At 42.2% G+C, this 68006-nt stretch overlaps 2 protein-coding genes across 2 annotated transcripts; one reads left to right on the top strand and one right to left on the bottom strand.

The window, feature by feature from the left end:
• Positions 1-3055: 3055 nt before the first annotated feature.
• On the bottom strand, positions 3056-27910 carry Tti1 (Telo2 interacting protein 1). The gene is made up of 13 exons (XM_080270749.1): positions 27651-27910; positions 24011-24150; positions 22432-22609; positions 20663-20837; positions 19153-19362; positions 16524-16696; positions 13653-13942; positions 13325-13507; positions 11934-12146; positions 9557-11268; positions 8384-8455; positions 7832-7951; positions 3056-3492 (listed from the first exon to the last, which is right to left on the bottom strand). Exons 1-11 carry the CDS (start codon positions 27863-27865, stop codon positions 8390-8392), a joined length of 3555 nt encoding a protein of 1184 aa, XP_080126875.1. The 5' UTR covers positions 27866-27910; the 3' UTR covers positions 3056-3492; positions 7832-7951; positions 8384-8389.
• Positions 27911-35834: 7924 nt separating this feature from the next.
• LOC145397781 (uncharacterized) lies at positions 35835-43411 on the top strand. Its single transcript, XM_080270803.1, has 5 exons — positions 35835-35840; positions 37067-37543; positions 37628-37872; positions 41866-42053; positions 43005-43411. The coding sequence occupies exons 1-5, from the start codon at positions 35835-35837 to the stop codon at positions 43409-43411; spliced, it is 1323 nt and encodes a 440-aa protein (XP_080126929.1).
• The last annotated feature ends 24595 nt before the right edge of the window (positions 43412-68006 follow it).

The raw sequence follows: 68006 nt of genomic DNA on the forward strand, positions 1-68006 counted from the left end.
GGCAGGCAAGCAAGCAGTGTGGCAGGTAAGTACTGTATGTGGGATGCAGTCATGCAGGCAGACAGGCTGACTGCTTGTGAATATGATTATGTCAGATAAAAGTGTAATTTTGTCAGATAAAAGTTGCAATCTCTCCATCAATCAGAAGTGACTGCCGTAAGCTAACTTGCTTCACCTAAATCTTAAAAAAAAAAAAAAAAAGTCCCACATATAGCCTATACATTATTTGTGCTTCCTAGCTTGCCTTCCTCATACATGCCTGTCTGCATGCGGTGAGCCATAGAAATTGGATATATAAACTGTATCTGTAACCACAATATAAGTTGAAAAGTAATATGACAGCTCCAAATCGTGGGGCGCGCCCCTTTAGTTGGGTGGGTAACAACTCATGGTAAAAGTTTTAAGTAGCTAAAATAACCATCATATTCCTGCTAAGAACGATCTGAGGGCAGTACATACATTTACCTCTTGTTATATAACTAATGAACTGTATCAGCTTTAGGATAAATTTCATGTTTGTAAATGAATCGATCAAGACGATACGGAAATAGCCTACGAATTGTAAGTTAGGGCTCGGCTCATAACTGAAACGGGAACCTCCGTAATACCTCTTCCTTAGCGATATACTTTGCGTATTACACCTTAACATTCCTTGGCAAGCCTGTGTCGTTTATACGATTTGATATCGGTAAAGAATGCATTAATACCATATAAAAAGGTAGTGAGATGTAGTGCGTTGAATATAGGCTATCGCTAGGAAAGACGTGTTACCGTCTTCAAAAACCATTTAGAATATGGCCCACGGATTCAGCAGAGCATTCAAACATATATGGTCGTCATTGCAAAAACATGAAACTAAATCTAAACTAAATAAATAAAAGTTTTTGCGGAAACTGCAAACGAAAAAAAAAAAAAAAAGAACGGACTCAATCCTTTTCATCAGGGCATAAGTGATGAAATATACATAAAGTGAATATAAAATGCTTTTTGCCTTGTTACTAACCTCCATCTTGCTGTGTTCTACATGGAGGGAGGGACCCTGTCATAATATTTGGAAGCTACAGTCACGAATGTAAGTTTGGAAACTAACATGAGGGATATACCAATATCCACAGCCATGGAGAGAGAGAGAGAGAGAAATGAATTCCTCGAGCAAGGCCACTTGGGCCATACAGCCCCGCTATTTGACAGGAGAGCGCTACTTATACCAGCTATGCAGCTACTTGGGCAGGGCGCGAACTTTCGACCCTTCGCTCTCGAGTCAAGCGCTCTACCACTGAGCCACCCTGTCCCCGAGAGAGAGAGAGAGAGAGAGAGACAGAGACAGACAGACAGACAGACAGAATCTACAGCGTCAGTACAAAATCTTTAGACTCGCCTACACATCTGGCCAAGTACTTGAGTACTTGAGAACTCATCTCCTGGCTGCGGCTCCGTTAACACATGGTAATGTTCAATCCGCCGATCACAGAGTTTCGTTACCATTTTTGTTTTATATAACAGCCAACATATTAAACTGGTATCACGCACTTTCAACTTTTTTTTTTCTTTTTGGTTAAGGGAAATTTGTTTACGATAAATTTCTTCCTCTTGGTAACTGAGAGAGAACATAATTACTAGTTAATATGCAAAATATAAGGCCTTACCTTGGTTTCTGCCTTGTGCCATGGGAGCTGGTGAGGACGGTGGAGTGTGTTGGGGGACGGAGGATCGGAGGATTATTGCTGTGGGCTGGTAAAGGTCTGGCTGATGCTGATCTGATGACGATAACTGTGCGGCACTGTGGAGTTCTTGCACTTCTCCATTCCCTTGTCCTCCTCCGTCATTTGCACTCGTGTTGTAACTTTCATCACTATCGCGACTTCACCACACAAATTTTGGCCTTTTTCTTTGTAACTTGGCTCTCATCACTTAAGTCACGTACTGTAAACGCTCAAACATTAATTTCGTTCGCCTTTGGAAGCCCCCTAGGCGTCTCAGAAACAGAGCAAGCATGTGACGCAGAGACACACCCTCCCTGACGCCGAGGGACACCCTCCCCCCACCACGGCTATCCAAACACTGATCGCAGATCGGATCATTGCGCCTCGCGCGTCCGCGGCCGCGCGACATCATAGGGGATAGAGTGATCACTCCCACACCCGGGCGGGTCGAAGTCCAATAGCATCGGTGTTTCTTGTGATATCTTGCAAACTAAGGGTAAATGAAGTTTCAGAGAATTTCTGTGCATCCTTACATTATATGTATAAGTTATGTACATACAATTGTTTTGCGTAATCCAACACGACTGTGGGCCGAGGCAATATTGCTCTTTTTACGTCATTCTTTCCAACCTCTCTTCCCTTTTCCGTGCCCCTGGCTTTAGACTTTTAGTTGTGTGACTTTCAGAATTGGAATGGCTCTAGAGATTTCCAAACACCTTTCCCTTAGCATATCACACCTCAGTTATTTTATTATTAAGCAGCGTGGGCAACTATAACAACTGTTATGTGTATTCAAACTAATAAACTTATGCTTCATAGGTCTGCTGCCCCTCCTGGTCTGCCCTGCTTCCCAACTGAAGATGGTCTGCCCTACTGTACCCCCTGCTGAAGATGGTGGTCTGCCCTACTATACCCCCTGCTGAAGATGGTGGTTTGCCCCGCTATACCCCCTGCTGAAGATGGTGATCTACCCTACTCTAACCCTTTGCTGAAGATGGTGGTCTGCCCTACTCTACACCCTGCTGAAGATGGTGGTTTGCCCTGCTATACCCTCTGCTGAAGATGGTGATCTACCCTACTCTAACCCTCTGCTGAAGATGGCGGTCTGCCCTACTCTACACCCTGCTGAAGATGGTGGTCTGCCCTACTCTACACCCTGCTGAAGATGGTGGTCTGCCCTACTCTACACCCTGCTGAAGATGGTGGTCTGCCCTACTCTACTCCCCTGCTGAAGATGATGGTCTGCCCTACTCTACCTTCTGCCATGACGGCTTCATTTACCATATTTTTGTTGTTTGTCCTTCTGTTCTACTAAATATAAATAATAAAATGTGGAAGGATTCTGCCTTGTTTATTTATCTTTTATTTGTCATACACTTCTCCATAATCTTAAATATTACAAACAAACAAAAATATTATGCCTTGATCGTCAATCAATTGAACTTTATGTCTAGGACGTGGTTAACAACCATATATTGCACTTTTTCACTTTAGAAAAAATTTTAAAATTTAAAAATAAACTGGAAAAAGCTAAGCCTACCAAAAAAGTAATTGGGTAAAATTACAGCATTTTTGCATTATTTGCTTATTTTAATGCTAAAAAAACAGCAAAAAATGGGGATTTTGGTCCCCTAAAATATATACTAAGTCAACTACAAAGATTAAGGTGACCAGAACAGCAAAAAATGGGGATTTTGGTCCCCTAAAATATATACTAAGTCAACTACAAAGATTAAGGTGACCAGGTTCTGCGTCAAGCCTCTGGTAATCCGAAGTGTCCAAACACAAACTGAAATGAGGAAAAGGTGTTAGAAAAGAAAATCTACACAAAAAATTCCCCCATCCCTGTTACCCCCTCCCTCCTCACACACCACTGGTAGTAGAGGGGTAAGAAGGGAGAACAGGAGCGGGGAGCTATGGAATGCATAAAAATGGAAGTGTAGGGACAAACATCTGCCTACTATTTCACCGCAACTGCTTTACGTAAGAGGCAAGTCCTTTAATCTATGGGGCAAAGAAACTAAAGCCTCCATGAACAAGCTGCCAACTAGTATATTATGGGCAAATTTTTGGACTTTTGACTGGGTTGTCAGCTAGTTACTTTATAAGCAATTCTTTGCTCCTAGTATAAATCTGGGATACACAAGTAGACTGAATTGCCAGTTATTTAATTTTTCAACCATTTTTTGGACTTGGTAAAGGTATCAAGCCAGAAACAACTTGGAGTTACCAGTGACCCAATACTGTGGGTACATTTTTGGACTTAGTATAATTCTGAGATGCCAAATACATATTCTACAGATTATGTCTCCAGTCAGATAATTTATGAACAATTTTTGAAGTTTGTAAAATTTTGATATGGAAAATTAGCTTAGAATTAAGTTACTTATTTTTCAAAATACTTTTATCTTCATAAAAAATTTGATGCCGAAATACAGAACCTACATAACAACCTTGGTAGTTTTTTCGGATTATTTTTTACACATTTTAGGACTTGGTAACCTTTTTAATACAGATGTGTTAACCCTGTAACTGCCACTGGGATAAGGGACTGAAAAGGGAGGCTGTCAGAGATTGAGCAGCATGGACAGCCACCAATAGGTGACCAAGGCCAATGCATGCAAATACGTTGAAGCCTTCACAAACAATACGAAAGAATAAGCAAACAGCATTACCAAGTTACTCATGAGACCTTACTAAATATCATCTTAGGTTTGAATAGCTAGTTACAATTACATATGGTTGACATAAGAAGAAGATATAAGTGTATGGGGAAGGATGTCGGTAAGGTGTGTGAATATGTGGGTAGGGTGTGTGGAAATGTTACAGGGTGGGTTGTGTGGAGGTGCAGGTAGGGTATGTGGAGGTGTGGGTATGTATGTGACAGTATGGTTGGGGTGTGTGGTGTTGGTAGGGTATATGGAGGTGGACAGGGTGTGTGGTGTCAGAAAGGCAAGTAGGGGTGTGGGCTGGGCACAGAGGGAGGGGTAGAAACTGAAGTAAGGTATGGGTAAAGAAGAAAGGGATGGGCTGGGTGTGGAGAATAAGATGGGGTGGGTCAGCTTAGGGAAAGCTAGATTACTGTAGAGAAAGGTTGGGTTCGGCAAGGGTAAGGCTGGTTTGGGTTTGGTCACGTCAAGTAGGGTTGGGATGACAGGTTACATTAGGATGGGTTAGATTAGGTTAGTCTAGGTTACGTTTGGGTAGGCTGGGTTTACGTGGACTATGTTAGGTTAGGTTTGGGTGGGCAAGGATGGATTAGGGTAGGTTGGGTTTTGAAGGGTAAGGCAGGTGTGTCCACACGATATTCAGTCATAAATTATCAAGCTCCTTGTGGAATAAAACGGGAAGGCAGGCAATATTTTGACATCAACTGAATTTTCATATATCAATACAGTGAAGAATTACGTTGCCCCATGAGGAGCGTAGCAGCCTCGGGTTAGGCAAGTTGTTCTGACATTTAAGATGAGAGTAACCAGCCTCACTCATACCTGAGTGGCAGTACGTGAGCAGTAAACCCCAACCATTTGTTGGATATAAACCTTCACCAGCTCAATCCGACTGGAGCTCCGTACTTACCCATCAAACCACCAGGTGCCATTATTATTATTATTATTATTATTATTATTATTATTACTGTTGCTGTTATTATTATTATTATCATTATTATTATTATTATGATTTTTATTAATAATATTATTATTATTATGATTATTATTATTAATATTATTATTACATTATTATAACTGTTAATATTATTACTATTACATTATTATTACTATTATTATTATTATTCTATCCGTCCATCATCCAATCCTACATTGCCCCATGAGGATCATAGGAGCCCGGGGCTAGGCAGTTGGTCCCGACATTTAAGATGAGAGTGACCAGCCTCACTCATCCCTGAGTGGCATTGCATGAGCAATCAACTCCAACCACCCCTTGGATATAAACCTTCACCGGCTCAATCCGACTGGAGCGCAATAATTACCCACTACACCACCAGGTGCCAAAATTTGGTTATATGGTTACCACCCAGCATAGTAAATGGTTTCCTGGTGTACAGGAAACCATTTGGCTTGTCACTCAGTGTAGAGTCACCCACAGGCAGAAGGATGAGGAAAGAATGAAGGACAGAAAGACAGAAGAGGATAGAAGGAAAGAAGGATGGAGGAGAGGAAAGGGCAGACACCCGACAGGAGCACTACATTGAGTGAGTGGATGGTGAGTGCCCCCACCTACCACAAAGCATTATTATTATTATTCCTCACCCTGCCCTTGGGTGGCAAAGGAGGTCTGGATGATGATGATGATGATGATGATGATGATGATTATTATTATTACTGCTTTTAAATTAAACTAATGGATCTCATGTGTGTAGTTAATTCCACATTGCCTTATAATATTTACAACAATAAATAATGCATACATAAACACAAACAATAAACAACACATATATAAAAAGGCCCAAGTCAAAATCTGAACTGCCTGCATTAAAATAAATAAATTAAAAAAAATAAAAAATTCTTGCCCTTTGCTCAACTCACACACACAAAAAATCAGGTTAATTGTTGTATAGCCTTGAAAACAGAGTTCTTATACTCTGCATAAACATCCAGAACTGTACAAATCAGGATATATTAAATTTATTTTGAGTCAGCTGAGCTCAGAGCAATATGACGTGCTATTGAACTGTAAGCTGAGTCTGAATACCTTCTGCCTTCCCTTGCATCACCCTCACTTAGATTTTCCTCCCTCTTTCTATCCAACCTTAATTTTTCCTTCTTGTCTTTACTCTTTCTTTTCCTCTATCTCCTGTCTTCCCTTGTATTATCCTCACTCAGCTTTTTTCTTTCCTTTTCTATTCAACCTCAATGATTCCTCTTCCTTTACCTCTCCCTTTCCCTCCCTTGCCCCTCTCTCTACTTCCCATCTTCTTTCATATATTTCTCCTTCTCATCCAAGTCACTCGTCCTCTCACTGTCTCCTCCCTACCTCATTCATCATCATCTATCTCTGCTTCTTCTACTTTACCGTTTCCTCCTTGTTTCCCTCCATCCCTCATCTCTAACTCTCCCTCCCTTCCACCCTCTCCTCCCTCTCTCACATAGTCTGTTCTCTACTATGTCCTTCCCTCCCTTCTCCATCTTTTTCCCTGACTCTTCTCTCTTTCTCCCACACTTTTTCTTAGCTTCACTCTTCCCTCTTGTTTTGGTCTCCCTCATCTTTCCCTCCATTTCCTACCTTTCTCCATCCCAGTCCTCTCTCTCTCTCTCTCTCTCAACAATATTAAACTTTTCTGATTTTCTTATTATACCAGATTTTCTGCAGTACCTATCTGCCAATCTACATATCTATCTATTAATTTATCTACAGTAGCTAGCTAAGTATCTATCCATCTATCAATAAATGTATCTATCTAACTATCTCTTCCAGATTCTCCTTGCAGTTGAACAGCACACCATCTTATTCACTAAATGATATTACTCATGTCCGTTGAGCTTATCAGAAGCCTACACATGAGGGTGCTGTGCACGCTGGGTTGAGCAGCTGAAGTGTACACCTGGAGTAGAGATGTGCTGATACCAAGATGTTGGCCGATACCGATACCCACTTTTCAGCCGATACTGATACTAACAAATGGCCGATACTTTGCCAATACCGATATCGATAATTTTTTATTTTGATTTTATTTTGATTTATTTGATGCCAGTAACATGAGTGTTGTTAATGCAGGAACGATATAGTAATCAATATATAATATTAATACAGGTATATGATAATGTTACATCATACATGTAATTATAACGTAATATGATATAATATCATAACCATCTGTTTATCAGTGTCATGAAACATGAGTGTCTTGAATCACATAATAAACCAGAAAAGTATCGGAGTATCGGCCATATTCTTACCTTGCCAATACCGATACCGATCCGACAAAAAAAAAGGCCGATACTGCCGATACTGATACTATCGGCACACCCCTAACCAGGAGACAAACCTCCTCACATTTCCCTGCACCTCACTGTGGGAAGGACCGTGGTCAAACCCTGGTGAGGCGCTGTCTACCACAAAGGGGTACTGGATCCCTATACACTGTATGTGTCTATTTTTCTGCTCACCTGTATATATGTACAAATCATGAGGGGCTGTCAGGTCTCTGAAGCTCCCACACATTGTCTCTCCTTTGGTTCTCAGTATGAAGATGATTGTGAACTCTCTTGCCTGGCTTACACGAACACCTGGGGAGTAAAACAAAGCATCATCATCATCAGGCACTGAACATTAGCACCCAACTTTTAACTATCATCTACAGCCATGAAGAACAGTTTGCCAACAATTCTCTGGTGGCAATGTGTCTTACCCTTCATAGCTATTTCTCATTCCTCCCTAGACAACATAAAGTATTTTCTTTTTCTTACTCATTCTTGCATATTTCACACTACTATCACATAAAAAAAGTTCATGTAACACCTTGTACTGCCACAGAAGGTACAGAAGTGTTGGTCAAATCTGGTTTATGGCTGTACCTTAGAATGGCTTGTGCATGGATCAATTATGGTAAGTAATATTTACAGCTTAGTGTACATCACATTATTACTGCATCCACTTTGATTACAGGAATTAACAAGGAGAAACTGGAGGCTCAAAGCAAATACTTTAGCATTACTCACCTAATGCTAGCACAGATGACGGTATAAATCAATGACTTCCTTTGGCATTTTTCTGAGACCGGAGCAGGGCATCTGTAAGGGGAAAAAAAAAAAAAAAAAAAAAAAAATTACTTACTGGTTCTATCTTTTATGGGGTCAAGGACATAAAACTTCACACATTAATTTCTTCTGAGCAGGAACATCACTTTTATTTGAGTGTTGTTGCAACCACATGACCATTACATTTAGAACAACTTCGTACTGACAGGAGTCAATGAAGGTTATACCTAACCTCTTCAATTCAAACACTCTCCAAAACAATAAAATCATCAAGTGTCAGCATGAGTAAAATAAAAAAAAATACATCACAGTACTGAAGTACTTAAAGTATTCAATCTAACTATTCATACACATCTTTACTACCTCATCAGGACTGTAGGAGCCAAGGGCTAGACTACTGAATCAAGACATTTACAGTGAAAAAAAAAAAAAAGGAATGCATGAGTTCTTAGTAATAATACCCATTTTGTCAACTCACAAGTTAAGAAAGGGACATAACCTTGCCATCAGCACCTCCATAAATACAGTATCTATTCCATGTTTCAACTTACATCTTTATTCATTCTTTAGCTCCCTCTGCTTCTATACACTTTCCATATCCTCCTATCATCTTGGTTTTCCATGTATCCTTCCATCCTCAAACTTCCTCACATATGAACTGCTCCAAAGATGGGCTAGCCAGACTAAGTGTTTGTCCACAAAACAGCATCAACCCCTGCACTTTAATGAGGAACTTTTTAAATTCTTGCAACCTTCAACTGATTTTATTCAGCCTACGAGACTATTCCAACTGGAGTTGTTTAAGGCAATCTTCAATAACTCTTTCACTACTACAGATCATATATACCATAGCTAGGTTGAAAAAATGAAAAGAATGTCATTGAACTGAAAGAGTTAAATTCATAGCACCAAATTTCTTTGCGCAACATCAAATAAAAAATATACTGTACTCACACCACACTGCTCCCATCACATACTATTAATATTCAGCACACTCTTGACTTTCCATCCAATTAGGTACTTGGATATGGTACTTCTACTTTCATCCCTTAGTTTCCCATAATGTGCAGCTACTGTACATACTGTACAGTATACTGACAAGTCAAAAGGCTTGTAGCGCACAGTAATACTAACCCTGACAGAAGGCAGGTCGGGTGAAGGTGGTCCGATAGTTCCTGGTGCAAGGATAGGTGTGAGGGTCAGCCAAACAAGGTGAGGGTGCCTGTGTGTCAACATTTTCAGCAGGTTCTGAGCAGCAAGACATAACTGAGTTGGCTGACCAGTATGACAGTACTCTGCTGCAACATCCACAACCTCTCCCACCTGAATGGGTTTTAAGGCCAAGCATTCCACTATGAGTGGTAACTTAGTCAGGATCCGGAGCTGTGTACGGTAGACTGGAGTGTAGTAGTAACCACTTCTTCTGTCCTTGCCCTGGCTTACCACTCCCTGGGACCTCAGAAAAGCTATGAGTAGTGGTAAGAACTCTTGGAGGCAACGCCGGCGGAGAAACTCCCCACTAGTTACCAACATTGTTGCCACCACTTCAACAACCCTCATAACCACTGCAAAATCTTTCTCCTTCAGCCGTAGCATCATAGGTTTCCAGAGTTTGTGGAATACTGGAAGCCTCTGGTTCTCCCACCCTGCCAACACATTACAGCCTCCAAGTACCACCTCCAGCAGTAAAACTTGACTCTTACGTTCATTCACATACAAAAGGTGGCTACAACGTTCCATTACTTCCACCACAAGCTCTATGTGACGTGGTATTGGTTTCTTCTCTTCTTCAGAATTGTCTCCAGTATCATCTGATTCTTCATTCTTCCTCTCTGCAGATTCCTTGACAAGATTCTGAAAGGTTTCTGCACCACTACCATCACACTCATTTTCATCAACATTATTATTTTCTTCTAAATTGTGTTTAATTCTTTCATGATGTTCATGGTGACTCAACAAGAATTTGGCAACTGGTCCAAGGTCATTAGTGATTTGTTGGTGTTCCTGAGTAACCGTTACACTCCCGTGAACCTCATTTATTTTCTCCCTACTCCGACTACATTCAGTGTCAGGCATTTTTTTTGCACTGCTACAGTCCTGAGATGATGCTTTAAGACTGTTCTGATCACCATCACCATCAGCCTTTGTCAGAGCGGCTTCATGCCTGGCTGCTGCATTTACATAAACTAGAAGGACTCTGATAAGTGGGATGGCAGATGTTGTGCGGTGGGTGTCAAGAGTAGCCAGAACCTCAGCAACCAGTTCCTCTGTGAAGGCCAACACATCACGCTGGGCATGGTGGAGGCACACCTGCAGCACGAGGTGGGCAGAGGGGTACTGAGACAGATGCTTCAGACGGACGGAAAGTGGATACCAAAAATACGGTACACTTCCCTGGATCAGCTTTCCAATACTATCATAGCCACACGCTACTGCCACCTCCCTCAGTGTGTTGGTGGCAGCAGTAGCTACCATTAAGTTGGCCTCACCTGCCTTCTCCATCACAGGGTAAAGCACAGTGCTCAAGACATCCTGAAATTTCATACCCAAAAGATAAGCACAGGCTCCAACCACATCCAAGGCACACCACACCTGCATGACATTACTCCTACATGCTGAAACACTCTCCCCCTCAGGGCTGTTTATGGCCTTTAAGGATGACACAGTGTGGCTGGCAAGTAAAGGGTTACATGCAGTTTCGGATGATGTCGTATCAATTGCATGTGTGATGTACAGTGATGCATCAAACATTTTGGGATCCAACACAGACTCCAAAATGCTCCTCACAACAGACTCCCTCTCATTTCCCATCTGGTTACTTTCCTCCTCCTTTTTTACATCTATTCCTGCAAAAGAATGGCTTATTAGTAATCATAAAGTAGTACAGTACAACACAGTTCCAATGAAGCAGTGTACTATAGTTTGTTCACTTTAACCTGGCCCAGATTTCTTTTTTCAGCTTATTATACAGAGCTAAGAGGGAGAACAACATAATAAATGCTATGACTCTACAACTTTTCCATAGTAGCAACCAGTACCTCTTTGTGATAGGCACTATATTCTTATTTTAATCTACCAATACAACTCAGTTTTAAAAAATTGAGAAATGTCAATTTTAGGTAAACAAAGTATGGTAGAACACTTAAATATCTGTACAGATCTTGAATAAACTGTGAGTAGCTACCCATAAAATAACCGGCTCACTTGAGTTAGAGTAAATTTAAATGGTCAGTCAACTACCAGTACTAACTGTATATAACAATATAAGGAACCAGCAAAACATGGCATAATAATTACGGTATATTTCTACACACAAACAGGACATACTAAACAAAAATTAGCATAAGAAACAAAAACAAAAAAAATCCATCATCCAATCTTGTACTGCCCCATCAGAATCATAGGGACCTGGGGCTAGAAAGACATAGTTAGTAGCCATCCTCTTGATCTCTACACCCCAAAGAAAATAAGTTAGAATTACTACACCAATGAAAACAAATGTCAACTGTACCTCGCAGAATCAGTGAGAGGATGAAGAGTGTTTCCTTGCGTGTGTGAGAAGTTTGGATTAGTAACTGGAGGCAAAGATTCGCAACTGTTACCAGGTTACCATACTGAGCCACCAGCTGACATATCCTTCCTGCTTCGGTCACTATCACTGGGTTACCAAAGTATTTAAAGCTCCTCTTTGGAAGATGTGTCATACTTGCTTCTCCGGTGACATCTGAAATAGAAGAACACTGATTAAAATTTTGCATAGTCTGATCTATGTGATATCTGATTCTTAGAGAGTTGGTGACAAAAATGCTCCATATGAACAATGCCTTTTTCATTCCATCACTAATTTTTTCCTGGTGTCTAATACCAATTAACAAATCCTAGCCGCAGCATTAACTGCCGTTTCACAGATTTATGTAAGTGGCCATCCCTTCTCTACTCACAGCTCTTGCCTCTGAATACATCTACATACAGTAACCCCTAATGAACCTCAAATCTGTTACATGCAGGTAAGAGTATCAGTAAAATATCACAGATTTTCTAGTACAATCTATTCCTCTCTTGGCATGGCTACTGCTTGGATCAGCTCAGATTCTGATCACAGATACCATTATGTAACTCTGGGTAGATACGTACAAACACTTTTTTCTGTTTATTAAGTCCAGCTTGGTTTTCAGAGTCCCAGTACTTTCACCAATAAAAACACCCTGTCAAAAAAACAATAAGATATGTCTTATTCACATCATTACACTTCAATAAGTAGGTAAGGGCACCCATAACCTTTCACTTGATATAGTCGTCTATCTATCTATATATTACCAGATGCCTTAATCCCGTAAGGGGTGGCCACAAACAAATCACCTCCATATTGCCCTGTCCCCTGTCATTTTATTGCCCTGCTCCCAGCTCACATCCCCCTCTCTCATATAGTCGTAAGTACTGTGTATATTAGGCCACACAGTGACAATCCAAATTGTTTCCTGTATAAATTACTGTAAAAGAAAACTATTTAATATTCTTACATGGTTAACTTAAAACCAATCCCTACAAGTAGGAGAGAAAATATTGCAAATATTGTCCTTGTATTGCCTGCACACTTCACATGCAAAATGGAAGAGCAAGATGGGAATTACAGAAATCCTGCACCATCTATATCTGCCTGCCAAACACCCAGAAAGCCTAACATATCTTCTGTTTTCCAAGGAACCAGAAACAGAATGATTTTTCTACATTACCTAAGACAATGGTCCTCTCTTTCAGGTGGGGGTGAGAGGTGTCCTTCCTATAACACTACCTGGCATTAATGGACAAAATGTGAAAGGTGTCCTTCTTCCCACATTCCCTATATCAATGGTCCTCTCCTGCAGAATATGTGGGTGGAAGGTGCTTTTCCTACAAAATTACCAAAATCAATAGTCCTCTCCTCCAGAAGGTGTGGGTGACAGGTGTCGAGAGTGAGGAGGCAGGACATTGCATGCAGGAGGCGGTGTGAGTGGGAATGGGTGGTCAACACCTGCTGCAACCTGCATCCCAACAGATCCATGCAACCACTTAAGGAACGCAATTTTGCCAGTGTCGTTGCATCATCTGGAAGGAGGTTGTTGGTGTTAAAAGGACAAGCTAAGATCAGTTATCATCACTGTCTTATCATCGTCATCAACATTATTCATACTTGGTAATGCAATTCGCCTGCTCACATACACTGCAAAAGAGTTAAAATTTTTTTAATTACCTTGCTGCATGCAAATCCTGGGGAGCTGAGTGGCCAGACAGAAAATCCTTTCCTCCAGGATCTCCACAAATCCCCGTCCAGTCTGGGGGTGTTGAAAAGGCTCATTGTACTGCCCAGTATTTTGTGGAGTCCTCTGCTCTTGCTTAGAGTTTAAAGGTGTATATGAATTATCCAATGCAGAACCAATTGACTGTAGAGCCTCCCGGGCAGCTGATCTAACTTCTTCCATATCATCATCCCTCAGACCTGTTAGTACCTCTACTGCTACCACCATACTTTCACTCAGTGATCTGTGGACACCAATTTGACAAAATCAATGACGACAATTATTTAACCATCAAGTTCCATCCATATAATCAATATACTCCATACAAGCCAAACACTCTGCACAGCAGCACCCTCTGTCACCACCCAAGACTCAAGAAAGGTCAGTGTGAAACTTATGTAAAAATATGAGCATTCCATATGACAGAGGCCACTATTTTTTCAACAGGAGGAAAATTACTTTGACCAATTAGAGGCAATTCTTTGATGATGTGAATCTACAGACAAGTTGGCTGGCACAGAGAATAGCCCTTTAATGGAAACCTGGGAAACTACACACATTCCACCTTACATGTAGTAAGACTTAAACACACATATGAAGAATATAAATAGTTTCATATAAAAGTTCAAAATTATTCATAATGCAACTTTTCACATAAAGTACTGGAAGGAAAGTAGGAGAACTGACACTGTGCATGTCATTATCACTGCTGTGTGGTAAAAAGATCCCACTTTCCTGATAATGAGGTAGGTGTGGGGAAAAAAAAAAAAAAATCAGTTATCAGAAAATGCACCTGCCTCAACACATTGCATAATCTGTGCTAGTGCATTATGTCTTTTTTTTTTTTTTTTTTTTTTTTTTACCCAGATTCATAAATGCCATAATAACTTGCTGTCCTTCTCACATGCTCTGTGTACCATCTGTCTATGAGCAAATACATGATCCATCTTTCCAGAAAACACCTGATTCATCACTCACCAAACAGAAAACACATCATTCATCACTTACTAGATGGAAAACACCTTATTCATCACTCACCAAACAGAAAACACCTTATTCATCACTCACCAGATAGAAAATATTCATCACTCACCAGATATTCTGAAGCCTGTTTATAACAATAGCAACTATAATGACTGGTCTGTTGTTTCTCAAAAGTGCCATTCTGCAAGACAATTCACTAGTGCTCAAAACCTAAAAGAAAAAAAATAACAGAACTATCAATTATTAGTACTGCCTTTTTAATGTTCAATTTTTGCAATCAAGTCTACAGTAAATTAGAACTTTTGTAAGTACAGTACAGTACAATCCACTGCTACTTATAAAGCTGGTTTACAAATTTCCCCAAATTAACAGTGATGGTTATATGAAACAAAATGTGGTTTTTGGAACATACCTTGGCCCAACAACAAAAACTACAGTAGTAGTACCATACTCGTGGCGCACGACTCTGAGGTTGTCATTATCGTACCCTGGCAACCTACCATTAAAAAGCGCGTCCGATTTCGTATCATATTATACACGAATCATATTATTATGCACAAATAAATTATACACGAATATTATTATACATAAATCACTTGCATCTCATGTTATACACGAAATGGGATGCACTTTTGAATGGTAGGTTGCCAGGGTATGATAACGACAACCTCAGAGTCGTGCACCGCGACTATAGCAGTACAGTGGCCTTGCGTCCAACACGTGTTTCTTTAGTACTATCTATCTATCTATTGCCAGACGCCTCAATCCCGTTTGGGGTGGCCACAAACAAATCGCCTCCAAGTCGCCCTGTCCCCCGCCATTTCACTCCCCTGCTCCCAACTCACACCCCCCTCTCTCATATACCTCTCCACCCCATCCCTCCATCTCATCCTCGGCCTCCCCCTCCCTCTTCCCCCCTCCACCTCACTCACATACACTCTCTTCGTCAGTCTTTCACCCTCCATCCTCTCCACATGGCCAAACCACCTCAGTGTGTTCCTCATAACGCTTCCTATCACATCCACATCCACACCACCACGCTCCTTTATATCCTCATTCGTCAGCCTGTCTCTCCACATGACTCCACAGGCTCCTCTTAAATAACTCATTTCCACTGCTCTCACTCTTGACTTGTGTCCAAGACAAGTACTACTTGTCTTTAATGTGATAGACACTAAAAATTTTGAGAGAGAGAGAGAGAGAGATTTGTACAAAACATTCATGTTAGTACAGTTTGCTTCCACAGATGTAGGTGAAACCTGGGGAGTTTTTGAGGAGGTCCATTATTCTGTGAAGTTGAGAGGAGCCAATGAGAACATGCACTGGCTGGGAGAAGTGACATCGCTTGGTGTCAGCCTCTTGTGTTCCCCAGTGTGCTAACACCATAATACCGTGCTGGACAGCACCACTGTGAATATTTTTTGTGTGCTACCTGCCCTTATTCATCACATCAAATTGCAATTCTGTGAGCTTGACTATCATTGTTTACAACACTCAAGAGCTTTCTGTGCCTTAAATTAGAGTCTTGTTTGATCTAAATAATTTTAACCATAATCATTTGTATATTTTGGAATTGGTCCATTATGGCGGTGATGTCTGATTTAATTACTGTACTGGACACAAGACCACTGAAGTTGTAACCCCAAGCTCATCTGAATGTGAACCCAAGGAACTGCAGGACAAAGCTAATCTTCCTCAGTCCACCATCCTCCTTTTGGGGGATAGGAAGGAGACTGAGACACTTGTATAACTGGACAACTCCATTGCCAAGTCATATCAGTGCCATCACATGATGGTGTCCCTCTCCAACATTAAAAACTTATTAAACAGCAACAACCTACTGTGAGCAATGAGTGATGAGGTTGCATGCCCAGTGAACCATACTGAGTCTCACCCGCCAATGCGAGTGAGTCACTAGGCAGCTTAGAGACTCCACCAACTGGTGCAGCCTCTGGGAAGTCCATTTCACCCACTCTGCTGTTATCTCCACCTTTATCAATGACTCGGCACACTTCTGTAACAGCAATGTACTAATTTTTGTGCATTATCCACTCACACTCCTGCAACCATTACAGACTAAATAGCAGACTTTTTGAAAAAAAAACACACACAAAAAAACAAGAAACTTAACAGAGTACAGACATTAAACAATGTTCAGTAATAATGCACACAGCAAATGTACTGTACATAAACAAAAGCATAAAGTAATAAAAGAGAAATGCACTGTACATTACAGTAAACTCTTGTGGAACATCGTCTTGCAGGCGCCAATATCTGTCACAGCAAATGGGGATGTATTTTTATAATTCCAAGGGAATCCTCAACATCAATATTCACACCATTTGTCGTGAGTCCCATGACCAAAACAATTCAGCACCATCAGTCCTGCCACCTAACCAATGCCATGAGTCTCATCACCAAAACACTGCTTTTGATGTAGCCAAATCTGGCAAGTTTCTTTCTATAGTAATTTGTTACTAATACTGTATGTCCTTAGCTTTTATTTTCTCCTCAAGCTCAGCATTAAATACACCTACTGTATGTATATCCCTCCTCCTCAATTCATTTCATGCTCTTTTTTTTCTCCAAGTATCTGATCCCAAAACGGATGACAACGTGTTGGTTCCCCTCCCCTCCCCTCTCCCAGTGCCACCACCCAGTGCTCCCTCTCCAGTACTGTAACGCTAAGTGACAGCTGTGCTTACGATGGAGTTAATTGCATTTTTCGTCATCCCTGTCCTTCTGTATGTTGTTCTGGCCTCATGCCTTCAGCTGGCATGTCACAGTGGCACCTCCACTTACCAAGTACCTCTGAAAGGTTCTATCTCTTGAAAAGAAGTGGGAGATTATTGGAAAATTGGACGAGGGATGGACAGTCAGTTGGGCGGCTGAGTTTTTTGGTGTCCCTTGTAAGACCCTGCAGGACATCACAAAGATATGAGAACAATCTTACAGTATGGGACTGAATATGGGCAGACATCCCGATGTCTTATATGCAAAATGATGGCCAGACCCAAGCACCAGGATTTAGACCAGATAGTGTTGATGTGGTACTGCCAGCAAAGAAGCAGTGGTGTTATGATACATGAGGTGGAGCTCAATGATGCGAGAGTGAAGTCTGCTGGCCATAACTGCCACCAACCAGAAGGGATTTACTGTACCAAGAAATTCTCCTATTCCGCTGTCTTCTGTTTCATTTCTGTCACTCATGCCTCAACTATCTCTCTCTCTCTATCCTCATGCTTGGTTAGGTATGCCTATCCTCCTTCTGTCTGCCTTGCTAATCTGTCTCGCCCTGCCTAATGCTGCCTCCAGGTGTTAGGTGTACAGTGGGTGCACAGTTCACAGTACAGTACAATACAATGACAATCAAGCTTACTACAGTATTTCATGGGTGTTTTTCTATGAACAGTTATACAGTACAGTTATAAGGTGTTATAGGGGGTCAGACACCCTTTGGAGGGGTTTAGGGAGAGTATTGGGTAAATTTCTGTCCATATGTCAGCCTCTGGCACCCCTCTGGCTGCTATACACCAGATAATTGAAGAGTTTACTGTAATCCAATACTTTTTTTAAGATGCTAATAATTTTATTAAAGAACTACATACTAAAGGAACATCATTAATCTCTGGTGAAATCTACTAATTAACAATAATTCCTTACTTACGGATAATACACACAATCAATATAAAACATAAATCTTACATACCTTTACATTTCAGAAGGCCAAGCATAATTAATCTGTTTATCCTCAATCACTCTACTTCTTTTATAGAATAAACCACTTTAGTGTGTAGTATGAGCTGTAAACCAAACCTAATTAATGCAGTAACATACATGAAAATTTTAGTATACTTCAATGACCACTTAAAAAAAGGGAAATACAGCTGTACCTCTCATTATGCAGACCCCGCTTGCATATATTCCACTCACACGATATCCATAAGCAGTGCCAAAATTCTGCATGGTGCTTCAAATTACTGTACCTTCAAACTACCCATGCAGTGACATGCAGGCTGGCATCTTGAGTTCTGTCAAGAATATGAGAGGCCATGTCAGGTATATAAGGGATCTGAAGGTATCATCTATGACAACTGTACAGGGGTTGGGGTCACTGCCTTATGTCTGCTTTACCTCTATACAGAAGACTATGCCCTTTGGAGGCAAATTAAAAGTCTAGCTGAAGCCACAGAGGGATTTTAGTTGGCAAACTGGAGTCTATCACGGTGAGAAATTCCAACTTTTTTATTCCTTTAAGCCTTTTAAAAGTCACTGCCTAATGTCTGCCTTACCTGTATACAGCAGGCTATGTTCTTAGGTAGCATAACTGTTGTCTAGTTGGGGTCACAGAGGATTTCTGAATCCAGATTTAGAAAATTCAGAATGACATTTAGTCACTTCAATGCTGAAATTTAGCATAAGTTCTCCTACATCAACACAAAAATGCATACAGTGATAAGATAACCACACCTTTTCTTTATGAGGCTCTGGCAATACAAACTTGCTTTTCCCTGCCCTTTTGGTATCAGTCTCTCTCTGGTCTGTCTTGTCTTTAGGCACGGGCAGCTTGGTACGAAGGTTCCTGAGGGTATCACTCTCACCATAACCATCCACTTTCTTGGATAAATATGCATCTCTCATTACCATCACAAGCAGGTGGTTCCATACATCAACAGCAGTCTGCAAGTTGCATAGAAATTTGCTTTACATACAGAATGTAAGAAAAGAAAGCCAGTGTTAATAATTAGTACAGTATATTCTCCCACAGTGTGAATCATCCCAGTTTTTTAACTAAAGTAAGAGAAGTTCTTTAAAGATATCAAACACATTATAATAAAAATCAACTGCAAAATCAACAGTAGTTACTCAAATACATCATAACATGAGCTAATAAAAGAAGATATAAGTCTTCCAGTGATCAGTACGTTTATCCAGGAAGCAACTGTTTCACAAATACGACACCAACCTTAAGATAAAATCAAGTGCAGTTCCATTAAAACTAAAAACTGTACTGCCAAAAATGAACTTACAACCTTTGCTATTGAGCAATCACAAGTAGTAAGGGACTTCACTCAGCTATCTCTGTCAGGCTTTTCAGCGTTATTCCAGAGAAAAAAAGATTCAACAGCACACACAAAATGCATGAAACACTAAGATACAGCTACAATGAGACCATAAAATAACACAATCACTCATCAGCTCCTTCAGTGCAATGATGTCTTTTGTGTGGTCATCTTTCTACCACACAAATTTGTTTAGCTTTGGGGAGACTTCATACTAGAAAAGCTAGATACAGCCTTCAATACATGTTTCACTAAAGATGGTCTCCTAAACTGAACAAAATCATCTGGAGGTAACACGAATAAACTAATACAGGATGTCAATGTATTTAAAGAGTTAAGAAAGAAATGCCATTGTAAACACTTTCAATCTTATAATTCATTTTAATTTTTGCTAATTCCAAGAGATTTTATTTAACTTAGCAGTGACAATGCAAACAGAAGGGGTTAGATAATGTATCTTACTGTGACTCCAGACCGTCTAGTCAAGAAGACCCACTGATCACAGGTAGGTAACTGCTTCTGTGGGGTCGTCCTACAGGTAAAGTACAATAAAAACAACAGGTAGGGATCTGGCACCCTCTTGTGGAAGACAATGCCTCACCAGGGTTGGAACAGGGTCCTTCCCACAGCAAAGTACAAGACAGTATGAAGAAGACTGGCTCCCAGGTGGACTTTGCAGCTGTCCCACCCAGGGTGTACAGCACCACCATGTGTAGGCTGCTCATCAGAACTGGGGGTTAGATGTATATTTAATTTGTCCTTCACTATTAAATGTCTGTACCAAGTTGACTATAATCATCTGTTAGTATCAAAAATACAATTAAGAATACCAGTACATCATAAGAGTGTGGGGCTGAAATGAGATGCCTGCACCTCCATTATTTGTACAAGAAGGGAAACCTGCAAAATGGACTCACCGCAGTTACTTTGTGGTTCTGTGTGTCCCAACTCGTGGCCACCTTAACGAGTACTGTGGACACCCCAGGCAGGAAGTTTGTGAAAGCGGTTGAGAGAAGATGCTGATCAGAAGGGGTCATGTGAGGGTATGTCCTGTGCTGACCTAGGACCCCCAGGGTCACTAATGCCTGCATCCTGCCACAAACACAACAACACACTAGAGCCATTTGCCTTAAACTAACAGCAAATCAATATATTTCCCATTACCATATCCCAGAATGTTTCTGCTGTTGCTACCCTCGGTTCATCTGGATGTGAAGTGGACTACAAGATAAAACTAATCTTTCTGGGTAGTCCACTATCCTCCTTTCAGGGGGTAAGGAGGGAGTTCAGGGATGTTAGTATAACCATGCAAGGGAGATGCCCAATTGCAATGGTGCATCACGTGAAGGCATCCTTCTTCAGCACCTTACTGACTGTGGATGCTCTTATATTTTCATCTGATTAAAAGGAGTTTACACCTAACTAAAGAAAAAAAAGACTATCTACACTCAGGAAGAGAGGACCATGAGTATGTATATTAAAAGTTACAATAAGCATCCAATTAAAATTTCCACTCAGTCCTTCCAATCACTCCATGTCTGCTTACCAACTGTTACTGTCAGTTCTCCACACATATATATATATATATATATATATATATATATGTAAATACCAGACAGCATAAGCAACATTGGGTCTGGTTAGTACTTGGATGGGTGACCGCCTGGGAACACCAGATGCTGTTGGCATAACGTTCTCCCTACGTGTGTGGGGTTGGTGGAGGATTAGTGCCCCTCCCTGTAAAACAATTAACTCTAAGCCCTTGGCCACCCTGTTTGGGATACATGGCATCTGGCAATGAATGAATGAATGAAATGCATGTGCCTGAAAAGGACTGGCAGCTCTACTATACACAATCAAGCTGTTCCATGGATCCTGAAGGGAAACTGATCCATAGGGCTGAGGAATACCACCCTCTGTTCCTGGAGAAGTCAACTGCCTCCACCCAGTGTTTCATTACATAATAAGTGCATGTGGTTGTATTTGTAACCATTAGTGCCTGTACAGGCCATCTTGCAAACCTTGACAGGACGTAAATGAGCCCCCTTCCCTCCCCACAAGCATGCAATGCACACACACACACACACACACACACACACACACACACACACACACACACACACACACACACACACACCTTCTTATCCCATGAAAAATGCATTTCTATCCAGTAAGAATACTTTCAGGGATGTCTCAGATTTAAAAAATGTATACGACACAGATGGTACTTTATTGACTGGCTTCAGCAAGTGGGTAAACCAACACAAATAAAATGTTTTCAACTATCCAGTGGACATATTTCACAGCATCCACATAAATCTATCTGGTAATGGATAACTTAAGATTTGAGGGAAAAAGGAAAAAGAAAAGAAAATGAAAAGAAATTTAAATACTCAGCTAAAGACTTCCAGAAAACTGCTACATGAACTACCCTAATAAAAAATTGGGGATTTTTAAATAAATGATAGTAACTTCATACTCCCCTACTGTATAATCTCTACCTACTTGAAAACAAAGTCACAGCAAAGTCACCTCTTTTCAGTTTGGAATAGTACTCTTAATAAATGACAAGTAATACAACAGATATAATGCTATGTAGCTACACTATGCCTAGTCATTCTGAGCAGAATTAATGTACCCCAAATGAGGAAGAACAATAGGATAATTCAGAAGGCAGAACACTCACTTGATGGCTGTACTCTTCTCCTGTGTAACTAAAACCAAGATAACGTGAACTGCATGGCCTAACTGAAGTCTGAAGGCTTCCCCATACATCTCTTTCAGCACCTCTGCCTCACATTTGTCCACCAAGCTTCCCACCGCTCCCAACACTCCACTCTTGCATTCCTCACTTGTTTCACGTACTGAAAACAACGACCACTGTTTGCATTAATGTTTCTTGCAAAGAGGAAACAGCATGGGCTGTAACACCAAGAAGGAAAAACATGACATGCAGAGAAAGGACTCAGTTATGGCTTCCTCAACACTACCATACAATGGACACAATGAATGTCTCAAATAGTCCAAACCTGAGGTCAACATTTTTTGGGAGCCAACAAATAAACTAAATATTTCTCCACTAGTTAGCAGGTGTGTCAAGGACTTGGCAAACATTAAAAAAAAAAAAAAAATCATTGGCCTTATTACACCTGAAGCTCCTTATAATAAATGCAACCCCTAAACAATTAGCTCAATTTACAATACTCTAATGTTTGATGAAATCCAACACTTCCAGGAATAATTAGCAATATATCAACACTGTGTTTCAGAATGGCACTGTGTGGTAAAATCTTCTCTTGTCATATTATTACTCAGCAATCCTTTTATCAGTAACCTAAAAAATTTCACCTATACAAACTTGATCACAATCCAGACAAACACCGTACATCCCTGCCCTCTATTCAACTTGTTTACAAGTTTTCTCTCCATAATCCCAACAGTGATTGTTCAGAACTGGTGTTCTAGCAACGTGCATATACTGAAAACCATCATCTAAAATTGCTGTGTTAAGCTGGTGTCATACTGGGCGGGAAATGGCTAATATGTTAGCCATTTTTGTAAGCAAAATGACCAACAGCCAGAGGGCTTCAGTCTGTTAGGAGGCTTGTAGCTGCACTGAGTAATCATGTGAGCTAAATATTAAATTTTCAACAGTTTTTTACTGTGAATAAAATATTCTATTAGAGCAAGAGGTGAGTAAAATTCAAAATGGCTTGCAAAACACATTAGCCACTTCTGCCCAGTGTGAACCCAGCTTTAAGTAACATGAACCTCCCATTTAAGTTACGGTGGTGTTTACTGTTTGTAGGTTGATGAACACATAGCCTACTGCTTTCTTCAAAAATCTGAGAAGAAGTAAGGAGGTTATCTAATATCTGTGACAATCTGAATATTCAGTCATCTTCATCTTTCAAAAACTCAGAAAAAATTTTTCCAGAGCCTAAAGGTAAAAACTTACAGGATAAATCTGTTTTGTTCTCTTGTCAGTAGGTTTTATATACCGGTACTGTATATAAAATAAAACGCCTGTTGGTTTTCTTGTTACATGTCAGTCTTAAAGTACTGTATAATACAGTAGTACTTTCAAAAGTGGTGACAGGCCAGACATTGAAAAAAAAAAAACATCAGGTACTGGTATTTCTGTTGGATACTCAAACCAAAGCCCTGTGACTATAAAGACTGCTCTACTACAGTATGTTATAAAAGCTTCCAAATAAACTTTGTACAGTACGGTACATCACACAGTAAGATAAACAAAACCTCACTTTTGCTGGCTTCTGTGTGGTGAGTAATGAGGAGGAGCAGTTGTATAAACACCTCCTCGAAGAACTTGAAGTCTTGAACAGATGAGCATTCCAACACAACCTTAAACAACTTTACAGCTTCTTCTTCTATACTCCGACCACTGAAGAAAGAAATACTCACTGTTAGTACAATTATTAATAAATACCCAGCAATTTCCAAACAAGAACTACAGTATCTAAAGGGTTGCTATTGTGGCCCCAAGCTCATCTAAATATGAACCTGGTGGACTGGGGGATGAAGTCGTCCTTTTCCCACAGTCCACCAGCCTCCTTGTGAGGGAAGGGGAGAGAGATAATGGACATTTATATAATACAGCTCCAGCACGAGTGCACCCATGGGGGGGGGGCCACTGGGCCCGGGCCCCACCCTTAGCTCTCTGGGGCCTTTATAAATTTACAGTATATATACAGTATTTCAATAACAGCAAAACATGAAAAACTGGCAAATGGACTCCCCTCTTAGAAAATTCCTGGGTGCATCTCTATGCTCCAGTAAACAAACTGCTCAGTAAAGTATTCCAATGAGAGGCCACCTATTGCTGCTAGTTTGTATATAGTAACTTACTTTGGTGGCAACAGTATTCACCCGCACAAATGAATATCGTACTGTAGTTTCTGTGTTCTAATGTCTACATACCTGACTTGAAAACAAAGGTTCTGCAGGAAAACAAAAATGCCACCATTTGTTATCATGTCATTTAGCCTATATGGCTCCAACATGCTTGCATGTGTCAGCCTTGTCACACATACACACACACACACACACACACACACACACACACACACACACACAGTAAATGTAGCTACCTGACCTGACCAAACTTGCCTTAACCTGAACCAACAAGTCTACTTTGATTTAACTTGGCCTTGGAGGTGCCAGCCATGAAGGACCACAGCGGCCTCCTCGATGTACAGTAGCTATTGATGTACGGGTAAGTGATGCACTAAGGAGCTCAGTCATAGGGAAGGAGGCTCTGAAACTACAAATATTCATTTGGACAAGAAAAATGCCACTGCAGGATGCACTAAAACATGTTAAAGGCTTTATGGCTTACAAGAAAGAAAAAAAAAGTATCAGCCAGTGTGTCAGCTAGGACACCTACTTCAAAATATTGGTAAATTTGTACAGTACGTTAGTTCAACCACGGAATATATGGTGCAATAACTACCATATTTTTTTCATACTTTTCACTGTACTCTGAATAATTTTTACCTTTATTTCTCTCAGAAATCACTTATTTTTGCAAAACCTCACTCCCCTCCATCACAACCATCATCTAAAAAATTTCAAGTCTTCCCTCACAATATTTGGTCAAAACATGTACAATAGATACCTAATTTAACCTAATCTAGATGTAACCTGGCTGTTCACTGATCCTAGCCATTTTAGTACAAATTAAAATTCACCTGTAAACACTATAGAGTTGTGACTGGTTGAGACATGACCACCACATGCTATAATTACCATAAGTTAGTTGAACCTCCTAGCATTACCAATATTTTTTGTTTGTGAAAGATGTACAGGAGCTACGTGGTATTATTCTTGATTCTGCCCATAATCAATTCAGTTGTTTAGGGGGTTATCTAAAGTTAGAGCTCATCTGTGCAAATACCTTTTCTTCTGTAACAATTACATTGTAAATCAATAATGATGGCGATATAATATATTTTAATCTAGACTGTTGGTGGCCAGGATGAGTCACATGATTTGCACTAGCCAACCAACGACTAAGTCGTTGCAGGCTTGGCAACTGTTTTGCTATGGTCTCTGTGACTTTGTGCTCTTCTATTGCTTTTTTTTTTCTCTCTCTCTCTAGGGAATGTGAGGCCAATAATTAAGATGAGCTTGGAATCTGATTCGGTTGTCAATGGCTAGCTCAGGATCTTAGACAGGGTAGGTTAATTCCTAAAATGGCTGTTAATTCACTTATTCAGAGGGGAGAGCATATTTAAAACTCGCAATTTCTAGTAAAATATGAGTGAAACACATTTAAATACGAGAAAACCCATAAATTTATCGTCGTCAAGTATGGGCCGAAACGAGATGTTACCAAGTACAGGTACCGTACGCTAAACTGTACAGGAGAAAAGTTCCTTAACATGATTATAATCCCTCAATTACATACGGTACCCTAAGATTCCATGGTTATAAAAAAGCCAAATATATCAAAATGGTAAATTAATTAATGTCAGTTTTTAAACATGCCTATTTTCCAGATATTTTTAAAATCACACCAATAATAATATACCGGGTAGCTGGTACCATACTGTATTTAATTTAACCTGACCTAAAACTGCCACCTCTCTACCCTGAATACTGAGCTGTAACAGAATATGATGCTAGCCATAAAAAGTCCTACAGAAAGGATGTAAAGCCATAGCAGTCTTTTTCTGCCACTGAGCTACGTAAAATATGCGGTAAAAGGATAAAAATTTGGGCAAAACTTGGAGTAAAAACACAGCTTTCTTAATCTTTACTATAAATATAAAATTATACCAAAGAACATAATTTTGTCTCAAAACTAGGTATTCTATTAACTGCAAGATTACTCCCCAACAACAAATCTATCTAACTATCTATTGTGAGATGCCATAATCCCATAAGGGGTGGCCATTTGACTTTGAGTTATATGTTTTACGGGGAAGGGCACTCACCCTCCACCAACCTACTTTCTGACACGCAGGGAGCACGTATGATTTGGTTATATGGTTACCACCCTGCGTTGCAAATGGTTTCTTGGCTTACAGGACACCATTTAGCTTGTCACTCAATGTAAAGCCACCTGTAAAGGAAAGAAAAACAATAAGAAGTGACAGGAAAGATGGGAAAAATAGGAAGAGAGGAGGGCAAGCACAAAAAAAGAATGATAAAGGCTACGGAAGAAGTAGGCAGCACTATGTCAAGTGAGTGGATGATGGTCGCCACCACCTACCACCACAACAAAAATATTGCTAAAGAAAAAAACAAAATAAAATAAAAGTCCCCCCTGCACCATTAGCTGCTTAGGCTGATATTTTTATGCCATTTTTAAAGAAACTTACAATAATAGTACTCATTTATCATCGAAAGCAAGGATAATATCTAGCAGAAGCCACAACTGGAATTGAAGTAGGTTTAAGTGCTTCCTGTTTACATCTCATCATTTGCTAACGTTTTAAGTGCTTCCTGTTTACGTCTCATCATTTGCTAACGTTTTAAGTGCTTTCTGTTTACGTCTCATCATTTGCTAACATTTTAAGTGCTTTCTGTTTACGTCTCATCATTTGCTAACATTTTAAGTGCTTCCTGTTTACATATCATTTGCTAACGTTTTCAAGTGCTTTCTGTTTACATCTCATCATTTGCTAACACTTTCCTTCCATGACACTCCAGTAACAAAATGACCCCTGGTGCTATTAATGACCCCTGGGGTTCTTAATGACCTCCAGGGTGGATGAATGACCTCAAAAGGGGAAGAAGTTAATATGCTCGTCAGCAAATGTCAGCAAATGGCGAAATATAAACGGAAAAAATTCAGACTACTTGAATTTCAATTGTGGCTACAGGTAAATATTTTCCAAAATCAACTATGGCTTAACTTGATTACATATGACCACTTACCACGTTTCCCGAGTTCTGAGGGTAACAATAACAGGGACGAGCAGATATTCCTTCAGGTCATTGATGCAACTGGTCCATCCATCACCCTCACTTTCTTCCTTAGCCACCAAATTTTCCACCTTTTCCCTCAAAGCCTTCAAACTCTCCGCACTCCTCTCTTTTGCAGCACGAACACTTGCACTCTGTAACACTGCGAAGGCTTCTCTGGGATCCATGTGGCTTTATGTACAATTCTCCCGCCTACACCGCCATTCCACTAACAGGCCTCCATTATTTGTCAACACTGATCAGCTGATGGACGCGCCATCTTTAAATACTTTACGGTAAATGGCTTCTTCCATTTAAATCGATCTCCTTATATTTTCATTGTTGCATGTTGCCAAATGATGTGCTAAGTTAACAAACTTTCTCAGAATATCTATGAAGCTATGAGTTTTGTGGTTTCATTTGTTGGTGATATCATTTTCCTCAGATTTTAAAAATTAGGGTGGGGGTCGGGGGAAGCTGCATACTGTATATTCAACAATGAAGGTTGAAATTATTTCTTGGCCTGAAAACTTAAAGGCAAACAATGAAGATGAACAAGTGGAAGAATAGGCAAAGTATGCAAGGTAGACATAGACAAGGAGGAACAGCATGGCTATAACTAACAAAGAGAAATAGTAAATATGAACAAGAGAGAGAAAACGCATGGTAAATGTAATAAACAGGTGAGGTAGGGTACATTAAGGAAAGATAGGCAGACAGGGATGGGTAAGGCATCTGTGGATAAGAAAGGGAAAGGAGAGCAAGGTGGGGAACTGTAGGGGGTGGACACAATAAGCAGAGTAGGTCAAGGTAAGGCATGGGAGGGAACAGGTAGGGTAGGTAAGAAGAAGGGGAAGGAAGAAGGGAAGAGAGATAAGAAGAGGGGAAAGGGAGACGGAAATGGAAAGAATGGAGGAGGCGAGGAAAATAAGACAAAGGAAGGACGAGCTAGACTAGTAAAAAGGGGAGAAAGGGAAGAAAGAATGAAGAGAAGATAGGTGAGAGATGAGTTAGGGAGGAACATTTTAGGCAAAGAAAGGAAAAATGTACAGTATGTGATAAAAGAGGGCCAACATTCACAAGGAGAAGCAGGATGGCCATACAGCTACAATGCTCTGACATGCTTCTGTGCAATTGCCATGATTATTAATAAACATGCGAGAATATACGATCCCAAATTTTGCTTGTTTGGTTTAGTCTTTGACATCATAACACTTTCACATGTTAAATAAAAAAATTAAAAGGGTTTTGAGGGTATTTTCCCGAAGGAACAATTGCACCCGTTTTGAACCGAACTGATGAATAAATAAAAGATTGATATCAAACTGAAAAGGGTTTTGGAAGAAAGAAGAAAAAAAGAAACTGAGCAAATATATTATTGTGGTCTCCATCAAAGAGTGGAAACCATAGAGAAAAGGTAGGCAAGTGAGGAGGCAGGAGAGGAAAGTCAGGATGAAGAGAAGGTAAGGACGTATGAGAGGAGGTAAGGGGGTAAGGAAGAGGGAGGAAGGAGGTAGAAGGGAGGCAGGGAAAGACCTATTTTTGAGGCATCCGGAGGGGCGAGGGAGGGAGAGGGACTGAAATATCATAGGACTCTCTCTCTCTCTCTTAGTGGTTGGAGAGTAATTTTTCCTGCAAATAAGAATCCAATCCAACAAGGACTGTGTATCTTTGAAGTGTGTAAATCTCTCTCTCTCTCTCTCTTTCTCAGCTGCAGTCCGTGCTTGTCCGTCAAAGGGGGGATGGTAGGAAAAAGATTTGAAGAAAAGAGAGAGAGAGAGAGAGAGAGAGAGAGAGAGAGAGAGTGAGTCAGGGAAGAAAGAGAAAACGGATAAAGCACAAGAATCGACGGAATAGAAACAGGAAAACATAAGAGGTGGGTAAGATGGGAGGAAGACGCTGTGAGAGAGAGAGAGAGAGAGAGAGAGAGAGAGAATGATGGAAAGATGATGGAATGGGGATAAGGAGACAAAATGAAGACAGATAACGAATGGTATAAGGGTATAATATTGTACACACACACACACACACATGCACACACAAACACACATATATATATTCACACGGGGGAGCGCACTTCCCAAACACACTCACACTAAACACCCACAAACATGCACACACGCACACATTCCCCCATGCACACTCATACATAAACACACGCGCTCACGAGAGAGAGAGAGAGAGAGAGAGAGAGAGAGAGAGAGAGAAAGAGAGGTGAACGCATGGCAAGGTAAGGTAGACAGAAAGAGGAGAGAAGGGGCATATGTAACCATGCTGAAGAATGACATGTGGAACCTAGCCTAGCCTAGCCTAGCCTAACCTGACCTTAACTAACCTAACCTAACGTAGCTTTAACTCACCTAACCTAACCCAACCTAACCCTAAATAAACCATACAACTTTTTTTTATTTTACCATTCTACCACTACTTTTGTTTCATCTACTAACCATATGTAAAAAAAAAAAAAAAAAAAGTTAATACGAATGGAGACAGGCAGCAGAGAAGTAAGGGAAGGCAGTAGGAAGAAAAGCAGGAAGGAAGGTATGTAGGGAAGGATGTAGGTGGGCATATAGGGAGGAAGACAGGGAGAAAGAAAGTTAGGAAGAGGTGCCGGAGGGAGGGGGAAACCTCAGGGAGGAAGATAAGAAGGGAGGAAGGGAAGAAAGAAAGAAGGTAGGGAGGGAGGAAAATAAGTGGGAAAAGAGATGGACAGGAAAGTAGGGAGGAAGGAAGCAGGCAGGGAGGAAGGCAGGGAGGAAGAAAGGAGGGAAACAGGCAGGAAGGTAAGGGGAAGGAAGTAGTAAGGTAGGTAGGAGGACAGGTAGGTAGGAAAGGAGACAGAGATATACCAAAGGGAAACGAAGTTGCGGGGAGGAAGGGGGAGAGGAAGGCAGGGACGGAGGAAGGTAGGGAGGAAGGTAAGTAGGAAGGGAGGCAGACAGGAAAGTAGGGGGAAGGAAACAATGAAGAAGGGGGAAGCTAGAAAGAGGGGGAAATAGAAAGGGGGGGAAAGGAAGGGAGAGAAGAAGGGAGGGAGTCAGCGAAATACCGTAGGAAAAGGAAGCTGCAGGAGGAAGGGAGGGTGGTAGTGGGTAGGGAGGAAGGCAAGTAGGAAGGGAGGCAGGCAGGAGGGTAGGGAGAAGGAACCAGTGAGAGGGTAGGGAGGTAGGGAGAGAGGGTATGCGGTCCAGAAATAACTAGCGGGTGCGTTATACCCTGTGTCAAGGAGTCACACCAGGCGAGGGGAAATTATGCTACACCACATTTTATTTCAGTCCTCCCTTCGTTTATCCATTTTCTATTGCTTTCCTCTAGCCTATCTTTAGCTCTATAGAGTCTATATCCTTCTCTCTCTCTCATGATGCTGCTCAATTCCTTTCATTTCCCCCTCATTCCATCACCCCTTTTTTTCCTTTCCTCCCTTTCTCGTTCAGTTCTTTGTCTGTGTCCCCCCCCCCCGCCTCTCTCTCTCTCTCTCTCTCTCCGTTCTTCATTCTTATTATTTTCCTCTTCTCTCTCGCTGTTCTTTCTTTTCTATAACCTTTCCATCTTTTTTTTTTTCATTTTCTTTATCACATTTTTCACATTCGATTCCTCTTAAAATGTCAGTCCTCTTCTCTTTTTTATTTTTTATTTCTATAGCAGTTTGTTGTGTAATTTCTTCCTTCAAATTTTCGTCCATCTTTCTCCACCTCCTTTTTCATTCACATTTCTTCCCTTCCTTCTCCTGTTGGTCTTATTTGCCTCTTTTTATCATCTTTTTTTCTTTTCATATACCTCCTTCCTTCCTTGTTTTATATTTTTCTTCTCCTTCCTTCCTTCCTCTCTTCTTTCTTTCTTTCCCTTTTATCCTTCCTTCCTTCTTGAGCTCCTTTCTTCCTTCCTTCCTTTCGTATTTCCTCTCTTCTTTCTCTCCATCATGCCTACCTTCCTTTTAAGTTCTATCTGTCTTTATCTTTTCCTTCCCTCCCTCACTCTTCCTTCTCCCCCTCCCCAACCCTTCCTCTCCATCTGCTTTCCCTTTTTCTCTTCCCTCCTTCCCTTCCTCCCTCCCCTTCTTCTTCCTCCGAATTCTTTTGCACCCTATTTCCTCCTCAATCTTTCTCTCCCCTCTCTCTTTCAAAATCTTTCTATCTACACTTCTGTCCAATTTTCTGACCAATAATTCTGTCCAAGCTCCATGAAAATCTTTCTAGTATCGTCCACTCTGTCTACATTTATGCTCAATCTTTCTATCTAGGGATTCTGTCTAATTTTTCTGTCTAACCATTCTCTCTATTAATCTGTCCAGTCTTTCTATCCAGTATTATTATCTTCCAGTCTTTCTTTCCAGTCTTGTCCTATCGTCTGTCTAGCTTTCTGTCTGTCTCTCTTCCATTCTGTCCAAACTATCTCTTGATTTAGTTTGTCCTATATTATTTTTTATTCTCTCCTTAATTCGTCGATCTCTGTCCCTTCTTGTATCTTGACTTTTTCTCTCTCTCTCTCTCTCTCTCTCTCTCTCTCTCTCTCTCTCTCTCTCTCTCTCTCTCTCTCTCCATTTTTTCACCACCCCCATACCTTGTGTACCCTACTCCTCCTCCCCCTCCCTCCCTTCCCCCTCCCTTTACTCATCTCCCCTCGCAAGCACTCCCATCCTCCTATGGGGTGGGGGAGGGTAGGGGAGAGGGAGGGGAGGGAGTAGGGTACAGGAGTCGTGGGGGAGGTAAAAATGGAAGGAGGAGGAGGAGGAGGAGGAGGAAGGGGAGGGTAAGTGTGATGGGGTGGTGAGAGGATAGGGAAATGGAAGAAGGAAGGAAGAAGTGGAGAACGGAAGGGGATGGAAGGAGAGGAGGAAAGAGGAGCAAGAAGTGGGAGGGAAACGTAGATGGGGAGGAAGGGGAAGGGATGAGGGGAAAGACACTGGAGGGGGAGGGGAAAGAGTGAGGGAAGAAGAGGGGAGGAGGGGGAAGGGAAAAGAGGGCAGTGGGTGAGGGGGAAGAGGGAGAGAGGGGAGAGGGAGGGAAGAAGGGGGTGGGAGGGGGAGATGGAGGGAAGAGAGGGGTAGGGGAGAGGGAGGGGAGAGGGGGGTAGGGGAGATGGATGGGGGGGTATGTGGTCCCCTCAGAGGCTCGTGTTTCAGACCAGTTGTGGAAGGCACGTGTTTCCTCCCCTCACCTCACCCCTCCCCTCACTTCCCTCCCTCCCCTCACATCCCTCCTCCCTCACCTCCCCCTTCCCTCACTTTTTTCATACCTCCTTCCCCTCCCCTCCCTCCTCCCCAAATCTACCGCTCATCAACTCATCCTTTTATTTCGTCCCTCCTCTCCCCCAGTTCTTTAACTTTCTTCTTTCCCCTTCTCTCCCCTCCCCTCCGCTTCTTTCCTCCCTCTCCTCCCTTTTCCCCTCCTCTTTTCCCCTCTCCTCCTTTCCTCCATCTCATTAAGGCAAACATAAGAGGTAAGCAAAATAACTCGGTTGACTCTTTCTCTGTTCACTTCACCTTGCCCTAAAATTGCCATCCCTCCATCTTGAATACTGAGCTATAACAACCGATTAACACAAGAATATGATGCTAGTCACGAAGAAGTGCTACGGAAAGGATGAAGAACCACAGTATTGCCTTTTTCTGCCACTGAACTATGCGAAATAAGCTGCAAAAGGATAAAAATTTGCGCCAAGTCAAAACGAACGAACCACATTTTTTTCTCTTCTAATGTTAATACCGTAGTGGAAATAATCTTAACCCCTTCAATACGGTGATCTGACTAGCTACCAAGGAGACTCATGCATTTACCCCAACCGGACAAAGATCCCTAACCCCTTTCAGCTCAGTTGATGGCGATGTGTATTCAGAATGGAGGGTTGATTTGACTAGCAACCAAGGAGACTCATTCCCACCTCATAACTAAAGACTGTCGAATTTCATGCAGCCAAGACTTACAAATATAAAGTTAATGGAGAATGACCCAGTTCCCTCAGGTGAAAACAGCCAATAACAAAAGCCCTCTCGTACTGAAAAGGTTAATGAAATCTCTTTAACCTCTCTAAAAAAAAAAAAAAAACTATAAAATCATTTGTAGGTAGCAAGCACACACACACACACACACACACACACACACACACACACACACACACACGCACACACACAGGTCCTGGTGCTGAAGTGGTGTATAGTTGAGGCAGGCGGCGTGGGGTTTGACAAGAGCGGCGGCAGTGTACAGGTGAGGCTAACCTTGCCCTAACTATGTCTGTTGCGGTATGTGTGTGTGTGTGTGTGTGTGTGTGTGTGTGTGTGTGTGTGTGTGTGTGTGTGCCATGGGACGCTCACAATTCCTTACCCCCCCCCTCTCTCTCTCTCTCTCTTTCTCTCCCTCTCTCTCTATACTTTATATCCCATTGAGAACCCAGGTACAACAGATTATCAGACATTTTCAAACATTATAAAGAGGGAAACCTCGGGGAAGGACATCTGAGCGTCGTGACTTTGAGCCAGTAGGCGGAGGGTAGTCCGCTGACAGCCTTGCCAGAAACATCCCACCCACAGCAACCCTGGGTCTCAATGCCACACACACACACACACACACACACACACACACAAGCGGTTGTCTGGTGTCAGGTAATTGTGTGGTGTCAGGTGGTTGTGTCAGGTGGTTGTGTGGTGTAAAGTAGTTGTGTCAGGTGGTTGTTTGGTGTCAGGTGGTTGTGTGGTATCTGTAGTTGTGTGGTGTCAGGTGGTTGTGTGGTGTCAGGTGGTTGTGTGGTGTAAGGTAGTTGTGTTAGGTGGTTGTGTGGTGTCAGGTGGTTGTGTGGTATCTGTAGTTGTGTGGTGTCAGGTAGTTGTGTCTGGTGGTTGTGTGGTGTCAGGTGGTTGTGTGGTGTCAGGTAGTTGTGTCTGGTGGTTTTGTGGTGTCAGGTGGTTGTGTCAAACGGCTGTGTCAAATCATTATATCAGGTGGCAGTTTCAGATGGTTAGAGAATCACCAAACCCAAGTCACTGTCTTGAATCAGGTGGTTGTGATGATTCCTAAAGGTGGTTGTGTGAGTTACTAAGGTGCTGGGGCCAGGTGGGTCTCAGGTGGTTCTCAGGTGGTGGTGGAGGTGGTGGAGCTGCCAGGTGGTACAGGCTCAGACGCTAGCCGAAATTCCCCTAAAGATTCGAACGTAAACACGTCATCAATTTCCCTTACGTAACCTAGATTTTCATTTCCAGGAAGAAGGAGGATTACTGGAATATTCTCCCCCTCTCCTTGTCTCTCCTGGAAAAAGAAAATTAATAATGATCTTCGTTACGAGAGGTTTTTGGTCGTAAGTATGTTTGTGTATACGGGGCCTGTCTCTCTGCCAACCACGCCGCAAGAGTCATGCCTCGTGGTGTCTCCCCTGCTGCTGATGCCATGTTCCCTACCCTGCCACCCCTCCCCTGCCGCCATTCACTCCGCTTATCACCCCTGCCTATCACCCCTCTCCCCTACCGTCGCCATTCACCCTTCCCTGCCACGCCTTACCCCTGCTATCACCCCTATCTTCAACCATTTCCCCTTCTTTGTCACTCCACACCCCTACCTGCCACCCCACACTCCCTATCACCCTACACCCCTCCCTACCACCCCATACCCCTCCCTGTACCCCTCCCTGCCTCACCTTATCTCCCCCTGCCATTCCACAGCCTCCCTACCCATTTCCTATGCTAATATTTTTTCGCATAAACTTCCTTTTAAAACTGATAGCAGAAAAAGGAAGGAAAGGAGGAAGGGAGAAGGGAGAGAAGATGGAGGAAAATGAAGGAGAGGAGGAAGGGAGGAGGGAGAGAAGTTGGAGGAAAAAGGAGGAGAGGAGGGAGGGAGAGAAGATGGAGGAAAAAGGAGGAGGAAAAGTGAAGGAACATGAACCGGGAGGTGGAGGAAGGAAGGGTCTGATGTAAAGGAAAAAGTATGGGAAAAAGAAAAAGGATGAGTAAAGTGAGAGAGAGAGAGAGAGAGAGAGAGAGAGAGAGAGAGAGAGAGAGAGAGAGAGAGAGAGAATATCTGATGAGGATAGTGTATAGGATGGAAGAAGGAAATCGAGAAAAGGGCAGAAACGAAAGAAAAAAAAAAGATGCGGGAACTTCAGGGCTGTAATATGAGGCTTGGCTGAAATCGCTGAAAGTCTACGGGAGTGAAGACCATCGTTTCCGAAATGTTAGTGAGTGACTTGTGGACATGGCCGCTCCTACAGATGTTCCCGCATCTAAGAAGAAGAAGTGGAAGAAGAAGAAGAGGAAGAGGAAGAAGAAAAAGAGGAAGAGAAGAAATGACAGACGGGATGAGGGAATGATAAGGACAAGAAAGATAGTGATGGAAGAAAATGGAAGAGATAGTGAATAAGAACAAGACAACATGACGAGGCGAGAAAGAAAGAACTGTGTATAATGTATAAGTGAGTGTAGAAAAATGCAAGATAAGGAAAAACATCATCCGGATAAACACAAAAAAAAAGGAAAGAATGAAGAAAGGTAGAGGGAAGACAAAACCACGTGAAGAAAGGAAATAGGTGCAGAGAAGGATGGGAAGAGGAATTATATACACAGAGAGAGAGGAAAAGAAGAGAAGACAGGAAAGAAACGGCCTTAAACAGTTTAGATGCATAATTAAAGAAGCATGGCCGAAAGTATGGAAAAAGTGGGATTTAAAGGGAGGGAGAAGGGATGACGTAATGGATTAAAAGGAAGAAGGTTGGGTGGAGGGGAGAGGCGAAGGGAGGGAGAGGGAGCTGTGGGGGGGGGAGGAAGGAGGGAGAGAGGAGGAGGAGGGAAGGGAAGGAGAGGAGGAAGAGGTTGAGAGGTGAGGAGGAGATGGAGGGAGGGACGGGAGGTAAAAGGGTTGGGGTAGGGAAAGTTGGGGATGGTTGAGGTTAGGTGAGGGATCAGGGGTTGAAGTGAGGTTGGGGGGGGGAAGGTGAGGGGAGGAGAGGGGAAGTGGCTGGAGGTGAAAGGGGAGATGAGACAGGGAAGGAAGTGAGGGAGAAGAAAGACGGAGAGACATAAGGGGAGAGGTGAGATAGGGAGAGACATGAGGGGAGACGACTTGGGTAAGGAAGGTGAGGTGGGGTGAGGGGAGAGGAAGTGAGGAGACGAAAGGGAAAGTGCCAGGAGGTGAGGGGAGAAATGAAACAGAGAGAGATGAGGTGAGAAGTGAGACAAGGAGAGGTGAGGCAAGGTACAGGAACAGACGGAACAGGAAGGTGATGGAAGGGATGAGAGAGGGAGGGAGGTAAGAAAAAGGAGGAGGTGAGACAGGGAGAGGTGAGTGAGGTAAGAGATGAGACAGGGAGAGAGGTAAGGGTGTGAGAGGGCAGGGTAGGGCACGGGGTAGGGGGGCAGGGGGGTCGCAGCCGGGGTGGCACGCGCTGAAAATAGTGTGTTGGGGCAGCACGTGGAGGCGGTGCCAAGTGCCAACCACCGGCCACAGTGCCAGCGCCGCCACCACGCCGGGAACAAGTGGCACCGCCCTGCACGTGACACACCAGCGGGCATGGGCGAGGCAGGGCTGGGCGAGGCAGGCATGGGTGAGAACGGTGCGGGCGTGGGAGCTGTGGGCGTGGGTGTGTGTGCGGCAAGGGTGGGACAGACAGTTGTGGATATGGGTGTGGGTGTGGGTGACGCAGTTATGGGGGAGGGAGGTATGGGCGCAGCGGGTGTGGGTGTGGGCGTGGAGTGGCCCCCTTCACCCCACGCCCCTCATGACCCGCTCACCCTCCTGGCCGACATCGCCCTCGTGTGTGCAGACAAACCCTGGCTAGCCGCCCTCCGCCCCGAGGACCTACCCGCCCACTACACAACACCCGCGCCCACACCAGCACCTGCACCCACACCAGAGACTGCAGCCACATCCACGCCCATAAAGAGAGTAGGTAGCACGCCCTCAGTTGCCCCCCCGCCCACTAGCACAGCCACGCCCACGGGAAGCAGCGACAGTATACCAGTGTTACAGCTGGACGCCCACACCACGGTTATCACAGTGGCCGCCCCCACCCACACCCACATCCACACCCACCTGCCCCTCAACCTGACCACCTCCCCGCCCCGCACGCCCCAGCGCACGCCCACCCCACCCTCCACCCCCGCCCACGCCACGCCCGCACCCACCCCACCCACCACACCGCCGCCCCGGGACGCCCACATGTGCCCCGAGTGTGGGCGTACATATTCCACCTCATCCAACCTGGCCAGACACAGGTAAGTACCACATCACGCCACACCACACCACATTACATCACACCACACTACCACACCACACCACATTACATCACACCACACCACACCACACCACACCGCACCACACCACACCACACCACTGCCAGAATCACACACGACAGCCCTAGTACTGGAGTTAGGTATCACGTCTAAGCTAGGCCGAAAAATTCAAACACCTGCTCATAAGAATCTCATCCCGAAGAACAAAAGGAAGACCACCGCATTTAACCCACCTCACAGGGCATCATTGTACAAAATAATAATAATAATAATAAAAATAATAATAATAATAATAGTGGTTAAGTTCCTTCTAGTATGTGCTGGCTGATATTAGACTATTTCCCTCCATTTTATTCAGCTTAGAAAAGGCCTCTCTAATTAGTTTTTTTAAAGGCCATATTTAACGCCTCCACTTCGAAATGTTTATCGGAAGCAGAATAAAGTCGACGAGAAACGGTAAGACTAAAGAGGAAACACGTACCCCCTCCCTCCCCCGAGCTCAATGGGTTAATTTACGAAGGGGAACTAATGGTAAGAGAATGTTCGTATCCGTGCCCATGCAACTGACGCCCCTGCAGGTCCCGTGGCATCTCCGTGTGTCATCCTCCTCTATATATCCCCCTCTGTGACCTCACCTGCGTCGCCAGCGGAAATGCCACGCCAGTCCTCAGCCATCAACAGAAGACGAAGAAAAAAATAGCTTTGACGATTACAGTAGCCCGGTCTTTAAATTTCCATGCGTTTTTGTACCACTTGTGTTACCTTTGACCAGGCTGTAGATTCCGGTGATCAAAATATGCCAGTTTCTTCATATCCGAATGCTTCCCTGCCCAGCGTTAAAATATTATAGGGTACCCTTTTATGGACGCGTTTTCTCTGGACACGACGGCTGTAGAAAATGGATGTAGATCTATCCAAAGTCCATATACTGTATTAACCTTTTGGATCTATCTACTGCCTAACGCCGCATCCCGTGAGGAGTGGTTTCAGCTAAAGGGGTATTTCTGTCCCTACTCAGTAAGGACCCCTCTTCTCACAACACACCATAATTTTTACGTAGTTCTGCACTTTTGCCTCCCTCTTTTTCTCGTCTTCATCTTTCCGTCTTCCAAACCACACTCCCAAACTCTCCTAGTCAGTTTCTCAATCTCCTTTCGCTGTGCATGGCCAAATTACCTCTGTGTTTCTCTGATTCTTCCCACATCAACATCTACATCATCATTTACAAATCCTTTCAGAGCACCTTTAAACTGACAAAGATCCCTAAATTATTTTGATTTGCTTTTTTCTTGGAGGGAATAATCTTGCTGGCTCCTGGTCTGTGACTCCTTCCTTGCACAAAAAAAACAAAAAAACAAAAATCCAGCCCAGTTGTTCGTCATGCGTAGTCAGATTTAGAGGTCGATTTGGCTATACTTCTTTCACCAAAACTTGGCGTTGATTTTCATCCTTTTGCAGCTTGTTTCTCGTCGCTCATTGGCCAACAGAGACGATGCCAAGGCTCATCATCCTTTCTATAGCATTTCTTCGTAACTGGCATCACATTCCACTGTTAATCTAGCGTTACAACTCAGCATTCAAGATGGGGAGACGTCAGTTTTAGGCCAAGCTTGAGGGAAAAGGGTAAAATAACCAAAGAAACTCATCCCTATCTCGTAACTAAGGCCTGTTAAATTGTAAGCACTCATGACATGGTATTCAAGTTGGAAGATTGGCCCAGTTCCGTCAGGTGAAAGCAAGCTGACTCTATTCTGCCTTTCTGTCTATGTCACCCCAAAGACGACCCTGAGGTAACGAGTCTCAGTGGCCTTCATGTGTGTCTGTTGCTTTTATCTCTCCATGTCTGTTATTTTCCCAGTCTGTTATCATACTTTCCTCCTGTATATTCCTTTTTATTTCTCATTCCCTGACGCATGACCCACCCCAATCGTCAGTGGGAGACTACCCTTGCTCGTCTTTGCTTGGGGCCATACCCTCCTCGCTCATGATCATTTTAACAAGCCACGACCCCCAGTCCGTCTGTCCACACTGTAGCTGCCTCATTACTATCCGTCATCCTTTTCTTGATTGCCCGTCCACGCTCCAGCACCGTCTCTCAGCTTTCCCCTCCCTTTTCCTCACTACGTCGGCCCCCACAGCTTACTGGTTTCCTAGGTGTCTCTGCCACTGTTTCCATGTCCGACATTATCACTCTTCTTAATGCTCTTCACATCACGCATTTGATTATTCTCTCCACTCCCTTCCACCTTAGTGCCATAGAGTCATGTTGTCTTGGTGGTAGAGCTTCAATATTCCTTCCTTCCTTATTTTCACTCTTATTTTCGTGATTTCTCTGATTTTCAAGCTTATTTTTAGTTATTTCTCCTATTTTCACTCCCTTACTTTCATCCTTTCGTTTTCGCCATTTCCCCTTTCAGCCTTTTGTTTTTCGCGGTCGTTCTCCTCTCCTCTCCTCCCTCCCCCCTACCCTAGCGCCCCTCCCGCAGTCTGCCCTACCGCACCCAGCCCCTGCCACACTCCACCACCTGCAGGAGATATTTTTAACCCCAGACAGACGCACAGGTGGTCGTGGTGGTTGTGGTGGTGGTGATTGTGCTGGCTGTGGTGGTGGTGAAGACGGGTGGTAGTGGGGGGGATGATGATGATGATGATATATGATGATGATTAAGTAGTTGTGGTGGTTATGGTGCTTGTAGTTGTGGTTATACTGGTTGGATGGTAGGGATGGTTACTGTGGTGGCTGTGGAGGGGGTGGTCATTGTGGGTGTGAAGATGGTAGTTTCTGACTCCTGAGGTGAAAGTTGTGGTAGTGATGGTGGTAGTTGTGGTTGTGTGGTTATGTCGGTGGTTGCAGTTATGGTAGTACCTGTGGTAATGGTGGTGGTAGTTACGGCAGGTGAGGTGATGGTGGTGGTGGTGATGGTGGTGTGATGATGGTGGTGGTGATGGTGGTGGTGATGGTGGTGGTGTTTTTGAAGATGTAGCCCATACTCTTAGTGGCTTTGGAGATTCGTAAAACCTCCTCCTTAGCGATTTACTCTGCATATTACACCTCACTATCTTCTTTTGTGTCAGTGAAATATTTGTCGCTGTGGATAAAAAGATGGTGGATTTTTTTTACTTGGTTATATGTGACTTTTTTTTCGTTTTCATCTTCACCCTCCAAACTCACACACACATACTTTCCTCCCCATTCTCATTCCTCTTTCCTCATCCACGCCTATCTTCCTCCTTACGTACCAGTGCCTTTTCGTACTATATGCGAATTACGAGGTTGCACAGGGCCCCCGAAGCCACCAGAGGGCCCCCGAGCTGCCACTATTGTCCTTTTTCAGAAATTAAAATGAGTGTTGAGTCACTCGATATTCATGAACTAAATTTTGTAGGAGGTACAGCAGACCCGCCAATCATTGTAAGTGCCATAAAGTGAGTAATGTAAGAGGTCCCCAAAAAGCATTTAGCAGAGCCCCCAAAAGGCTAGAAACGGCACTGTTACCTACTGTACACTTAATTTCTTCCCCGCACTCCCCCTCCCCCCTCCTCTTGCCCCCCAAAACAACCTCTCCTCTCCCCTAAGGACAAGAGATCCGAGAGAAAATGTCCGTGCTTCCCTCCACTCCGTATTTTCTTCCAAGTTTTTATTTCCTCCTTGTTGTGATGAGGAGGGGTAGACTGAGGTGGTTTGGGCATGTGGAGAGGACGGGGGATGACAACTGGGTGCAGAAAGTGAGAAGTATTAACGTTCGGGGTAGGGTTGCGAGAGGTGGACCGAAAAAGACCTGGGACGAGGTCATTGAGCGTGACCTCAGGGACAGGGGTTTGAATAGGGAGGCTGCTAGAGATCGAGAAGCATGGAGAGTAGCTATTAGGTGACCGAGGCCGACGCAAGCATGTTGGAGCTTTCAAAAACGAAAACGAAAACGATCCACGCTTATCTTTCTCCCCATACTTACTCTCTCCCTCCCGCCCCCACAGGCAAACCCATCGCTCCCCCGAGGACAAAAGAGCCGCCAGGAAGTGTCCGTACTGCGCCAAAGTGTACGTAAGCACGCCCGCCTTCAGCCAGCACATGCGCACACACAACCAAGGCTGCAAGTGTCCTACGTGTGGCAAGTGCTTCTCCCGTCCGTGGCTGCTGCAGGGACACATACGGACACATACAGGTAAGGACAATGGGAGAATGGAAGAAGAAGGATAGATCAGAAGGGGGAGAAAAACGGTGAAGAGAAGGGCTGGCTAGATGGCATAGGATAGATTAAAAGAAGAAGGACGTATAAGAAGAGGAAGAAGAAGGAAGGAACAGAAAAAGATTTGGTTAGGAGAAGAAGGATACAATAGGAGAGGAAGAAGAAGGAGAGAAACAAGAGGAACTGGTTACAAGATAAAGTTAGATTGGAAGAAAATGGTTAGTTTACAAGGAAAAGAATTCATTGGATGAGGAAGAAAAGGGTGGAAGAGAAGAAAAATAGGTTAGAAGAAGAGGAAAGAACAATGGCGGTAAGAATGGCTTGCACTTGGTCTTGTATGCATGAGAGAGAGAGAGAGAGAGAGAGAGAGACCCAGATTTAACAAGCATCTTAGTCTTCACGTTATGGTACTTTCTTTATTCATGCAGATACTCAAATAAATATATAAGAAATTAATAATACTTACGGTTATAATGCATGAAGGTGTATGGTAGTCTGTGGGTGTATATCAGGCCAAACACTGAGCATACATACGGGATATTTACAGGTATTCTGCTCTATAATCTGGATCACCTTATTGTATACATTCTTTGAGTAATGTATTGTTTACTTGTGGTTAATAAAATGTCTGTTTATGTGTCTGTCTGTCTGTCTGTCTATCTATCTGTCTGTCTGTCTGTCTATCTATCTGTCTGTCTATTTATCGGTCTATCTGCCTGCCTGTCTATCTATTTTTCTCTATCTATCTATCTATCTGTCTATCTGCCTGCCTGTATAAAATTCATCCATCTGTCTATCAATCCATCCACCCATCTATCTATCTACCTATCTATCTATCCATTCACTCATCTATCCATCCATGCATCTATCTACGCATCCATCTCTCTATCTATCCATCTCACACACTTGTTTACCTGTGCATGGCAGGTGAGAAGCCCTTCCGGTGCGCCAGGTGTGGGAAAGCCTTCGCTGACAAGTCCAACCTCCGTGCGCACGTGCAGACCCACTCCAGTGTCAAGCCCTACACGTGCGGTCGTTGCGGGAAGTCGTTCGCTCTCAAGTCGTACCTGTATAAACATGAAGAGTCGTCCTCGTGTGTCAAACTCCACAGGGCTCTTAGCAGGGGGCCTGGGGGGGCGACAGGGGGCGGCAGGGTGGATAGTGGCGACCTTGAGACGACCCCACGACCACCCATTTCCCTCCCCTGGTCGTCCCCTGCACCCCCACACCCCCACAAGCCAGCCCACACCAGCAGCACGAGCGCTACTAGACCCCCCAGACCTCTCCACACCGTGACCATCCTACGGCACCAGACCACACCTAGACCACACTGACGGGGTGGGGGTGAGGGTGAGGGGGGGAGGGGGAGGGGCATGGATAGAGAAAGGGAGGTGTGAAAGAACGTGAGAAAGGAGGGGAAAAAGTGAGTTATAATGAGAGAGAGAGAGAGAGAGAGAGAGAGAGTAACTAAACTAGACTAAGAGCCAGCTGGGATCACAGTGACTTAGGCTAAACGAATAAGTTAGAATTAGAGAAAGTAACTTAGAAAACTTGAGAGAGTGAGTTAGAGAATTAGGTTAAGGGCCGTATCCTAGTGGTATTAGTGGGCTCCCTTGCACGTCTCCTTAACCCCTTCAGTACGAGAGGGCCTTCCTGTGCTGAAAAAAATTGTCTGATAATAATAATAATAATAAAAATAATGATAATGATGACAGTAATAAATAGTACAAAATAATGATGGTAATAATGGTAATAATGATGCTGATGATAATGATGATTATGATGATAAAATAATAATAATAATAATAATAATAATAATATTGGTGATGATAATAATAGTAATAATAGCAAAAAATAATACTTGTAATAATGGTAAATAATGATAATAATAATAATAATAATAATAATAATAATAATAATCATAAGGGCAAGAATACTCTAAGCAAAAATAGACATCATCATATCGAAGGGATTATGGCTATCTATCTATCTATCTATCTATCTAGGTGGATGAATATATAGATAGGCAAGGTGTTGATATTATAAAAGATATTACGAACACCCAAGATAATTTTGCGATAATGATGCTTTAATAATAATAAACAATAATAAATCGCTCAAGGAGATGTGTTAAGAAGCCACCTAAGCCACCTGGACCACGGCACAAAGCCCTACTAAGCCAGGGTAAGGCAGGCTTGGAGGATGAGGGAACAGGATCTAGTCAGTCATTAAGCCGCGCGCAGTCGAAATTAAGATTAAAGTCTGCTCGATCTCTAGCCTCCTTTTTTTTTCGTCGTTGGATTTATAGATCGTAATGGACAAAGGTGGTTAATTATCACCCACAGACTGATGTTGATGATGATGATGATGATGAAGAAGGTCAGAATGATGATGATGATGATGATGATGATGATGAAGGTCTGAATGATGATGATGATGATGATGATGATGCACCGTTCACTAAATCACTGTACCGTTCACTACATCACATCCATGCGTCTATTAATCCGGCGATGAAACGGAAATAAGGGAGGAGAACGGGCATGTACAGTTGGTCACATCTAAACCTGGGACAGCATCAGTGTGTAGCGGAGGTCTAGCATTTGGTACACTAAAACCCTGACATATTTGTTGGTGGTGCTGCTATGAATGGAGGTGTCAAATCATTAGCTAAAATGACCAGGTAACTGTAATGTATGAACGTCCGAAATTGTAGCCAGACCTCCACTTCACACACACACACACACACACACACACACACACACACACACATAGAGTCTCGGGATTATGTGTAGACAACTGTACATTTAGCGAAGTCATGTACAGTGTTGCTAGTTTAAGCCTCTGGGACCAGGAGTGCCAGTGCCTTTACATAATCTTTAGCAGTACACACTCTTTTTACGCTAACTTGGCCTAAAATTACAGTCTCCCCATCTTGAATGATGAATTTTAACAAGAAATTGATACTAGAATATGATGCTAGTCACGAAGAAGTGCTGTGGAAAGGAGAGCCACAGCACTGTCCGATTCAGCCACTGAACTACATGAAATACGCTCCAAAATGGCAAACATCTCGGCCAAGTTAAGGTAAAAGGACTATTGTAGTTTAGCGTTAACCCTCTGGCGGCGGGAAGGTTCGTCTAAGTTGACTAAAATAATTTGGTACAGACTCGATGAGGATCCAAGTCGGGCTGACAATGTTGTGTGATAGCAAAACAGTTTCGCCTTTTATACGCCAGAGGAAGAAACCCAAGACTTAGAATGTGGGGGAAAAAAGGCCTTTGTAAAGTAAACTAAAACTCGGGCCCAAAGTAAAGTTCCATTCATTTCGAGATGCCTGGACACATTACGTTTCAAAGACTGGAGCTTACTTTTTTGGAACAGGTCTTCCGAGCTGAGAAAAAGGAAAGAACGAAGAAAGGAAAAACAGAAAAAAGAGAAGAAAGAGAAGAAAGAAAAAAGATGGAACAATGTCAAAAAAAAAAAAAAAAAAATCGCAGACTCCATATCTCGTCGCCAAAGGGTTATATGAATTAATAAATAAGTCAAAATAATGTATGATAAATTCAGCTGAAAAATGTGTATAATGCATGATATTAGACAGGCGGGGGTCTATGTTTACGTATTTCAATTGCCGTGTGTTGCGGGGGCGGGAAGTCAGCGTAACAAATTACTCTGCATCATTCTATACTTCCCATAACATTTTTGCATTATTTAAAATCTCTCTCTCTCTCTCTCTCTCTCTCAAAAACTCCAAAATATCTACGCTCCTCGCAAACGTCTACTGAGCCGTACCCGCAACACACGAAAATTGAGATGCGTAATATTTGGACTACCCTGCTATAAGTGTATTGTTTATATCTTGCTTTTCTTTGTATGATGTGCGTAACCACGATCAATAATTACTTTACACATTTTGTATTTCAGATTGATGATGTTCTAGTTTTATTATTATTATTATTATTATTATTATTATTATTGCTGTCCCATTTTGTCATTAGCGTAACCTATGACTATCGCTTTTGTTAGTGTTATTATTATTATTATTATTATTATTATTATTATTATTATTGCTGTAAGTAGCTAGTTTATTACCTCATTTGGCACTATGAATGTAGTTCTCTTCCTGTTTTCTTCTCACACCTATGTAGTGATGGGAAAGAGGGCTGAAACTAATGATGATGATGATGATGATGATGATGATGATGATGATGATGATGATGATGATGATGGTTAGGAAAGTTTCGTAAGTTTTTGGCACAGTTTAGGAAAATCCCCTTAACACTCAGGCTGTGTGTGTGTGTGTGTGTGTGTGTGTGTGTGTGTGTGTGTGTGTGTGTGTGTGTGTGTGTGTGTGTGTGTGTGTGTGTGTGTGTGTGTGTGTGTGATCGTAAAATCGAGATACATGAGAGGATGAAGTGCCTTGTTTCTAAGTCAGGGCCACGTTCCTGATAACTTCTCTTTTTATCTCTAGTTCAGCAATGACCAGCTGAGAGAGAGAGAGAGAGAGAGAGAGAGAGAGAGAGAGAGAGAGAGAGAGAGAGACTACGTACAATCAACTAAGCAAAATGAAAGTGAATTTCTGAAGGAACACTTTTTCATTTGGGGCGGGGGGAGGAGGGGGGGAGCTGGAATGAAGTCAAGGAAAAGGAGTGTAGAACTTTCCCATTTTTCATGTTTCTTAAAAGTGAATAAATAAATAAATAAATACACAGATAAACAAATAGATAGATAAATGAAACAAATCGATTTATATAGCGACGAGAGAGAAAACCAAGAACAATTTTTTTGGTGCAAGGAATTGAAAAAAGAAATACCTCCACCACTCTCTCTCTCTCTCTCTCTCTCTCTCTCTCTCTCTCTCTCTCGCTCTCTTTTGTCCTAGTAGAGATTTATGGCAGCGTTTTATATAATGTAAAGACCTGGGTACGTATCTACAATTTCAAAGTCTTTTAAAAATGTTATTAATTAAAGGGTAAACTTGTAAATAATGACAAAGTAATAAATATCTCTCTAATATAAAAAAAATCTGAAATAATTAAAGGATCAGCTTAGGATTTATACATGAGTAATTATTAAGTGACATGCAGTCCTGTGGCAATATTCGTGATCAAGAATTTATTTGAGTATCTTTGGCCTTGTAAAAGTTTGCGTATTAATTCTTAGTAAAGGTAATAATATATGCCCAGGTGAGCATTTATTTGTTACGTACTGCAATCGCTGGGAATTTATGAGTACGAGTATGTGAGTGTTTGGTACTGAATGACACTGGAATATTTTTTTTTTTTTTTTATTGCCTCCGCCAGCAAAATTGGGAGGTGGTTGTTATTACTCCTGTTTGTGTGTTTGTTTGTCCACACAATATATACAAAAACTATCAGTGGATTCCAGTGAAATTTTGTGGCTACGTGGGTCATGGGTCAAGGAAAAGTTGAATCAATTTTGGTGTTGATCTGAGTTCGAGTTTCTGTTTAGGACTTTTTTTTTATTTTTGTCCACAAGATATCTCAAAAAGTTAATAATGGATTACAGTGAAACTTTGTGGATATGTGGGTTATGGGCCAAGGAAGAGTTGATTAAATTTTGGTGCTGATCTGAGTTGTCTGGTAGAGGCGTTGACGAAGGTATGCACTCTCTGGTTGCTGTCTACTTGTCTCTAATTTAAGAGAATATGTAATTTTTTCATAAGTTTTAATCTGTACGCTCCAGGTGTTGTATATAGTTATTATTTATTCACAAATATAGTGTTGTATTATAAGCACCAATTATTCTTTAGGTAGTGCCGTGTTTCCGTGGGTTTGGGAGATTCCACAACACACCTCTCCCGACAATTTATTTTAAATATTACACCTTATTATCCTCTAGTGTGTTAAAGATCCAAGCTATGTCGATATTGGAAAGACAGACATAATATTCAAGGGAACATTAAGGTGCAATAAGCAAAGCAAATAGCCGAGAAAGGCTGTTGCGAAGTCTCCTATGTCAATGTAAACACGGCTGTATGTGTAGCGTGCGTTGAGTGTGGTAGTGAGGGAGGTACGGAGCCCGGGAATATTCGTCAGCTCTTTTCCCTAGTTTGGTACAGCTTTAAACAGTATATATATATATATATATTTAATACATTTATAATTTTATACTCTCTAAGTCTTTTTGTATACCGGTGTGCGTGTTTTACCTAAATAAATAAAGACAGGCTTGAAATGTCTGTGCTTTGGTTTTCATTGCTTTCCGATCCCTCGCATCCTTCCTTCTTTTTTTCTTTCTTGGATTCAGTCTTCTTCCTCTCCTTTTTCTTCAACGCCTTCTCATTCTTATTCTTAAACTCCTTCTCCTCCTCCTCCTCTTCCTCCTTATTCTTGTCTCCTTTTCCTCCATTTCTCCTTTATACATTTGCCCAAGGTTATCGACTCATTTGCGATTCATCCTATTTTTACCAGAAATTTAGACACGTGCTGATGAAAAAAGCAGCCTTTTATGTCCATGAATAATTCTAAGGGGAAAATCGAGTGGCGCCGACGTTTAATGGAAGCACTGGCCCTGAACTCCTAGGGGTGGAAGTACAAATATAGTGATACTTGAACGCGGGAAAAAATGGACTCGCCCTCCCTGTTGGGTCGGGGTCGGCTACTCAGCAACACACAGGGGGGGAGTGAATGGCAACTAAGCTAACAAACACACAGCTGGAGAGATTTACAAACGAAAAACGCGTTTCTTATATCCCATTCTTGCTGTTTTGAACGATTTTATGCAGTCTAAGGGCGATTTTGTGAACGAGAAGTTAACTAAAGCCTTCACCTGCCCGCGGTCGTCTTCTTGGCAAAACACGGAGGATGACTGGCAACTGAGCTGGCTGGTGGGGCGAGACAGCTGGAAATGTTTATGAATGAATCAAGGTTAAATTTTGGCAATGGTCTCTCCTCAACCCATCAGCTGGGATATTCAAACATGCTTATATCACTCTAACTCCCTGCAGACAATCTTACTCAGAAGGGATAGGCCATTTTAGCTAACTATACGAATAAATCAGTAAAGAAAAGAAGAAAAGAGAGACTGCTCCAATCATAAGGACCTGTATTAACGGTAACAGGTTAAATTCTGCAATAGCCTCTCTAAATTAACTTATCAAATTAATACACCAGTTAAGAGTTAAGAAAAAAAAGTCTAATTCATAGGCTAGGTCCGCCATAGCTTTTTTTGAATCGATGGTATCAGAAGGTATAATTGAGCAATGGGATTTTTAAATAGCCAAATCCCATGAAAAATTAAAAGTAAAGAAAAAAAACAATTGCCTGAGAATGATATCTGGCTCAAAGAAATCTTTTTATATTGAGGGAAAGTACCATAACGGGAGGAAGGGAGGAAGGGCCCGAGTTTTAACATAGGTAATTTTTCTTCACATTTCACTATCATACTGCTCTCTCTCTCTCTCTCTCTCTCTCTCTCTCTCTCTCTCTCTCTCCACACTACACAGGGATCAAACTCTTAGACAAACTGAATTTCAGGACATGTAAAATAAAATTACAGGACTCTCAAGCACACGACACTCAAAAATCAACCAATTTTTTGTATATAAATGAAATATAAGATGCGCCTGTTCAAGAGATAGATAGACAGATAGATAGATAGATAATATAGATAGACAGAATATTGAAAGTGAAGCCTTGTCATCAACCTTTCCGATGCCCTAAATCATTTCACTCTCTGGCGCCTCATTACTGATTCTATTAATATAATCATGAAGGTACAGGAAAAAGCAAAGCGTTCTTCCTGCTCTGGCCTTGTACGTGTGTGTGTGTGTGTGTGTGTGTGTGTGTGTGTGTGTGTGTGTGTGTGTGTGTGTGAAGTTATGTACAGTCTTATGTGTATGGATAACTAACTGTATGTCCTTGTGTGTGTGTGTGTGTGTGTGTGTGTGTGTGTGTGTGTGTGTGTGTGTGTGTGTGTGTGTGTGTGTGTGTGTGTGTGTGTGTGTGTGTGTGTGTGTGTGTGTGTAGCAGGGCAGCAAATGTCATAGGGTGGTCAGCGGGAGAAAGAGCCTGACATTCACAGCAGTCACGAGTACAAGACAGTCATCGAAGGAAAGTACGCAAGGGCTGTAAGACTGCTATTTACCTTCTCACCCTCCATGCAAGCACATTTTCTTAAAGCATTTATTTTTTCTCCCATTGTGTGTAGGTAAGAGATATCCAGACAGAGGATGAGGTAAGATTCCGTTTCTTAAATTCCATACCCAGTGACACCCGCCTCCCTAACACCTCCTCCTTAGCGATTTATTTTTGGATATTGCTCGTTAGTACCCCACTGTACGTTATTTTTTTAGAGTATGGCGATTCTGGGAGGATTTATGTGGCACAGAAGAGGGCAGTGAGAGAGAGAGAGAGAGAGAGAGAGAGAGAGAGAGAGAGAGAGAGGAGAAAAAACACCTCTCACCTGGATAAACACGATACCTGGTCACCTTGAAGTTATTACCAATTCCTCCTCCTCCTCCTCCTCCACCTCCTCTCCTCCTCCTCCGCCTTCATCTCCTCCTTCCCTTCTTACTCCTCCTCCTCCTCCTCCTTCTCCTCCTCCTCGAAGAACCGGAGTGACAGAAAAAAGAAAAAAGAAAGAAAAAAGAAAACGCAAAAAAATCGTCTGTGGCCGAGGGAAAGTCAATTAAACCCCTTCCACCCAAGGACGAATTATTTTTTTATGTCCCTAACACCTGTTCCTTTGCGATTTATTTTTGGATATGGCTGGCTAATTCCTCTTGTATGTTGTTTATGAAGAGTATGGCAATGTTACAAAGGTTTATATAGCACTGAATAGCAGACAATTGAGTAAAAAGCAAAATAAATCGCTTAGGAAAAGGTGTTAGGGAGCTTCCTTCACCGACGAGAATACGGGCCTCTATCTCTCCTCACAGCCCGAAAAAAAAAATCCAAACCTCAAAAAAATCGTCTGGAAATAGGTACAATAAGCAAAATAAATCGCTTAGGAGAAAGTGTTAGGGAGCTTCCTTCACCGACGAGAATGCGGGCCTCCATCTCTCCTTACAGCTCAAGAAAATCGTCTGGAAATAGCGAGTATAAGACAGAAAATCGTCCCCTTGGTTAATAATTACCTTTCCCTGTTTTCTTCCTGCCACCCTTAGACGATTTCCCTCATATTATAAAGGTGTGGCTGTGGAGGGGGTTATTTCAGGCGTCTAACCCCTCTAGGGCGAAAAGTCTCCCCATAGATGAAGGAAATCGTCTGGAAGAAGCAAGAGTAAAAGTTAAAGAGGATTTGATTCTCTTAAAGGGATCCAATAGTATGCCCTCTTTTCTTCTTTTTCCTGCTATTGTATTATTATTATTATTATTATTGTTTTCTTGTTATTCTCTTATTTTTCGAGAGAGAGAGAGAGAGAGAGAGAGAGAGAGAGAGAGTGTGTGTGTGTGTGTGTGTGTGTGTGTGTGTGTGTGTGTGTGTGTGTGTGTAAACTTGAGCCCCTACAAACAACAGGAGATGGACCCTTAAAACAACAGGAGATGGGCCCTTAAAACAACAGGAGATGGACCCTTAAAACAACAGGAGATGGACCCTACAAACAACAGGAGATGGACCCTTAAAACAACAGGAGATGGACCCTTAAAACAACAGGAGATGGACCCTTAAAACAACAGGAGATGGACCCTTAAAACAAAAGGAGATGGACCCTTAAAACAACAGGAGATGGACCCTACAAACAACGGGAGATGGACCCTTAAAACAACAGACGAACCCTACAACTGACCTCAAAAACAGGGGAGTCAGTGGCGTGCTATGGTTACCTGCTGACGAGAGTGCAGGTGACTAAGGTGACTCCAGACGAGGGTGTGAGTCCTGACCGATAGAGTCCAGGGGGTGGTTCAGGAGAGGTTCGTGGCTCTATGGTTCTAATCGTAAGCCTGAACAAGAGAGTGAGTCCTGTTCAAAGATGCCTAGTGAATTTAAGTATGTCAATCTCTTAAGTACACGATGACGCAAAGGTAAGCTAAGACGATGCAATTAGTTCTGATATAAGTGTTCTGGTTGTCCCCTGCTTACCTCTAATTGTACCCCATCTTGACTGTTTACACCTGAGACGGGGTCATGCTACCTGTGCCATGTCTCCAAGAAAGGAAATGGGAGCTTAATGGGGAGCATGTGGCCATGTGCAGTGCCGCGTGCTCTCATCGAAGGTCTTGCCTGTCGTCTCCCCGTAGCTGTTGACCCCCAGCTGTCTAAGATGAAGGAGCTGTCTAACAAACTGCTGTCCCTCAATAAAACATTGGCTCTTACGTCAGACGGGTAGAGCAGAGTCGGTGTCGATAGAGAGGGTCAACTAATGGATTAGAGACAAGGAAGTTGACTTGTAGATACGGAAGGGGGAAGACTTGAGGAGTATGAGAAGAAGAAGGAGTGTAATCTTGCTTCTTCCTTGTATCTCAGCTTCGTTTCTTGGGTTCTGGTGAATTCCTCTGATGTCACCCTTTTTTTTTTTTTTTATACCCAAACAGCTATAATTGGAGGTCACTAACAGACGCTGGGTACGCTTAATCAGACACAAATATGACCCTACGAAAAAAGAAAAAACTATTACCAACTCCTATCATGAATTTTCTCAATGACATACGTATCAAAACATTCCCAAATCACACATAAACGTTGCCATGGATACCGAAAAGAATATTATTTGATGGCCATCGCTTGCAACTTCTGGATAAAAATATTAAACTCACTGGCAACGGGAGTAGTGATTAGCAGAGACTGAGATAATGAGGGCGATAAACACCTTGATAGCAGATAACACAGTCGGTGCTCAGTGGGTGCTTTGTTGGTGTTATACGTGGTGTAGGTGGTATAAGTGGTGGTGTGGGTGGTGGTGTGAGTGGTACGGGTGGTTGTATGGGTGGTAAGGGTGGTGATGTAGGTGGTATGGGTGTCAGTGTAGGTGGTATAGGTGGTGGTGTGGGTGGTATGGGTGGTGGTGTGGGTGGTATGGGTGGTGGTGTGGGTGGTATGGGTGGTGGTGTGCGTGGTATGGGTGGTGGTGATGGTGGTATGGGTGGTGGTGTTGGTGGTATGGGTGGTGGTGTTGGTGGTATGGGTGGTGGTGTAGGTGGTATGGGTGGTGGTGTAGATGGTATAGAAGACGGTGTTATGTTGTGTCCCCAGCCTCATCTCAACGTAAACCCAGTGGACTACAGACTAAAGTTGCTCTTCTCCTTTCGGGGGATAGGGAGGGACGTGTGTATAACCAGGCAGTGGATCCGCCTGGTTGTGTGCCACCACGTGAAGGCGTAAGTGGTACATGTGGCAGCTGTGGTAGTTGTGGTGGGTGTCTATCACTGTCCCCAGCATAAGGACGAGCAGAAATTAGTGTTACGTTGCCTATATACGAAAGAAAATGGAAAGTGAGTGAATATATGTGATCGGCCCACGAAGCCTCTTCCTCACAACAACAACAATATCAACAACAGCAACAAGAACAACAAAAACAAAAGCAACAATGAGGACAGCAAAAATAATAACAACAAAAACAGCAACAACAACAAGAGTGGTGATAAGTAACCTAAAGTGATGATTACAAAAACATCTATGACGCAAAATGAGCATAAAATATAATTGCTGAAAACGAAAAATATATAAGAATGTTGAAAAGGAAATAGTAGTGTAGACAGTAATAATAATAATAATAATAATAATAATAATAATAATAAATAATGATAATAGTGACGAAACATTTTTTAGAGCAGCAAATGATAGAGTGAGTGAACATCATAACAACGAACAAGAACAGAATAACAAAAATAACAAAAGATCAGTAAAAAAACAAAGAAAATATTAAGAAAACAAGAGACCCACTTGTGACGATTCAGTAAGAGTTCTACATAACGAAAAAGAACAATTAATAACGGAAGACATAACAGCAGAACAGGCGCAGAGAGAGAGAGTAATATGAGGAGAGAGAGGGAGTGCAAAAAAGAGAAGCAAGAGAGAAGGACGAACTATTACGATAACAAGTGATTGATAAGATAGTGATAGAGTTGAAGAATATTGCGATAGGGCAAATACCAGATCAAGGATAGTGATATAAAATTACAACCTACTGCAAAAGTATTGATAGTATTCCTCCCCCTCTTCCTCCTCCTCCTTCTCCAACTTTTACTACTACTACTACTACTACTACTACTACTACGACTACCACCTCTGCAAATTATCTATATTATAATGATCCAATTTCTGTATGTTTGTTGGTTTGTTACCGTAACACTGCAAAAACGGCGCAACGTAATGCAATTTTCGTTAGAGCAAGGTTCCGTTAAAATGCTCTAACTTGAAGAATAAAGCAGTGTTCAGTCCAATCGGGCCACCAGTTCCCGAGTTATGACTCATTTCTGGCCTTTTGACATCGACCGGAGGAAGGCGGCCTTTAATCGAGTAATACTAATAATACTGATAATAATGACGATGATGAAGATGATGAACAGTTACTGAAAAACATAACACAGGGGTACTGAAACACACACACACACACACACACACACACACACACACACACACACACAAGGACATACAGTTATCCATACACATCAGACTGTACATAACTTTACACACACACACACACACACACACACACACACACACACACACACAAGGACATACAGTTATCCATACACATCAGACTGTACATAACTTTACACACACACACACACACACACACACAAGGACATACAGTTATCCATACACATCAGACTGTACATAACTTTACACACACACACACACACACACACACACACACACACACACACACACACAAGGACATACAGTTATCCATACACATCAGACTGTACATAACTTTACACACACACACACACACACACACACACACACACACAAGGACATACAGTTATCCATACACATCAGACTGTACATAACTTTACACACACACACACACACACACACACACACACACACACACACAAGGACATACAGTTATCCATACACATCAGACTGTACATAACTTTACACACACACACACACACACACACACACACACACACAAGGACATACAGTTATCCATACACATCAGACTGTACATAACTTTACACACACACACACACACACACACACACAAGGACATACAGTTATCCATACACATCAGACTGTACATAACTTTACACACACACACAAACACACACACACACACACACACACACACACACACACAGGGAAATATAGGGAAAAAATGCAAGGAAATGACAGTCTAAGAAAAACAGAAGGAAACTCGCTTTTTATTACAGAATTAAGGAAGGAAAATAATACTGGCTAAAAAAGGGAACACTGAACGACCTGGAAAAAAAAAGTGACCTGACTATTAAAAAAGAGAGAGAGATAAAACACGAAATCAACCAGGAAAAACACGAAACAAAACAAATAATTAAAACACAGAGCACGAGCGAGAGAAAAACACTTATAAATTACACAGGAAAATACTGCAGCAGGAAAGCACGACAGATTATATGGAAAAAAAAAAGCACTTAACATAATACAAAATAAATAATAAAATAATATAGGAAAATAACAAGAAACTGTGATACGTAAAAACAAGAGACCAAATACGTTAAAAAAAAATCAGAAAGCAGAGAAAATTAATGACAGAAAAAACAGAAAAAAATATATAAGAAAAACTGATGTAGGAAAAACAGAGGAACAAATCACAGTGAAAGAAAAACACGAGATAATAACCAAGAAAAACACAGGCTGGTAAAAATAGTGGAAGAAAAACACAAAAACACGAATAAAACTGAATAAGGAAGTCATGAACAACTGCAGTGAAGAAGAGAAGAGGAGAGGAATTCGGTGACAAGATGATGATGATGATTGTGGCAGAGAGGCGGTAGTGTGGAACAGACACAAGATGGAGGGCAGGGTAAGTGTGTGTGTGTGTGTGTGTGTGTGTGTGTGTGTGTGTGTGTGTGTGTGTGTGTGAAAATCACCTAATGACTGTGTGCGCGTTTGTCTGTATGTCTGCCTGTTTTCTCTGCATGTGAAGGACTCGAAATTAGAAAAGGTGTGTGTGTGTGTGTGTGTGTGTGTGTGTGTGTGTGTGTGTGTGTGTGTGTGTGTGTGTGTGTGTGTGTGTGTGTGAAGTTATGTACAGTCTTTTGTGTATGAATATCCGTATGTCCTTGTGTGTGTGTGTGTGTGTGTGTGTGTGTGTAAGGGTAATCTGCTCTGTTGTCCTTCAGCTGGAAAGGTTGGTGTGTGTGTGTGTGTGTGTGTGTGTGTGTGTGTGTGTGTGTGTGTGTGTGTGTGTGTGTGTGTGAACCCAGTGGACTGCAGGCTGAAGTTCCCCCTGTCCTGCACTCCACCATCCTTCCTTTGGGGGATAGGGAGGGTATCAAGGGACCTTTGCATAACCAGGCAGCTGCACCGCCCAGTTATATCGGTGCCACCACGTGAAGGCGCCCCTCTCAGACAAAATAAATAAATAACTGAAATACGTTAAGGGAGTGACTGTTTTTTCTCTTCTTTTTTCTTCCTCGTTGTCTTTCTTCTAATTATTCTTATTCTCCTCCTCCTCTTCTTCTTCCTGTCTTCTTTTCTTCTCCTCTTCCTCCTCCTCCTCCGCCTCCCCCTTCTTCTTCTTCTCCTCCTCCTCCTCCTCCTCCTCCTCTTCCTTCTTCCTTATCTTCCTCATCTCTAAGAAACCCACCCGTCTCAGCCTACCCCCCGAAGGACAGGGCATCAGTAAGTGACCTATACCCAAACGAGTATTGTCTGGTGTGCCTTGAAATTCACCTCCTTAAAGAAAAAACAAAAAAAGAAAGAAAAAAAAGTACTGAAATCTGGGGTGCTGGGGAGTACGCGAGTCACCATAGGAAAAGTTGAGGGCTGGGGAGGGTGCACATGGAGGGGCGTTATACATACATACATACATACATACATATATACGTACATACATACATACGTACATACATACATACGTACACACATACATACATACATACATACACACATACATACATACATATAAAGATGGATGAATGGATAGATAAACAGATAGGCAGATAGATGGATAGGTAGGGAGGTGAGCAGGTAGGTAGGTAGGTAGGTATGTAAGTAAGTTGGCAGACAGAGACAGACATAGAGAAATACTCGAAGATAGTTATACATACACACAGAGATAGATAGACAGACAGAGGGATAGACAGATAGACAGATACATAAATAAGCAGATAAATGAATAGGCAGACAGACAGATAGATAGATAGACAGGGATACAGACGCCCCAAAAGAAAGGAACCAGATATGAAAAACTTCCCTTCGCAAAAAAAAAAAAACTAGAAGAGACCATTTAGTAAAAACCTATACTCCAGTCACTCCAACTTGGCCTAAAACTACCCTCTCTCCAAATACTAAGCTATGATCCTAGTCACGAAGAAGTGCTATGGAAGGGACGTGGAGCCATAGCACTTTCTTGTTCTGCCGCTGAGCTACGTGAAATAGAAAGAGGGACGAAAATCTGGGCCAATTTAAGGTGAAAGGAGTATAGTTCTCTTGTTAACAGGCCTTATACTCGATGGTTATAGTTAGAGTTGGGCCTGACCTCGCCTATCAGAGTCTTGAGATTACGATAAGGAGGAGAAGGAGTTATGGCGTGGGGGAGGAGTGTGTGTGTGTGTGTGTGTGTGTGTGTGTGTGTGTGTGTGTGTGTGTGTGTGTGTGTGTGTGTGTGTGTGTGAGAGAGAGAGAGAGAGAGAGAGAGACTGGGATGCTGATAGGGTGAATAGTGGATGTGTGTGTGTGTGTGTGTGTGTGTGTGTGTGTGTGTGTGTGTGTGTGTGTGTGTGTGTGTGTGTGTGTGTGTGTGTAAAAAGACAATCCACGAACGTTAGCAAGATAAGTAATGGAGAAAGCATCAAATTTAGCAATGAATATACCAAACCCATCCAGTTTCAAAAAAGCCTCTCTTATCGTGCATAAATTTGGTCAGAGATTTTGAGAATAATTATAAAAACGGGCGCCACCATATTTAGAAGTTTTAAATATAAGTATAAAAAGAAATATTACCTTTGTTGCTAGGCGGAGTAAGATTGAAAGCATCGGCAACACTGTCCCTGAGGATATCTCCGTGAGTGTCAGGGTTGCCAACGGGGGCTCATTTCCGTGACTTCAATATTCGTTACCCCTTCTCCCCAGTGATTTATTTTGCCTGGAAGCAGTGATAAGGAACAGGGAAGTGAGCATGGAAGTAAAAAAGTCGATGCATGACATTACTGTGATACCAGCTCTAACGTATGCGGGTGAAGCTTGGACCTCGTTGGAAGGACACAGGAGAGAGAGCAGTGGAAATGGGTTATTTGAGAGGAGCATGTGGAGTTGCATGGATAGACAGACTGACAAATAAGGAAGTGAAGGAGCGCTGCGGTGTGGATGTGGATGTGATAGGAAGCGTTAGGAGAAACACACTGAGGTGGTTTGGCCATGTGGAGAGGATGGAGAGCGAGGGGGAGACCGAGGATGAGATGGAGGGATGGAGTGGAGAGGTATATGAAAGAGGGGGGGTGCGAGCTGGGAGCATGGCAGTGAAGTAGTATTGGACAGGGTGACAAGGAGGCGATTTGTTTGTGGCCACCCCTTACGGGATTGAGGCGTCTGTCAATAGATAGATAGACCTTACTATCATTTGGTATATCGGTATTAACTTACTGAATCCAGGTAAGGTCCCCTTAATTATGAGAAGGACACGCACCGCTGCTTGAGGAGGAGGGAGGAATATGGAAGGGAGGACAGTGTTGGTCGTGAACTGTCGATTAAATTTTTCCTGTGATTGCACATTCTTCTATCACTTTATGTCTGCCAACTTTAAAACACCCGCAAGGATAGAAAACAGACGGTATCACACTAACAGTACAACTAGAGACGAGGTAAACATCTCAAACTTGTTACATATCTCACAATATTATTCCCAGAACTTTGTCACAATGTGGGTTTTCTTCCCCTTTAAGATTTCAGAGAATTTCATCGTTATTCGACTGTAACTTTTTGAGATTGTTTTTGTTTTTTTCATACAAACAGACACGGGTGAGCACAAACCTCCAGTAAGCGTAATCGTGTAAGAGGTCTTCATATTTTACATTCGTGAGTGTGGCTGTGGGTGATTTTGATGTACAAAGCGAAATGCAGACAAAATATCGCTTCCCTACAAATCCTTCGAGCGTGGCCAGTGACATTTGAACACGATAATGGTTGGACGGGCGTGGGAAGAACCTCTCACTGTCTTGTCTTTGCTGATGTTTCCCACCTCTCTCGAAGGAAAGAGAGAGAGAGAGAGAGAGAGAGAGAGAGAGAGAGAGAGAAGATAACTTTTCTTTCCGCTTCCTTCCGTGATTAATTATTGGATTGGTTATACACACCGATTTTCTCACAATAATTCCAGAGATGATAAAGAAACTAAATATTTAATACCTCAGTAAAATAAAGACAAATAACAACTACCATATAATAATAATCTTGGGTTTGCAAATCACACACACACAAAAAAAAAAAAGTTTGAAAAAGCCCACGTACATAAAACCAAAACAAACACAAACGGAAAGTACCGATCTTGAATTTGGCGCTCTGTTATCTTGTTTTTGTTTTTTCTTGGAAGGAACAAATCTTGCGGACTTCTGGCCTTTGGTTCCTTCTTCCTTGCATAAAGAAAATAAAAACAGCAAACCCAACAAATTATAACGAAAGAGGAAATTACCGATCTTGATTTTGGCTCTCTGCTATTTTGTTTTTGTTTTTTCTTGGGGGGAACAAATTTTGCGTACTTCTGGCCTTGGATTCCTTCTTCCTTCCATTAAGTAAAACACACACACACACACACACACACACACACACACACACACACACACACACACACACACAGCAAACCCAACAAATAATAGCGAAAGCAATGATGGTTTAAAACTCCCTGAAATGTTGCCAGTCAAATCCAGTGAAGGGGATACGTATGCAAATGAACTTTAAACTTGATATGATTTTTACTTTCCGACGCAGCCAACCACACCACAGTAATTATATACTTTCAAGCCTCGCCTGGACAAGAACGTAGCTTCAGACACTTAAATTAACGTATACGGTAACGGTAACGGTAGAAACGGTAATGCTCAACCCCAACGTAACCCTTTTGAGGTGTAGGGAAGAGGTTACCGACATCCATTACTTTTAAACTAGGTAGGCACGTAGGTGGGTAGGTAGGTAGGTAGATAGGTGCAAGTATGTAGGCAGACAGAGAGACAGACAGATAAACAGACAAATAGATCAGTAGACGTAAAGAAATAGATAGGCAGATAGACAGACATTATCGGAAATCCTCCTGTCACTGCCTGAGGACTGTACTTATGGGAGGCTGTTAGTTCGACTGGGGTGTTCTGACCATTAGACTACTTGATTTCCTTCCTCTTTCCCACTCTAATGACGTCATGTAGCAAACCACTTCACCCCCAGGACCTATTTCTATCATTCTAAGGTACCGCTACACGATCAATTTTTTTTCTTTCTTTTTTGAGGGGGAGGGGCAAAGGCCAGGGATGGAAGGGGGAAAATATAGGTTATATTTAAATCCGCCGGTTCAGAAATACTATCCCAAGGTAATAATGTCGCCTAGAGATGGCAAAATCAATAAGAGAAGTAAATAAACAGAAATAATGCATACATCACCATACTATTTTTTAACATGGCGTGGTAAGATGGAGGATATTCAGTGGTACCTATATTGACCGCTTGGATTTTCTTTTTATGACAATATTTTCGGCTCGTTTCCTTCCTTACATTTCACAAGGCCCACGGATTGTTCTATAGGTACAAGGGTTTTAGTTCGGGTGTACGGATGAGTGGGTGTTGTGGTGTGTGGGTGTTGTAGTGTGTGGGTGTGGGTGTTGTGGTGTGTGGATGTGAGTGTTGTAATGTATGGGTGTGGGTGTTGTAGTTTGTGTGTGTGGGTGTTGTGGGTGTGCGTATTGTGGTGTGTGGGTGTGGGTGCTGTAATGTTTGGGTGTTGTGGTGTGTGGGTGTGGGTGTTATAGTGTGTGTGGGTGTTTTAGTGTGCGGGTGTTTTAGTGTATGGGTGTTGCAGTGTGTGGGTGTTGCAATGTGTGGGTGTCGTAGAGTGTAAGGGAATGGGGGCACTGTGTATTGCCACACCTGCAATACGTGAGGGTGTTGGCGGCGTGGGTAGGACGGGACTGCATGGCAAATCAAAGTATTGTTTCTTTGATACCACACCACAAGGCAGGCACGGGGAGAGCTGGGGTGAAAGTAAGAGGCAGGAGTGTGTAGGACTGAAAATGAGAGGAGATAATGCAGCATTTAGCCAGGCACATAAACTAAATAGGAGTAAAGAGAGAGAGAGAGAGAGAGAGAGAGAGAGAGAGAGAGAGAGAGGAAAGAAATTATGCAAGAAAAGAAAAAAAGAAAAAACAGAAAAAAGATAAATCAGAAAAAGAAAAGACAGAAAACGAAGAGATTAGAAACGAAAAATGAAAACGAAAAAAGACGGAAAATCTCAAGTCTTCTAAAACGCCACTTTTCATCCTTAAGCTTACAATAGACTTTTCCAAATATAGGAATGGGTTACAGCCTTCATTAAGCCCTTCATTACCAGTCGTCTTCTTGTAGTTAATAAAATAATATGAGGGAAAGAAGAAAAATATAAATTGCTATCATTGTCTAAGTCTTGCAAAAATTGCAGTAACGCGTTTCCTTTTCAGCCACACACAAAAAATGAAGTTTGTAAATTTTTGCGAGATGAAAAGTATTGTATTTTCATTCCACCCAAAGCAAAAAGAAATACATAAATAAATAAAATCATGCTTAGAAATTTAACGATAAAAAAGGGGCGTTTCCTTCCCCCACACAGCAAAATACTGAAGCTTGGATATTACCAGAGATGAAGAATGACCCGTTTCTTTCCCTTCCAGAGCAAAAGACTCTGAATCACGACTTTAGAAATCTGGTGAAGTGAAAATTAACGCGTTTCCTTTCCCCCCACAGGAAAAGACTCTGAAACTGATCATCGTGTTCGTGTTGGCGGGAATCCTGATCCTCCTCTCCCTGGGCGACATTTTCACCACGTCAAAGAATTCCCGCCATTTTCTGGGTGAGCACACCACCTCTATCTCGTAACATCTCTTCCCTAGCGATTCATTCTCTAAGAAGTCCTCTATGACACCTAGAGATACAGTCCAATACCCAGAATCGGACACATAAAAAAACTCAAAACCCTTCATGTTATTCTCTAGTCCTTTCCTCTGCTCAGACTCTAACTTCCAGTACCATTATTTAACTTCTCATGTCACCCTCCAACCTCTCATGTCATCCTCCAACCTTTCATGTTACTCTCCAACCTCGCATGTCACCCTCCAACCTTTCATGTTACTCTCCAACCTCTCATGTCACCCTCCAACCTTTCATGTCACCCTCCAACCTCTCATGTCACCCTCCAACCTTTCATGTTACTCTCCAACCTCTCATGTCACCCTCCAAACCTCTCATGTCACCCTCCAACCTCTCATGTCACCCTCCAACCTTTCATGTTACACTCCAACCTCTCATGTCACCCTCCAACCTCTCATGTCATACTCTCATGTCAGTCTATAATTTCTCCTGTCTCTCATGTTATCCTCCAACCTCTCATGTCACTCTTAAACCTCCATTTCAGACGAAGCCAAATTCTGAACCCATTCCAAACCATCGATAACAGTCCCACCCCCAACCTACCCATCCCAGCTAACCCTATCCCATCCCACCCCCATCCCATCCCATCCCAGACCCATCCTCTTCCCACACCACCCCATAACTCCATCAAGACCTGCTCTATGACTCAAAGAATGGCTAATAAGTAAAGTTTTTTATGATCCCTCGTACCCAGACAACTTTCTAGAGTGACAGAGCGTATGGCAGAGTGATTGTCAGTTTTAAACACCAAGGGGTTTTGTTTTCTTCCTTGTTGTAGTGATTGTGTGTGTGTGTGTGTGTGTGTGTGTGTGTGTGTGTGTGTGTGTGTGTGTGTGTGTGTGTGTGTGTGTGTGTGTGTGTGTGTGTGTGTGTGTGTGTGTGTGTGTGTGTGTGTGTGTGTAAGAAAATGTGTGAGAGACGCAGGAGAGGGACGTGGAATATTAAGCTGATGGTTGGGTACTGTCACTCTACCCCCTTCACCTTAACTTGGCCCAGATTTTCGTCCTTTTGCAACTATTTCTCCCACCTCAATAGCAGAGGGAAATACTACGCCTCTGCACCCTTTCCATAGCACTTCTTCGTGACAAGCATCGTATTCTAGTGTTAATCTATTGCTACAACTCAGAAAGCAAGATGGAGAGATGGCAATTTTAGGCCAAGATAGAGTTTTTAGTAAGGGATTGTGGTGTGTGTGATTTAGCCCAAGTTATAGTGAACAGAGTATAGTGAGAGACGGTGATGTGTTTTTTAGGTATCTTGAGAATGGTGACGATTGATTTTAGGCCAAGTTACAGTGAACAGAGTATAGTGAGAGACGGTGGTGTTTTTTTTTTTTCAGGGACCTTGATCATGGTGATGACGGTGGTACTGATCTGCTTCGTGGTGGACTCGTGCTGGCAGAGGGTCGAAGCCTCCTCCTCCTTCAGCGGCAGGCGAGGCTCCTCCACCTCCACCTCCAGTTTCGTTCACGCCGAGGCCGCTTCCTCCGACTCCCCCACCCAGCCCCCAGGTACGACCGGAAGTAAAGGCTCACCTGTATCTCCTCTCCGGAAGTAGCAGTGGAAGGTGCTACGTGATCTAACTTTATGCACCACTTACAAGTTTGTTAGTATATAGTTAGAATTTAGTTAGAATCTTATAACCCCAGAGTGAGAGCTGCCACCAAGCAAGGAAGAATCAGAAATGGGTTAGAAGTTAGAATCTTTAGTCAGAAATTGGTTGGAATCCTTCAGTTAGTGTGAGTTTTTAGTCAGACACTACTCTGAGTCCGTCATTTAGAAAGCTAGAACTTACTTAGAACTTTGTTGGAAAACAGAATCCTGGAACCACCAAGTTACGAAGAAAATAGTTATAAATGAATCAGTTGTCGAAGGCATTTAGTTAGAAGTTAAAATATAGTTAGAATATAGTTAGAATCTTGTATCCCCAGAGTAAGAGTCGCCGGAAAATTACGAAAAGTGTCAGAAATTAGAATCAGTCAGAATCCTTCGGTAAAAAAAATCAGCTCGAAGCCTTTAGTTAGGATATGGTTAGAATTAAGTTAGAAAATTGTTAGAAGTTAGAAAATGGTCAGAATTAAGTAAAAAAATGGTCAGAAGTTAGAAAATGGTTAGAATTAAGTTAGGAAATTGTTAGACGTTAGAGAATGGTTAGAATTAAGTTAGAAACTTGTTGGAATTAATTTAGAAAATTGTTAGAAGTTAGAAAATGGTTAGAATTAAGTTAGAAAATTGTCAGAAGTTAGAAAATGGTTAGAATTAAGTTAGAAAATTGTCAGAAGTTAGAAAATGGTTAGAATTAAGTTAGCAAATTGTTAGAACCCAATTATTTCCAGAATACGAGCCGCCGCCCAGTTACGAGGAGATGGAGGCTTCGGGACAACTTCAGCCGCCTACGGAAATCGACAAACTAACCGCCAACGACCAGCCCACGACGCCCACGGAGGCCTCAGCGGGCGTGGGCGTGGGCGGAGAGGAGGTGCAGCTGTCCGTGGAGGGGCTGCCTAGTTACGAAGAAGCGGTGACGGCGATACGAACGGACATTACCAGCGCTGTTTACATCCCCAGCCCCCCTCCCCACGAAAATCAGGATCTAATACTCTTTATATAACCATGAGACGCCGTTTTATATATATTACTTTCACCTTAACTTGGCCTAAATTTATCATCTTTTCTCGTTGGGTAAGAAAGCTCCGTAACACCTCTTCCTTAGCGATTTATTTTTGGATATGGCTGGTTAATATATTTTGGTACCTTTATTTATCCAGAGTCCGGTGATGTTAGTGGGGTTTATATAACACATAATAAGAGAGTAAGGTGTAATAAGCCAAATAAATCGCTTAGAGAAAGGTGTTAGGGAGCTTCCTTACCCGACGAGACGACGGACCCAAGACAATAATACTCCATTCACTTTAAATTGGCATGGGCATAAAAAATAAATAAATAAATAAATGAATATACAAGGTGTTAATACTAATAATTAAAAAAAAAAACTGCTTCACCTGACTGTTTAGGGAAATACATTTAATTAGGTTCCCTTTTTACACCTGTTTTGTACACCTGCTCTTTGTACACCTGCTCTTTTTACACCTGCCTTTTGCACACCAGCTCTTTCTACACCTGCCTTTCAGAGCTAGGCATGTGCGAACCGGCCGCTAAACACATATACATACTGAAGCCCTTTAGTGAGGTGAAGTGTGGTGAAGTGTGAAGAAGTGTGGTGGTGTGGTGAAGTATGCATGCAGGGACCTGTGAAGTTGCTCTGGCCGTGAAACAAGTGTGAGAAGCAGACCACAAATATGCACACAGGAAAATCGTGCTGTCATGCAGTGGACCGTATGCTGATGAAAGACAGAAAAGACAGATAGAGATAGACTGATAGATAGACATAGATACATACATACATACACAGAAAGAAACAAAGAAAAAAAGAAAGAGAGAAAAAGGATGATTAAAAAGAAAGGAAGAGAGAAAAAAGAAAAACAGAAGAAAGAAAGAGGAAAAAAGAGAAATAAAAGAAAGATAAAAAAGAAAGGATAAGCGAAAGAAAGAAAGAAAATGAATGAAAGACAGAAAAAAAAGAGAGAAAAAAGAAATGTCCAAACTCTCAGTGTTTTATAATTTGCTGCCTCGGACGACAAACTTAAAAAAAAAAAACTTAAATTGTAAGACCCACGAAGAAATACGGACAACTTTAACTCAGGACAAGTTTCATGGAAGGTTGGAGTCCTGGATCCGAATTCCCTTCCATTATGGACGCTTCCTAGCACCTTTCCCATTGCGATTTATTTTGTGGCTGGTTATTGTCAATTTGTATATCATTTATGCTCAATGTGGTGGTGTTTGAATGATTTAAATGACACAGAACCGGATAGTACGGAGTAATAAGAATAAATCGTTTAGGAAAAAGTGTTAGGACGCTTCCTTGACCTACGTAAGCCCACCACGTGAAGGCGCCCCTCTCTAGAATCTATGTTTACTATACTCTTTTCACTCTAACTTGGCATAAATTTCTCCTCATCTTCAATGTTGAGTTTTAATAATAGACTAACACTAGAGAGTTATGCTAGTCACGAAGGAAGGAAGGTAGAGCCATAGTACTGTCCTGCAATGCCACTGAGCTACGTGAAATAAGCTGCATAAGGACGAACAACTGGGCAAAAGAACGAAAATCTAGGCCAAGTTAAGGTGAGAGGAGTATAGCGAAATTATACGAAAAGATTATACCGCGAAAAGACACGAAATTACTAGGAAAAGATAATACCACGAAATGATAAGAGAGACAGTTAGCATCTTAGTCTCCCTTAAGTGTACTACGGAGAGGTATTAAGCGCTTTAAGTGTACTACGAAATGAAAAGAGACGGGTTACAGCCATATTCTCGTTACCATTGAGACCGTACGTAACACCTTTTCCTTGGGGATTTATTATGCACATTAACCTTAATACAATGTTGTCTGTTATATACGTTTAAATATCGACACAATTCCCATCCATACAACACAAGATTAAGGTGAGGTGAAATATACAGGATAAACAGCAAAAGAATTGGCGTTAAGGAGGCTCTGAAATCAAGGAGAACAGGCGACAGTGGCAAGGTGAAATATACAGAATAAATAACGACAGAAATGGTGTTACGAAGGCTCAGAGAGAGAGAGAGAGAGAGAGAGAGAGAGGCAAGATGCTTTTCCTCCTATGTGTTCGGGGGTGATGCTTCCCACGACTTTAATTTCTCTTCTGACTCCTTCAAGACGTATTACCTTCCTTATGTGGCTATCTTTTTTATTAATAACAGAACGGAGGAAGGAAAAACAAATTAATAAAAAAAATAATAATCCATACACCAGATTACAGGTGTCCTCTGTTCATAAAATATCTGTAACAGTTAGACTTGAACAGCTGTGGGTTGAAATTTGGAGGGAAACAACTTTGGGGAGGCGAGTTCCAGAGAGATGCAGTTCGGGGAATGAAAGAATTCTGATAGGAAGAAGTTCTGCAATATGGCTGAGTGACATTCCAGTCATTTGGGGGCTAAAGACAGTATTTGCCTATAAGATGTAGGTTTGTATTCTTTTTTATGCAAGAAAGAAAACCAAGGCCTGAAGTTCGCAAGACTGTATGCAAGAAAGAAGGAACCAAAGGCCTGAAGTCCGCAAGATTGTATGTAAGATAGAAGGAACCAAAGGCCAGAAGTTCGTAAGACTGTATGCAAGAAAGAAGGAACCAAAGGCCAGAAGTCCGCAAGATTGTATGTAAGAAAGAAGGAACCAAAGGCCTGAAGTTCGCAAGAATGTATGCAAGAAGGATGGAACCAAGGCCAGAAGTTCGCAAGATTGTATGCAAGAAAGAAGGAAAAAAGGGCCAGAAGTTCGCAAAATTGTGTGCAAGAAAGAAGGAACCAAAGGCCAGAAGTCCGCAAGATTGTATGTAAGAAACAAGGAACCAAAGGCCTGAAGTCCGCAAGTTTGTTCCCTTCAAGAAAAACAAAACAAAACAAAACAAAAACAAGACAACAGAGAGCAGCCTGTGTTACACTCTGTTATATTCCAGACTGTGTTGTTGAATAAAGATATGTTCTTGTTTATTCTTATATATCACAGTATACTTTACCCAACATACCCAAGATGGTGGCATGAGGTGGTATATCCGATATGTTTATATCTGACGGAACTGGGTCAATCTACTAGAACAGTTAGGTGTGGTGGCGTGACATT

This window comes from Coenobita brevimanus, chromosome 43 (genome assembly GCF_032717465.1).
Source record: "Coenobita brevimanus isolate Jiangsu-jjx chromosome 43, ASM3271746v2, whole genome shotgun sequence".
Classification (NCBI taxonomy): domain Eukaryota; kingdom Metazoa; phylum Arthropoda; class Malacostraca; order Decapoda; family Coenobitidae; genus Coenobita; species Coenobita brevimanus.

Excerpts from the sequence above, each read along its gene's own strand:
- LOC145397781 (XM_080270803.1), top strand. Across the intron at positions 37,544-37,627 it reads CATCCACGCCCATAAAGAGA|CTGGACGCCCACACCACGGT; the intron begins GTAGGTAGCACG and ends CCAGTGTTACAG. Across the intron at positions 42,054-43,004 it reads ACACATACGGACACATACAG|GTGAGAAGCCCTTCCGGTGC; the intron begins GTAAGGACAATG and ends TGTGCATGGCAG.
- Tti1 (XM_080270749.1), bottom strand. The coding sequence starts at position 27,865 with ATGGATCCCAGAGAAGCCTTCGCAGTGTTACAGAGTGCAAGTGTTCGT. Across the intron at positions 13,943-16,523 it reads CTCATCACTCATTGCTCACA|ATCACTGAGTGAAAGTATGG; the intron begins GTAGGTTGTTGC and ends TGGTGTCCACAG. Across the intron at positions 8,456-9,556 it reads CCGACCTGCCTTCTGTCAGG|ATGCCCTGCTCCGGTCTCAG; the intron begins GTTAGTATTACT and ends TTCCCCTTACAG.